Consider the following 69,015-nt stretch of genomic DNA (forward strand, 5'->3'; position numbering starts at 1 on the left):
GCGTCTCTATTTCTGCCTTGCAAACTGGTTGATTTGTACCATTTTCCTATGTTCCGCATATATGATTCCACATACATGATTCAGTTTTAAAGGGTAGTTGATACATCACAACTCAGGAGGAACCACATGAAGTGGTATTAAAGGTGTTACTTTGTTTCCAAGATTTCACCTGTTCACCTTCTTGTCTCTCTCTCCAACTTGTCAGTTTCTTGCTTTCTTTTCTTCAAAGATTTTTGGAAAGTTCAGGTACTCCCCAATCCTTTGGTCCACTAGAATGACATTGAGTTGTAACATTTGCTCTGTATGCCTACTGATGGCCTCTTTTCTAGGTTAAACTATTGAACTGCCCTTATCAAATTTAGTAGGTGGAAAGCAAACATAGGAGAAATCTCTATAGGAGCACAACTGAGAAAGAGACTTTATCCATCCACCTGAAATTGTCATAGACATTATTATAGGTCATAGATAATACCTTATGAGCTGTGTTCAACTCTCTTCACTCCTTTACAAAATGTTAAAGAATAATTTCACACAACATGGGTACTCAGTAAATGCTGTATAAAAATAAAAAGATAAAATGATGAAAGAATGGAAGGATAATTAGATGCAGGGATTGGATGGCTAGTAAAGGTATTAATTGATGAACAGATAAACAAACAAATGAGAACTGGCATTTTATAACTGTCATTCCCTGATCCTTTAATATAAGTTTTACCTTTGAAAACCTGATGCTAAAAGTCTGGAAAGTTCCATTAATTATCATCTCAGGAATTTGTCCATCACTCACACCTGCCCACACCAATTGCTCCACACTCCCTTTCCTGGCTTTAGAGCAGCACTCCTATTAGTTCGATGACTGTTTGCATTGTTTCTATTGATTTTTATTCCTAGCCTTAACCTGGCCCAATTTCTGATGTACATTCTCCAGCCATATTCTCTTTAAACTTTCCCCTTTCATCTTTGTGAGCCTGGCCAGCAAGATTGGCCCTCTATCTCCCAACCTGTCCATCAGAAGTATAGGAATTGGATAATTAGATTTAAAATTCAACTGTTAGACTTGAAACCAGCATGATTTTAATTGACTTTGTTGATTCTCTTTGTCCTTGCCTGAATAACAAATCACTCTAATACCATTGTATATTATAGGTCTTTCTTTGCTACCAGACCAACAATTTTGTTCAGGATTAAGGCCATAATGGCTTAAGGAAGATAGTACTCTCTTCAACTCTAGAGGGGAAAATGTGTGTAAAAGTAGTGGGTAAATTCCAAATCCCCATTTGAAATAAGTTAGAAATAGGGGTCATTAGCTGTCTACACTTTAAGACATCTGAATATAAATTCAAATTTTTCATCATCCAGATGCTTGATATTTGAAAAAGCCCATTTGGCATACTAGTCCCAAACCTCTGTAAGTTTGGGGTTTTTTTTTTTAATATTTATTTTATTCGTTTATTTATCTATTCATTTTTGGCTGCATCAGGTCTTAGCTGTGGCACGTGGGATCTTCACCTTGGTGTGCGGGCTTCTCTCTAGTTGTGGTGTGTGGCTCCAGAGTGTGTGGGCACTGTAGTTTGTGGCATTCAGGCTTGGTTGTCCCATGGCATGTGGGATCTTAGTTCCCCAAGCAGGGATCAAACCCGTGTCCCTTGCACTACAAGGTGGATTCTTTACCACTGGACCATCAAGGAAGTCTCCCTCTGGATGTTTGATGAAGCCATGAGCAAGGAAAGTCAATGTTTATCATCTTGTAGACACTTTCATATAAAGCTTCAGTACCCCAACTGTGCTGCAAACTGAGAAGGAAATATAGCTAAGTTTTTAAAGCTTTGACCATATGCAAAAGTTATGAAGCTATATGAGTCATTTAGCTAAAAGAATAAATGACCACTGACAGACAAGACAATTATCTTGGGTTTTGATATGTTTCTGTGTTTTGCAGAAGATGATATCAAATGGTTTTTATTGGAGTAGAGTTGATTTACAATGTTATGTTCGTTTCTGGTGTACAGAAGAGTGATTCAAATATTATAGATATAGATATAAATTCTTTTTCAGATTATTTTCCATTATAGCTTATTACAAGATACTGAATATAGTTCCCTGTGCTGCATAGCAGGACATTGTTGTTTATCTATTTTATGTATAGTAATGTGTATCTGTTAATCCCAAACTCCTAATTTATCCCTCCCTCCCACCTTCCTCTTTGATAACCAGTTTGTTTTCTATGTCTGTGAATCTGTTTCTGTTTTGTAAATAAGTTCATCTGTATCATTTTTTTAGATTCCACATATAAGTGATATCATATTACATTTGTCTTTGTCTGATTTACTTCACTTAGTGTGATAATCTCTAGGTCCATCCATGTTACTGCAAATGGCATTATTTCATTCTTTTTTATGACTGCATAATATTCCATTACAGTGTACCACATCTTCTTTATCTGTTCATCTGTCAATGGACACTTAGGTTGCTTCCATGTCTTGGTTATTGTAAATAGTGCTGCTATGAACATTGGGGTGCATGTATCTTTTTGAATTAGAGTTTTCATGTTTTTCGTATATATGCCCAGGAGTGAGATTGCTGGATCATATGTTAACTCTATTTTTAGTTTTTTAAGGAATCTCCATACTGTTCTCCATAGTAGCTGCACCAATTTGCATTCTCATCAACAGTGTAGGAGGGTTCCCTTTTCTCCACACCCTCTCCAGCACTTATTATTTGTAGACTTCTTGATGATGGCCATTCTGACTGGTGTTAGGTGATACCTTAATGTAGTTTTGATTTGAATTTCTTTAATAATTAGCAGTAATGAGCATCTTTTCATGTGCCTGTTGGCCATCTGTGTGTTTTCCTTGGAGAAATGTCTGTTTAGGTCTTCTGCCCATTTTTTGATTGCGTTGTTTGTTTTTTTGATATTAAGCTGTATGAGCTTGTTTGTACGTTTTGGAAATTAAGCCCTTGTCGGTTGCATGATTTGCAAATATTTTCTCCTATTCTATAGGTTGTCTTTTCTTTTTTCAAATATTTTCAGGTGTAACTCCTGTTACATGTATTATTTATGGTGATAAGAAGTGTTCCCTGGACAACACCTCTCTCAATCCTGATTCAACTTAACAAGACAATGTTTACTAAGCAACCAGTGTATGTAGAGTATTCTCACAAAGGTGGTACGCAAAACACCCCACAATTTTGATGTCTGGAATCTCCAATTTTAATTCCATGAAGACATAGTATATCATTCTCTGAGAATTAATTCATCTAACATTTTCTGAGCACATATGAAACTCAAATACTGTAAGATCCTACTTCTCTATCACAGAAGATATTCATTGCTAGTTTATGGAAAAGTACATAATTCAATTATTTTTTCTCTCCATCCTGGTAGAAACTGTTCTGCTGCTATTACCAGACTCTGGGTCTCTGACCTACTGCCATCATCCCAATACTTGTAATAGCTTTTTTGGTCATCTACAGTGGTGTGAAGGATAAGATGGGGGAATCTGTTCTGCCAAATATATCACTGTAAGAGTCCAGAAGGTGAGTGGGAGACTAATACCTCCTCTTCCCTGAGAGCCACCTTACCTTTCTTCATCATGCCAAATATCTACCAGACTATTATGCGAGCATATAAAGGGCTAGGTAGGGTAGATCTCAAAACAACAGTACAGGGTAATGGGAGGAAAGATGAACTTTGTTCAACTTATGCATTCTTTGTGCCTCACTAGCAAAGAAAAACCTTGAAAGAAGGATGCTGCAAGTGAATTCTCTATATTTCCTTAGCATTCTCTTTTTTTTTGCCACAACTCTCTCTTAAAACCTCCACTCCAGTCTGATCTCTCAGCTAATTCTATGCCTTCCCAATAAAGTCCTTCCATCTCTATTTAACCTTTCCAAACTCAAGTGCCTGAGATTTTCACCCAAGGCTAACAAAGGCTCTTCTCTACTCTTTCCTCTTTGACCTAATGAGGACAGGGCAGGATCAGAGTCCCGTGAATGAGGCAAAAAGTGAATGTTTCAGAGTTTCATCTTCTGTCATCAAGGAGTTCAGCTGCTATCTTCGTGAGTTTACCTAAAAAGGAGAGTACCTCAGGGCAAGGACTGATTTTGCCTCCAAAAAAAAAAAAAATCAAAACCAAAATATCAATCTATTCTGGTATCATGAAAAATGGTATGTCTCCTTTCAGCATGGCTTTAACCTCACCCTTTGTGGAAATAATGACCCTAGAATTATTGAGGGAAGAGCCTTTGACTCTTTCTTAGGTCCAATTTATATTCCAACATCTTAATGAGGGTAGCTCCAGTTCTAATAAGCTTGATTTCTATTCCAAATATCCTTACACACATTATTTCATTCAGTGCTCATAACTCCCCTCTGAGGTACTGGTTTTTCTTCCCATTTTACTTGTTAAGTTCCCTTATAGTGCTAGCACTCTCACGTTTTCATTAATGATTCTGGCATTTGAGAGAAAAATATGCACTCTAGAAACTCAGAAGAAATAACTTGTAATAAGTTCATTTAAATCATCAGTCATGTTTCCCACAAATGACATTAGCCTTTAATTGCCTAACTCTTCCAAAGGAATAGTAAAGCATCCCACTTGTTTCATAGCTTCCAGTCATTCCTAGATAGTTCTTAAGCCATATCCATTAGAGAACTTGGAGAAGACAATCTTCATTAAGTGTACATCACCCCATCATTATAGACTGGGAGTTTCCTAACTCCCTGTATTGCAAGGCATAGCAAAGTATGCTATACAACACACTTTTACAGACTTTATAAATCATAGCCCATTATGCAGATGACAGACTTACCCAAGAAAAATTAAAAAAAGAGGGCCAGATTTCTATCTTTGTAAATCATGCTTCATTCCAATGTATTCTATATCAGAAAAGGATAACTGATTCTATTTGGATGAGCTCATTGAAACATGTCACACTCTTTTCATAAAGATTAATTAAAATATGTCAGCTATGCTGGTAGCAAAGCCATCTTGTTTTAAATCTTCAGGAAGTAATATACAAAGCAGGATTATAACTGTTCAATCTTTAGCATGACATGCATAAGATCAATATTTCAAGCTCCTTTGGGAGTTACAGCCTAACATGTTGCTTATGAATCGTCATAATGACATCACCCAGCCCCTCCTGTCCCGTGGGAAATGGGATTACCCAGTCATCAAGGAGGGACGCAAAGACTAGGCAGTCTCTAAGAGTTGTGGACCGGCTGATGGTTTTCTAGAAGACAAATGTCAGATGTACAAGTTTCCTAGATGCCATGCCATAATCAGTCCCAGCTGCTCCAAACTCAGAGCCAAACTCAGTCATTGGAAAGGCTTTGAGGACAGGAAAGCAGGGACATGATCAGAGCCCCTCCTGAATGACTTCTCACTGTCCAAGAGTTCACAATAGCAGGACTTCTATACATTTCAGAAAGAAAGGGACCTCAAAATTTCCTCTGGGAGAGCTTATCTCTTTTTTTTTTTTTTTTTTTTTGAGATCTTATCTTGTATCTCACCGAATGAAAGCAGTTCTTATTGTTGGAACTCTCTGGGCTCATCATCAATGTTTTAATTTCTGTCTTTTTTTAACATTGTGAGAAACTGAGGTTCTCCTTTGCAATTTGGACAATCTAAGATTTCTACATTTCTTGTGCTATGTTTTGAAACTTCAGCTCTGCTTGAGGATGCTTTAAGGATAACCTGAAGAAGATATGGTTAAGATTTACTAGTTGGGATGATTTTGCTCCCCAGGGGATTTTTGGTAATATCTGAAGACATGGGGAGCTGCTACTAGCATCTAGTGGATAAAGGCCAAAGAGACTTCTAAATATCCTACAATGCACAAGACAGCCCTCACAACAAGGAATTATCCAGCTCAAATTGCCAATAATGCCACTGTGAAGAAACCTTGCACTAGCATAATGGCAAAAGCTTAAGTTTAATTAGTGGAAAAAGCTCAAGTTTAATCACAAACACTCTCTCCTACCATGTTGCAGGAGGCAAAGAACATGCCAGACTAATTATTCCAATGGTGACTAATAAGAAATCTCTGAAAAGAGATGTTGCAGAAACCACTTTTGTGACAAGATAGGCAAGCCAAAAAATACACATGGGTTTACAGTTGGCCATGAGAACACAATTTGGAAAAGTAAACTCCAGGGATAACTGGAAAAAGAATTGATAACTAAAGAGATTTCCCTCTTGTGACATATTTTAGCTGACTTAAGGACCCTCAAAGTGTTAATTTCCAGAGAAACTGAAAGAGGAATTAAGGTAAACATCAGCTGTGAGTTGTTCTTAAGCCACAGTTGAAGAGAGATCGTGAAATATATTTTTCATTCATGTTCTGTCTCTCCCCTGTGTGAGAAACCTGGCATGCACAATTGGCGCCTATATTATCCTTTGGCCAATACTTTATCCCAGTTGCCTTAGCAACTGTCAATATTTGTCTGGTATGTCACAGCCCCAAGTTGGCTGATGTCTGATTCAACATTTACTTGTAAAGTTTAGAGAAGAGAGACACCCACTGGTCTAAATGAATTGAACTGCTGCAAACCATCTCCTGCTTCATTTTATTTTCACTTGAGAATGTTTATTAATCTTTAAATCTGATCCTCTTTTAATGATCAGCAATACCCACAGTTAAACTATGAAAACAGAGAACAAGGATTGTCATGCTTACTTTTTCTGTAAAGGAGCAAACAGCAAATATTTTAAGCTTTGTGGGCCATATGGTCTCCGTTGCAGCTACTCAGCTCTGCCATTACAGCATGAAAGTGGCATTAGACAATAGATAAACAAACGAGCATATCTATTGCAATAAAATTTTATTTACAAAAGGAAGCAGCAGACCAGATGTGTCCCACAAGTGATAGCTTGCCAACCTCTGTAAAAGAAAATAGAATCTATATGCTCTTTTCAGCTGCAATGCAAATGCCCCTTCATTCTCCCAAATTTCCAGCAACTTGGAAGAATCACTGGAAAAAGAAATAAAATCAATATTCAGTAAATAACATTTGTACAACAACTATGTATTGTGTTGTACTGTGTTTCAGGTGCTGTTCTAAATACCAGGGTAACAGCAAGGTACCAGACAGTTAAAAATCCCTGTCATGTGGAGCTTATATTTACAGTCAGTAATATAATATAGAAATAAAATGTCCCATAAGCCAAACAATAATAAGTACAACACAAAAATTTCAAAGTGGGAATCAGGAGAGGAGATACTGAGTCGAGGAAATGTTACAGGTTGAATCATATCCCCAAGAAAGACGTTAAAGTCCTAACCTGGTCCTTGTGAATGTGATCTTATTTGGAAATAGGGTCTTTGTAGATGTAATTAAGATGAAGTCATTAGGGTGGGTCCTAATCCAATATGCTTGATGTCCTTGTAAGAAGAGGAAATGCCACGTGAAGACAGAGACATACCAGGAGGCCCCCAAGCACAACAGAGGAAGAGGTTGGAATGAGGCAGCTACAAACAAAGGAACGCTAAAGGTTGCTGGCTGCAACCAGAGCTAAGAGAAAGCAAGAAAGTATTCTACCCAGAGTTTCAGAGGGAGAGTGGCCCTGAAGACAACTTGATTTCAGACATATAGGCTCCAGAACTGGGATAGAGTCAACTTCTATTGATTTCAGCCACACAGCTTGTGGTCCTTTGTTGCAGCAGCCCTAAGAAACTAGTACAAGAAGAAAGGAAATTGCCATTGGAGAAAGGATGGTAAGGAAAACTTCAGTGAGAAGGTGAAGGAGTAACTCATGGGGACAGTGAAAGTAATGCAAGCAGTGGAAACAGCAAGTGTTAAGATCCTGGGGCAGGAAAGATCCCAAGGATGTCTCTGTCCCTGGGTGAAATGGACAATGGGAAGAAAAGGAGGTGAGAACATCAGAAAGGTAAATGGAGCAGGAAGGCAGCAGACCTGTGGTCACTGCATGGAATTTGGACTTTATACTGAGTGGGATATGATATTAAAGGGTTTTGAATAGAAGAGTAACATATAATGTAACTTATTTGTGAAAAGGATTGCCCTGACTGCTCTATTGAGAATATATCCTAGGGGAACAAAGATGGAAGTGGGAAGGTCTATTATGAGGCTACCGCAATCATCCAGGTGAGAGGTACCTGTGGAAATGGTGGGGACGGTGAGAAGTACAGGATTTGTTGTTAGAACAAACAGGATCTGATGACAGACTGGATGCAAGAGCAACTGAAGGTCAAAGATAATATCAAGGTTTTTGCTTCCTACACATTGTAGTTGGTACTTATGATGTGGAGGACTGGAGCAGGAGCAAATGTTTTATGTGGGAGTATGTCAAGTGTTCACTTTTGGATATGACATAATTGGGATGCTATTAGATAAATAGGTACTTGGATACATGAGTCTATACTTCAAGGTGAAATTTTAGGATAAAGCTTTAAATGTAGGTATAATTAGTACATGAAAGGTATTTAAAGTCATGAGATCAGACGAGATTGACAAGGGAATGAGTGTAGATGGGGTAGAGAAGAAGAGAATTAGGTTGAGCCCTCGGGCACTGCAACCCTCACTAATTGGGGAGATGAGGAGGAACCAGGTGAAAAAAACTGAGGAGCTGCTAGAAAGATAAGAGGAGAACCGGAATGTGAGATCCTGGAAGACAAGTGAAGAAAGAAAGATGTAATAAGATGTGTTAATACTAGTAGTTCGAGTATGATGAGCACTAAGTACTCATTTAGCTGGATTTAGCCGGATTTATCAATGTGAAGGTCATAAACAGGGTGGACATATAATTTATAATTTGTCATACAAACCAAGACACTTTGAGAGCAAAAATTCATTCCTGGAGAACAGGCAGAGGCCTGGACTCTGTACACAGACGTACAGCCAGCTAGTCGTGGAAATATTGACAAGAGCAGTTTCATGGATGTGATGAGTGATTGGCTGAATGGCTTGGGTTCAACAGAGATTGGGTAGAGATGAATTAGAGAGAGTGATTCCAGATAACACTTCAAGGGGTTTGCAATAAAAGAAAATAAAGAGAATGATACAGGGTAAAGAGGATTTTTGTTTGGTTTTTAATATGGAGGGTATTATAGAATTTTTGTGTAGTGATGGAAATGACCTAGGCAAAAAGAAAAAAAATATATCTTAGTCAAGGGCTGGAGAGAGGAGAATTGCTGGAGCCACGGGTTCTAAGGCACAAGTAGAAGAGTTGGAATTAAATATGCATATAGATATTTTTTCCGTAATAACAGGATGCAAGGCAGAGAAAATAAGCGGATATTCAGGTGGACAGATAGATGGTATGGTGGGGTCTTGTAGAACTTCTCTCATTGCTTGAAGTTTCTTATCCTCATGAGCGTGAGGAGTGGGGAAGAAGGAAGATGAGGAGATGGATGTATAGTTGGTGGAGTAGGGTAATACAACAGGACCCGTGGACAGCACCAGCACTGGCTGGATTGGAGAGGGCACTGGGGGTGTGGTCGACTCAACCCAAAGCAACCTATGAATGACATGTGGGAAAGTGTTGATTCCCTGAGGAAAATCTGAAAGCAAAGTAATATAACATAAACATGGAATGAATGTTGCCACAACAAGCTCAATAGACTATAGGTTCTGGTTCCTGCTCTTCCATTTATTGTCTGTGCTACTTTGAACAAGTTCCTTAATGTCTTTGGGCTTCTGTATATTCACACACAAAAGGCAGATCATAACACCGACTTCACCATCTTTCCGTGAGGACTGAATGAGACTGTGTGGGTAAAAACAAGAAATAATTTTCAATAAGGTCTTTTGAATTTGAAAGATTGCCTAATTCTGTTGCTTTATAAGGATAATAATAAATTGGGCAATTTTTTGGGGGGGTGGATAATCTATTCCACTATTAATAGAGAAATCATCAACAATATATCCAAGAATCATTTAAAAATATCATTAACTTGTGAAGTCCATAACGATTTATAATGTACTTACACATATGTTGCTTCATTAGATGCCCAATAGGCAATCTTTTAAATTCAAAAGACCTTACTGAAAGCAGTATTTGATGTTACAAAAATAACATCAATATATGATTACTTCAGAATCAAATTATGAAATTAGTATAACTATTATTATAGTCTTGATATGTTTCCAAAATATTAGGCCACGATTTATAGACTAAGTCTTTGACCTCAGATTCCAGTTAATATCAGAGGAATGTGTGAGAAATGTTCATAAGACATTTCCATTCTGTAGGAAAGTGGAATTTTTAAGTAAACAGAGAATATAATTTTTTTTATTATTCTGAGGCCAGTATGAGGGAAATGACTGACATTTCTACCGAGATGTGTTCACATTTAAGCCTGAGGGCTAAAGTATATGACCTCTAAGAGTCCTTCCAACTCTGAGCCTCTATATTGAAGTCTACTCAGGTTTATTCAGATCAATGTCTTATCAGTTCTGCACAAATTACTCTTTGGCTCCAGCACTGCTGTAACTCAAAGTCACCAGATCCTTCTTGTCTGCAGATTCAAATGAAATGACCTTTACATTTACAATCAAAGTTTTTTGTACTTGATCTCTACATCTGCAGAATCCCTCGCTGTCCCCCCAAATCTCTCCCTTATACATTTTGAGAATCCTATGAAGTAAAAGTTCGTATATCCTCACATTCAGGCTGTTAGCTACTGACACCATGTGCAAATCCTCTATATTCTTTGTGTCTGTTTCATTTTCTTAGGTCTACACTTGTCCGTAAAATTGTTTGAGGTAGGTTTTCCATTGTCATTGTCAACACCCCTCCTAAGAAGGCCAACGTAACATCCAAGGGAGCTGTCTTCAGAAGTTCCCAAAGCTGGCCAGCTTGGAAGTGTCAGAGGTCCTGGGCTCTAAGCAAATGTAGAAAGGCCAAAATTGTAATCCCTTGACTCATTCATTCATTTGTTCAACATTAATTGAGCGCCTGCTGTATACAGTAACAGAACTTAGGGGTTAAGAGTGAGTACTTTGGTGTCAGACATAGGTGGATTCAAATCCTATTCTGCCACTTACAAGCTTTGTGATCTTGGTCAAGTTCCTTATTCTCTCTGAGCTTCAGTTTACTTCTCTGTGAAAGGAGACTCATGATAGACCTCTCTCATGGGTTGCAATGAGAATTAAATGGGATATGATATATGTCATGTTGGAACCTGGATCAAAGTATAGCAGCTTTCATCCTCACTTAGGTTCTGGACTTTGGTTTGGCTCTGGGGATGAAATTTGCATTACATCTGCTGCAATTGATTGCTTTAAGCACACCCAGCAGACCACTCAGATCAAAAACAATTACCAAGGGACTTCCACGCTGGTCTAGTGGTTAAGACTCTGCGCTTCCACTGCAGAGTGCACGGGTTTGATCCCTGGTCAGGGAACTAAGGTCACATATGCCTACCCTGCAACACACCCCCAAAAAACAAACAAAAAACCCACAGAGGTTTGTGGGGAGATGTGAGAATCACTCTGGGCCAAGATCTTTCCCATTCACCTCAAACCACTTCACACACTGGCTTCTGAAGGTGTCTTATTTGGCTTCATCCTTTGGCCTCTCCTCTATGCCTAGGACACTTTCTGGGAACGGTGGAAATGTTTAATCCTTTCTTTTGTTCTCTTATGTTTACTCCTTCCAAAATCCAGTTTGAGTGTCCCCAAATCTGTCTCCCCATTGCCTTCACCTCAGTTCCCCGCACAAGCAGCTCCTGCCTGAACTACTTCAGAAGCTTTCTAACTCATCTTCCCATTTCCTAACCCTGCTCTATTGTTTTCATAACAAAGCAATTGAAGAGTCCATTCCTCTGTCCAGGCAACAGCTTCCCATTGTGTTTTTAACAAAACCTAAATTAATTACCATAGGGTAGAGAAGGTAACTCACTGTCTGCTGAAACCCATTCTCCCCTCCTTAGCAACAGAGTTATAGCAGAGAAGCAGCTACCAAGCCGGGTATGCTGACCTGCTTGTACCTGACTATGGCCTTGCGCGTTGGTTATCGATTGCACAGAATACATTTACCCCAAACCTAATAACTAAAAACAATATTTATTTATTTATTTATTATTTTTTAAAGAAACCATAAAACTGTTTTATTTTTTTCCTTCAACCACACGGAACAGTATGAGGGATCCTAGTTCCCCAACCAGGGACCAAACGCTTGCCCCCTGCAGTGGAAGAGCAGAGTCTTAACCACTGGACCAATGGTGGAAGTTGCAATACACATTTATTATCGCACAGTTTCTGTGGATCAGGAATTCAGGAGCAGCTTAGCTGGGGGTTCTGTCTCAGGATCTTTCATGAGCTTGCCGTCAAGATGTTGGGTGGGGCTACCATCATCTCCAAGTTTGACTGGGGCAGAAAGATCCTCTTTAATCTCACTAGGGTGGCTGTTGGCGGAAGGCCTCAGTTCCTTGCTGTCTGATGGCAGAGGAGTTACTTCTCTTCTGTGTGGGTCTCTTTATAGGTGCGTGTCCTCATCATACGGCAACTGGCTTCCCCTAGAACAAGCGAACCAAGAGAGAAAGCAAGCCGGAACCCACAGTACCTTTTATTGTTCTATTTTTTATTTCTTTAAGATTCACTTTTATTCTTTATTTATTTATTCATTCATTCTTTCATTTATTTTTGGCTGCCCCGAGGGCATGCAGAATCAGTTCACCAACCAGTGATCCAACCTGCACCCCCTGCAGTGGAAGCTTAGCATCTTAACCACTGGACTGCCAGGGAAGTCCCCGCAATGCCTTTTACAACCTAGTCCCAAAGCCATCTCTATCACTTCCATTCTCTTCTATTCATTAGACGTGAATCTCTAAATCAACCACACTCAAAGTACGGGGAATTCCCCGCATATGCAGCAACATTTTAGAATTCTCTCGCTTGAGGTCCAGACTCACACTTCCAAATGCCTAGTAAAATCTCTCTCGGTGTGTTGTAGATGTCTCACGCCGAACTTGTCTCCAAATAAACTCAACCACTGCCCCAGTCTGCTACTCCCCTTATGTTTTTTCTCTTGGTTAATAGTATTTTATCCAGGCAGACAGGTGATAATTTTTGCCCTCCTATTCTCCCCACCTCCTACATTCAGTTGGTCACCAATTGTGTTCAGGTGTGTCAGAGAGTCTCTCTGGAATTTTTCTCCCGCTCTCCATCTCCACTGCAACACCTGGATAGGCACCTCCTGGATTATCACAACAGACCTGTACCACTAATGCCCCCTCCACACTACTACCAGAGATCTCACACTAAAACCAAAATCTAATCACTCACCATAGCAGAGCCTATCTGTGATCCCTCAAGTCCAACAGACAAACCCAAATTCCTTATATGATGCCCATGTCTTTGCACTGTTCGACTCCTGTACTCATCTTCCAACTTTTTTCTGCCAAAGCCCCACATGTAGCCTATGATCACGCCACTATCAGAAAGCATCTAAGTAGGCCATATCGTTCGCCCTCTGAGCTTTTGTACCGTGCTCTTTGTCTGCCTGGAAAGCCCTTCTCTTCCTACCCCACCCAACAGATGCATATCCACCCTCCAAAGCATAAATCAAAGGTCACTTCCTCTCTATCCTATCTTTGACTTACCTTCTCTACTCCTTTTGGATTTTGTGCAAACCCTATGTTATTGACTTTATCTCAATGAGCAATAGTATTTGTTTGTATGTCTGTATCCACATAATATTCTGAGCTCTTTGGGAGCAGGAGTCATGAGTAAATCAATTTTCTGACTGTCAAATAGCAAATGTCAATATTCTGGTGGGGAAAAAATACATTTTATTTTGTATAAATTTTTTTTAAAAGGAATGGGTTTTACTTCTTCAGCCAATACTATGTTCTTTTATGAGTGGTTGGAATGTTTTCTGGAGAAAATGATACTTTTTTGAATTTCTGAGTGGAAAACGTTAGCTTAAAATATAGAACTATCTGCATTTCAGAATACCCAGTCTATTTGTTGAATACCACCTCCATTCTATTCTCTGCACTGGCAGACAATGGCCACTAGAGGGTATCACGGTTACGTATACTTTATACAATTTGAAGTGATTAGGGCAAAAGCCAATTTTGAAAACAAAAAGCTCTTTATGCGTCACATTTGTTTAGCTCTGCATGATTTTTCAAAGAAAATTAACATGTAAACTTCATACTCCTTATCTCTATTCTTCATACCACTCAGAAATCCTTCCACAAATAGTCATATTTGGAATATATGCTAAGAAAACTCAGGTCCTCACTTTCCCTCTACCTCCAGCAAATTCTTCGTTAAACAAATATTACTTCCAAATCTCCAACTATGCATAAACCACTTTGACAGAAAACGTAGAAGATAGAAAATCTTCAACCAACGGTTATTAGGAGTCAGGCATTGTACTGGGTTGTACACAGGTACAGGAAAGTAGGAGGTGGTACATATTTCCTGTTTCTAGTTTATAACCTAAGTTTTTGATAACTAACTTCTTACATTTTAAAGAGGTAGCATAACAGAAAAATAAATATGCAAACAAAGCAGCAAAGCAGGAATTTGGAAACAACTGGGTTGAATCCCTAGAGTTAGCGAGCCTTAGAGGAGGAGAAAGCCAATTTAGGAAGAGCGTATACAAAGAAATTAAAAAGGAAAACGCATGAATTTTTACTACTGGTGCCCTGTTGTCTAAAAAACAATTGAGCAGCATAAAATCGTACTTTCTAAATGGAAGAAGAAAAGGAAATCCCCAAATTCTTCTTGAAAAAAATTTAGAAAGAGAAATGATGGATAACCTCAAACTGGTTGAGGGACAAGCAAGTAAAGGCAAAAGCTGAGGTTGCCTTAAGAATATTTCTTCAGTGTAAATCGGAAGACTAGCTCTGGAACAGAGGAGGATAAGGAGGATGAACCTTAGAATCTACGTCTTTACCAAGGACCATGGAAGAGGGATAAATTAGCCCCAAGTTGGAAGCCTTCAAGAAAGAGCAAATAGAAATCTTCTCTGGAGGAAAGCATTGTTAATTTAGACCTTGGGAATGCCCACAAATTAAAATCAGCTATCTGTGAGCTTATTATCAAAGGTCACCAAACACATATGATAAGCCACCAAGAGTGAAAGTTACAAGAAGCAACAAACAATTTAGACCCCCTAAGACTTCAGATCTTAGAACTGTCAGACACAAAATATGAAAAAGCTAGATGTAAACGGTTTAAATAAATTAAAGTTAGGATAAAAGTTATGTAAACAATATCAACAAAAAACAGATATATTTGGGGGAAAAAAGACAGCTTTTAGGAATGAAATAAAGATTAAGTACAGAACTTGGTATATGGATTAAAGAGCAATACAGATCTTCTACTTATGAAGGGTTACCATCCCGATAAACCCAACATAAGTTGAAAATATTGTTAAGCCAAGATGCGTTTAATACACCTAACCTACTGAACATGATAGCTTAACCCAGCCTACCTTAAACACGCTCAGAACAATTACATTAGTCTATAGTAGAACAAATGCTCTAACGCAAGGCCTATTTTACAATCAAGTGTTGAATAGCTCATGGTATTTGTTGAATATTGTATCAAAATCGAAAAACATAATGGTTGTCAGTGTATCGGTTGTTTCCCCTCATGATTGTGTAGCCAACCAGGGGCTGCAGCTCACTGCCGCAACGCAGCGTCATAACAGAGTATCATGCTGCCTACGGCTCGCTAAAAAGATCAAAATTCAAAATTCAAGATCTGGTTACTACTGAATAAGTATTGCTTTCACAACAGCATAAAATCAAAAAATCTTAAGTCAAACCATGGTCAGTCGAGGACCATCTGTAGACATAGCTGAAGTAAACTAAAAGATAAATCTAAAGAAGATATACTGAATGCAGCACAAGAAACTAAGAAAATGGAACGTATGAAAGAGAAGGCAAGAAATACAGAATGTAGAACTGAAATATCTCACATAAGTATCAGAGTCTTAGAAAGACAGGATAGGTAGAGTGAAAAAAAGATAATGCCTAAGAACTTTTCAGGACTAAGCAGCTTTTAATTAAAGTCCTGACTCTCTAGATAACAGAAAGCACAGTATGTCAAGTATGGTATATCAAATGAACCCCACCCTGTATCATAAAAGGTACGGGCTGAGGGGCTGTACAAAGAGATCCCAAATTGCATTGGCGGCAGGAAGATGAGCTTTTATTCTTTATCACAAAAAAATTTAGCAGATAGATGGTCCAAAATGGTTATGCAGCTGTGCTGCTCAAGGGAACTGAGGGATGAAGCTCTGCTGGTCTTTTTTTTTTTTTTTTAAGCTCTTTATTGGAGTATAATCGCTTTACACTGTTGTGTCAGTTTCTGCTGTACAACAAAGTGAATCAGCTGTATTTATACATATACCCCCATATCCCCTCCCTTCTGCGACTCCTTCCCACCCTCCCTATCCCATCCCTCTAAGTCATTACCCATCATCGAGTTCTGCCGGTCTTAAACCTGACTTCCATCCTGGGTCCAGGACAGTTGCTCCAGCTGCTGTTAATTCCAGTCAGTAAGGACAGAGGAAAAATAAGAATATACAAGCATTCTCTTAAAGATATGACACAGATGTTGCACACATCACTTCAAGAAGAAACTAGCCTAATTTTTGACAACCCTGTGTAGAAAACTTGAACATCAGTATAAACTATCTAGACCTAAGAGACACCTGTAAAACACTTCACCCAACAAAAGCAGAATGCACATTCTTCTCAAGCTCCCATGCAACATTCTCCGGGATAGATCACATGCTAGACCATAAAATAAACTTTAATAAATTCAAAATGATTCAAACTATACAATGTGTATTCTCAGACCGCCTCAGACAGAAATGAGAATCAATAACAGAAATTTGGGGATATTAACAAGCAGATGAAAATTAAACACATTCTTAAATATCCAATGGGTCAGAAAAAGAAATCACAGGGGAAATCAGAAAATACTTTGAGATGAATGGAAATTAAGACACAATATACCAAAAATTATGGGATGCAATAAAGCAATGTTTAGAGGGAAATGTATTATAGCTGAAAAAGCCTATATTTAAAAAAAAAAAAAGCTCTTACATCAATACCCTAAATTTTACCTTAAGACACTGGACAAAGAACTGCAAACAAAATCCAAATCAAACAGAAGTAAAAACACTAAAGAGTAGAGTAGAAATAACGAAAAACAGAATAATATAAGGGAATACAAACAACTGAAATTGATTCAAGAATAAATTGAAAACATTAACATACTTATAACAAATAAAGATATTATTAATTAAAGAAAAAAAAACTATACTCAAAGAAAAACTCAGGCCCAGAGAACTTCACTGGGGAATTCTACAAAACATTCAAAGAAAAATTAAAACCAATTTCAAAGAATCTCCAAGAATCTCTTAGAATTAATGAGTTCAGTAAATTTCTAGGATGTAGCATAAACATACAGAAATCAATTTTATTTCTATGTGCTAGAAATGAATACATGGCAACTAAAACTAAAAATGCAATGCAATTTATAATTGCTAGGAGGAAAAAATACATACTAAGCTGTGAATCCAACCAAACATGTATAGAATCTATGTGCTGTAAAATAAATGGAGGGACATAGCACGTTCATGGATTGAAAGACTCAGCATAGTGAAGACGTCAATTCTCCCCAAACTGATATAAAGGTTTAATGTATTTGCTATCAAAATCTCAGCAAGATTTTTTTGTAGATATAGTCAAGGTTACTCTAAAAGTTATACAGGGAGACAAAGGAAATAGAATAGCTAAAACAATTTGAAAAATCAGAACGTTATTTATTATACAGCTACAGTAATCAAGACTGTGTGGTACTGGCAGAGAAACAGACATATAAAAGTGATTTTTCAGAAGGTACAAAAGCAATTCAATGAAGGAAAGATAGCCTTTTTAACAACGGTGCTGGACCAAACCCCAACCCAAACCTCACACATTACACAAAAATGAACTCAAAACACACCACAAACTAAGATGTAAATGTAAAACTATAAAATTTTCAGAAAATTATAGGAGAACATCTTCAATATCTAAGGCTAGACAAAGAGTTCTTAAGACTTGACAACAAAAGCATGACCTATAAAAGGAAAAACTGATAAATTAGACCTTTTCAAAATTAGAGACAATTTGCTCTGCAAAAGATCCTGACAAGAGGATGAAAGGGCAAGCTATACAGTGGGATAAAATATTAGCAAACCACAAATCTGACAAAGAACTATTATCTGGAATATATAAAGAATTCTAAAAACTCAATGTGAAAAAGCAAACAATTCAATTAGAAATTAGGCAAAAGATATGAAGAGACTTTTCACCAAAGGGAGCACGCAGTTGGAAAATTAAGCACATGAAAAGATGTTCAAGGACATTAATCATAAGGGAAATTTAAATTAAACCATAATGGGATATTGCTACACACCTATCAGAATGACTCATGAAAAGTAGTGACAACACCAAATGCTGGAGAAGTTGCAGAGAAACTGGATCACTCATACATTGCTGGTGGAAGTATAATATGGTACAGTCACTCTAGAAAGTAAGCGGAAATTTTTCTTAACAATTACACAGGTCACAACCATACAACCCAGTAATTGCACTCCTGTTCATTTATCCCAGAGAAATGAAAACATGCTTATATAGAAACTTGCACACAAATGTTCACAGTTGCTTTTTACATAATGGTCAGAAACTGGAGACACTGCAGATGTCCTTTAACAAGTACACTGTTAACACACTCTGGTACATCCCTACCACACATGATAAGCAGAATAATGGACTCTCAAAGACTTCCATGCCCTAACTTCACAACCTGTGAATATTTTTACAACATATGAAAATGACATGTGACTGCAGGTGTGATTACGGATACGGGCCAATAGCCATGAAAGTGTGCTCAACACCACTAACCAGCAGGAAATGCAAATCAGAACCATAATGAGATAGCCTTTTAATTTTAGAATGGCTAAAATTCAAAATTTATAGTGAAAAATGGTGATAATGAGGAGGAACCAGAATGTCATTCATCATCACTAGTTAGGATAAAATTGTATGACAACTTTGGAATTTTAGTAGATTTTTTTAAAAAATAAACATACTCTTTCCTTATGATCTGGCAACCTCACTTCCAAGTACCTAACCAAGATAAATAAAAGCCTGCGTCCACAAAAAGTATTGTATCAGAATGTTCACTGCAGCCATATCTATAAGAGCCAAGCCTGCAAACAATCCTAATATGTAGCAACAAGTAAATGGATAAATAAATTATGATTTACTTTTTCAATGGAATACTACTAAAAAATAATGAGCTACTAGGGTGATGTTACTACTAGGCTGATGGTACTTGTGGTGGTCGGCACACAACTCTCTGTGCTTTTTAAAACTCATAGAACTAGACCAAGGAAGAGTGAATTTTACCATATGCAAAATGTAAACTCAACCAGAATGGTGGGGACAAAGATTAAATGCAGACTGTAACAAGGGAATTTAACTGTATTACAAATAATGACATAACCCGACTGGAGAGGATGGGGAAGAAATAAGCTGGCCTAAATATCTTTATAAAAAATTGTTTGAGGCTGAGAGGAATCACTTCTTGACACACCTGTAGAAAAAGAAAATGTTTTGACTATATACTATATGGTTAAAGATAAAAACTGTATGCAAACACTGTACTCTAGTTGGAAAATGTATTTCTTACAGGGATATGGATAACTGTTCTGAAATGGCTTTACATGTAGACTAGGATTGAACAATTTGATTAATAAATTATAGATGATGAGAGTCAGGTTTCTCACTGTCAGAGAAAGAAGTTGCAAATTAACAAAGGGGAGATGTTAGAATGAACCCTGTGAGACTGCGGGGTTGGAGTCAGAGACATCAATGTGACCTCATGTTTCTTCTAATGTGTGTGTGTATTAGAATCTGCGTATCTACTTATATTTATTTATATACAGATTGATGGATACAGAAATAAATATACAGACTTGTATAGACAGATTAGTAGAAATGCATATATTTCCTAATGTTAACATAGGGAGAAGTTGGATGTAATATTTTTGACAATTTTCAATGGCTAAATTATTTCAAAATAAAAAAGTTTTAATAAATTATGTAAACTTTCAGTTATATTAAACTCACAGACATGGCAATAGACTTGTGGTTGCCAAGGGGGAGGCTAGATGGGGGAGGGATCAAATGGGAGTTTGGGGTTAACAGATGCAAACTATTATATACAGGATGGATATACAAGGTCCTACTGTACAGCACAAGGAACTATATTCAATATCCTGTGATAAACCATAACGGAAAAGGTATAAAACCAGAATATATACGTGTGTGTGTGCGTATGTGCGTATAACTGAATCACTTTACTATACAACAGAAACTAACACAACATTGTAAATCAACTATACCTCAATTTTAAAAAATTGTTCGATTAAAGATAGGAAAAGAATAATAATGAACTACTGACAGATACAAAAATATGGATGGATCTCAAAAAATTATGCTAAGCAAAAGAAACTATTTCTAAGAGTACGTAATGTATGATTCTATTCATATCAACTTTGAGGACAGGCAAAAGTGATGGGGATAGAAATTTTATCAATGAGTGCCCCTGGGAGGGAATGACTGCAAAAGAATATAAGAGAACTTTCTGGGTTAGTGGAAATATCCCATATCTTAACTGAGGTGATGGTTACATGGGTGTTTACATTTCTAAAATCTCATCGTACTGCATTCATTGTAAGTAAATTTCAAGGTGCATTTATTGTATGTAAATTATACCTTAGTTAAGTTGCTTTTAAAAAAAAAGATTGTAGAGTAGAAAATGAATTTAAAACAGGTATTTATAAAATACATGAGACATAAATAAAATAACACTAACCTGATCAAAGAACAAGCTCAGGTCTGTTTAAAGCTTTGAAAATAACCATAACCTCCAGAATGACCCTAAACTTCTGAGCGCTGAAACTGGGAAATGTTCTGAATTTCCAGGAAACAAGGGCAAAAGCAGACTGTTCCCACACCTCTAACTAGTTCTGGCCACCATGTGTGTTTGAGATTAATTTATAACTATTAAAGTACTAATAAACGATCAGTGCCTGTGGCACCCGCACTGTGCAAGAGCTCACTTTGAAGTTCATGCCATTTCCTTCCTTTGCTTGGACGCACCTAAGGCCAAACACTGCTGTATTATCCAAAGAGCCTGTGAAAATGACCTGGGCAATACATCCAAAGAGTTAATCCAAGCACACAGTGGTGTTGCCATCAACCACACATCTAGCCCCAAACAAGTGTCCCCTGGGGAACTGCCAAGGCCAGTAAGCCATTGACAGGGAAAATCTAGCTGAGAAAAAAATGGAAAAAAGCTGCCTTTGAGACCTTTTTCTCCGGTCATTAGCATTGTAAGAGTAGGGGGGATGGGGAAGAGATGAATCTGACATGGAGAAAGGAACCTGGGCTTAGGCGTCAGAGGGGCCAGAAATCTGGAAAATGCATTCTTGGGAAGCTTATTTAAGCCATCTGGGATTGTTTCCTCATCTGAAAAAAAACGAGCATATTCATGTCATAAGGTGAACCCACCTAATGATAGTAACCCTGCCTGGAAATCTGTTGAATATGACAAACCTAAGCAAAAGGTTAGGATTTCCATGCCTCCTAATCCAATGGTTGGATTTAAATGGGGTTGATCTGCACATCTATCTCTGATTAATGGCTTCCTTTTTGTTTGCATTATTCATTCCACTGGTTTTCACAGTAGCCCACTCTTGTTTGCATTAAACTTTTCCAGGAACTTATTAAAGTAGACAATTCTTAGAAACTCCCATAGACTTCCTAAAGAATCTCTGAGGGTGACAGAGGGAAACATTCTTTTAAAAAATATATTCTTTTGACACAATAAGATATCACTACACACACATTAGAGTGGTCAAAATCCAGAACACAGACAATACCAAATGCAGACAAGCACAGGGAGCAAGCATGGTACAGTCACTTTGGAAGACAGTTTGGCAGTTTCTTACAAAACTAAACATGCTCTTGTCATACAATCCAGCAATCATGCTCCTTGGTATTTACCCAAAGAAGTTGAAAACTTATGTCCACACAAAAACCTGCACGTGGACGTTTGTAGCAGTTTTATTCATAAATGCCAAAACTTGGAAGCAACCAAGATGTCCTTCAGTAGGTGGTACATCAGACAATGGAATATTATTCAGCTAAAGAGAAATGGGCTATGAAGATGTAAAAAAACATGGAGGAAACAAATATATATTACCAAGAGAAAGAAGCCAATGTGAAAAGGCTACATTCTATACAATTATAACTACATGACATTCTGGAAAAGGCAAAACTATGGAGGCAGTAAAAATATTAGTGGCTGTCAAGGTTTGGTATGAGAAAAGGGATGAATAGGCAGAGCACAGAGAACATTTTAGGGCAATGAAAATACTCTATATGATACCGTAATGATGAATACGCATCATTATGCATTTGTCCAAACCCATAGAATGTACAACACCAGGAGTGAACCAAAATTGTAAAGTATGAACCTTGGGTGATGATGATGAGTCTGTCAATATAGGTTCATCTATTATAACAAATTTACCACTATGGTGGGGGATACTGATAACGGGGAAAGCTCCCATATGTGGGGGTGGGAAGTAAATGGGAAATCTCTGTACTGTCTCCTCAATTTTTCTGTGAACTATAAACTGCTCTAAAAAATTACATATATATATGTATGTATATATAGTTTCTATTTGGGAATAATCACAAACTTACAGAAAAGTGGCAAATACAGTGCAAAGAACTTTTTTTTTAATATTTATTTATTTATTTGGCTGCACCGGGTCTTAGTTGCAGCACTTGAACTCTTAGTTGCGGCATGTGGGATCTAGTTCCCTGACCAGGGATCGAACCTGGGCCTCCTGCATTGGGAACATGGAGTCTTAACCACTGGACCGTCAAGGAAGTCCCTGGAACTTCTTGATGAACCGTTTAAGATTCAATTGCAAACCTGATGCTCCAACCTCCCAAGTGTGGATGTCCTACAAACAAGGACACCTCCTACAAAGCCACAAAGCAACCCTCAAAATCTGGATGTTAGCGCCAACCCATTCCTACCATCCAACTTCAGGCCTCATTTAACTTTCATCAATTGTCCCAATAATATCCTCTACACTGAAAGGAATCACATATTGCATTTAGTTATCAAGTATCTTGAGACTCCTTCCATCTTAATAGTTGGTCTGCTTTTTTCTGGGCTTTCATGACCTCAATTCTTTTGAAGACTACAAGCAAAATATTTTGTATAATATACCTCAATTTGAGCCTGCCTAATACTGTATCCTCATGATTAGATGCAAGTTTTCCACCTTGGTCAGTGTTATCACGGTTGTGATGCTGAGATCTTCTCATTGCATCTTATCAAGTGGCGCGTCAATTCATTTTGTCACATTGCTGATCACGTTCACGCTATCACTTATTTGAGATGGTGACTTATAGTTTTCTCTACTGCTAAGTAACTCTTTTCCCTTTGAAATTAATATTTGAGAACAAAGTGGTTTGAAACTATGTAAATATCCTGTTCCTCACTGAACTTTCAGTTTATCTATATATTTGTTTATGTTTATATGAAATCTAGATTTTTATTTTACTCAAATGTATACTTTACCATCTATTTATACAAATGTATGCACTTCCAACTATTACTATCATTCCCGTTTTCCCAGTAGGAGGCACTTCAAACTGGCTGCTCAGTCCCTCTAACAATTCTTCATCCTTCTTTGATGATTCCCTTGCTTCCTTGCAGATGTTCTAGGCCCCTATTGCATTTTCCCTGCCCCAGACTTGAAATCAGCCTCTTTTGTTTTTAATTTTTATTAATTTTTTTGGCTGCATTGGGTCTTTGTTGCTGTGTGCGGGCTTTCTCTAGTTGTGGCGAGCAAGGGCTACCCTTCATTGCGGTGCACGGGCTTCTCACTGTGGTGGCTTCTCTTGCTGCAGAGAACATGCTCTAGGCACGCAGTCTTCAGTAGTTGCAGCACGTGGGCTCAGTAGTTGTGGTGCACGGGCTTAGTTGCTCTGCGGCATGTGGGATCTTCCCAGACCAGGGATAGAACCCATGTCCCCTGAATTGACAGGCAGATTCTTAACCAGTGCACCACCAGGGAAGTCCAGGAATCAGCCATTTTTTTGAGAAGCCCTGAGAGTTTCGGCATTTGTAGCAACTGAAACTTTTTAGCGTAAAATCAGTCCAAATGGAGCTCCTGAGCTATGTGAAATGCCAGCTATAAAAAATTAAAACGGAGGTTAGTGAATTAGCTCTCAATCCCTGAGCATGAGTTTCTCTGATTTCTTCTTCCTTTAGAGAACCCAGCCACTTAGAAAAAAACAGAACACAAAATTTACATTTCAATCTGCAATTTAATTAAAGTAATAGTGGCAGTCAAGGGGCATATGTACTGCTACCCTTGCCAGATTATCCATAGCCAAGGACCAGGTCTCTAACTGCATTTATTGGCTTTCTGTCTCTGGAAAAATTAGGAAGTTCTTAGTATTCTTTTATTAAAAAGTATAAAAATTAACCTTTTGTAGATCCTGTTTGTTCCTGGTTTTTAAGTAGCAGTCTCGTGTACAGAAATGTAAGCATGGTATCTGCCTGCCTGGTCCTTGTAAGCCTTTCCTAGACACCACCACAACCAGAGAAACTGTCTGAAGATACCAGCAAACATGTCATGAGCACCAAAGAGGGCAAGAAGCAGAGGCTGAGAGAAAAGCACAAAGCAAGATAACCAAAGCACAAGAGGGACAATAGACTGAGGATGAAATGTGGTACAGCACCATCTGGTCACCCATCTTGTGCTACTCTCTTTACCAATCATCCATCTCGCTTCAGCAGCGGGGCTCCCCATTTGTATCAGCTCTTTCCTGTTGAAGCACAAGCATTTCTAAGCCTTTTTCAAGTTAAAAAATTAGGTCCTTTAGAGTCCTTTCATTATCACCTTTTATCTCTCATCCCCTTTATAACCAAACTACTTTAAAAAGAATAGTCAATGCTCACTGTTTCCACTATTTCACCTCCATTCACCTTCCTCAATTTTCAGCCAGGTTCTTCCCCCACCATCCCTAACATTACCATTGCCAAGATCAGATATGACCATCCTGATGCTAAATCCGATAGACAAATATTTATCAGTTTCTGCATATTAGCCTTTTCAACAGCATCTGTCTCTGTACTATACCACTTCCTCCCTGAGTCTCTGTCCTTCATTAGCGCAGTATCACTCCTCCTGGTGTTCCTGCTACCTCCATGGCAGCTTCTTTTAGATGCCTCCACTTTGACCGACCATCCCCAGTTGAGCTGTTTACCAGGGTTCCACCCTCCATCCTCGGAGTGATCACATGCTCTCACTCCCCTGCCTTTATTAGCAAATGGATCCAAAAACCCCAGCTCTACATCACCTGCCAGGAGCTCCTCTAGATAAAACCATCAGTGAGCATCTCTGCTTATTCACCTCATACTCAACCTGTCCGAAACTAAACTGCTTAGCTTCAAACACAAAACCTACTACTCCTCCTGCATCCTTCCCCTTCTTTTGGGCACCATCAACTCGGTCCCCCAAGCCAGAAGCCTGGGAGACTTTCTGGACTTATCACTCTCTCTCACTTGTCTCATTGAGTCCCACTGAGATTAACTTTCATACCTCCTAAATATAGCTTGAATCTCTCTTCTGTATTTCTGTTGCTACTGGTATAATTCAAACACTCATTATCTCTCACTCAAATTGCTGAAAGAGCCTCTAAAGAAACTCCAAACTTATTCTGCTTTTGTCCTTTTTCTATCATCAGAGTCTTTCTACACCTCAAGTCTGATGATGCTAATCTTCTGCTTAAATTTACTCAAAAACATCCGAAAGCTGCAGAATAAAAACCAAAACCCTTAGCAGGATGTCCAAGGTTCTTTGTCATCTGGCACTAATTCTCAAGTTTCATTCCTCAAGACTGCCTAGCATGTATGCAGTGGTTCAGTCCATCTAAATCACTTCCAGTTCCCCCAACAAATCCTGCTTCATGCATATTCGTGCCTCTGGACATGCAGACTCTTTAACCAAGACCTCACACTCCTCTACACATCCCTCTAACAGTGAGTACTGCGCAGACCCAGTTCACACACGTCACCTCCTTCAGAAAGCCTACTCGGACTTCCCTCCTCTAGACTAGTTCTTTGCCTCTGCTTGCAAAGCCCCCAGACCTCCCTTGTCATAACACCCATCAAACTGCTTTGGGATCATTCTTCCTTTTGTCTGTCTCCCCTTGGAAGTCACACAATGATTTCCCACAGGTTGTATCCAATTCCTATATGTCTTTTATTTTTACACAAACAATGTTTTAAAATAGCACTTTAATTGACAAAAATTTCTGGAGATTTTCCATAATAAAAAATAATAATTCTGGATTTCTGGTATCCCTTGAAACATCAGGCCATACTGTTTCATCCTCCTGAATAGCAACAACTTTTTGGAATTGACTTGTGGATGCCCCTTTACAAAGAGGAATTGCTCTCCAAAATCCCACAGTCCCCACATGAACTTCATCCCTCACTGACCTTACCTGCCTGGTCCCGGTGGGAATTTGGCTTTGTAACCACCCCCCAATAGACTGCATGCTCCCTAAGAACAGGGATGGTATTTTATTTATTTTTCTATCCTTAGCGTGCCTTCATAATTTCACTTTGTTTGCTCCCACTTGCCGTGGTGAGCCCAACAGAGCACTCTGCACTCAACGGATACTAACAGACTTTGTTGATCCCTTCAACCATCACTCTATGAAGTGACAAAGATGGTGGGACCTGGGCCTCTGGAAGGCCAGCCAAGTGGGAAAGAGGGTGGAGCTGGCACATTTTGGAGGACTGTAAAAAAGAAAGGTGGCAAACTAATGCATTCCTGCTGCTGCGGCTCTGGGCATCCAGCTCTGGTAATGTTGGGTGTTTGGTGAATGAAAGGTTGGCCCACAGTTTCTAAACACAATCTGGAGAAGGAAAATGCATCTCACTTCCACCATTCTGAGGAGATGGCATTTTTCTTTCACTTTGGAGAACAGACCAAAATGGAAGAACAGCGTCCTCAAAGATCTGAAGTCATTTTTTTTATAACTGCTTCATACCGAATCTGTAACAGCAGTCTGCCTTCTTCCATTGCCAAGTTGGTCTATATTATTGAAGCAATACTCAAGGCTGTGGCTTTCTGGGAGAGAAAAAGCTCCTAAGGATAACAGAAGAGCAGTGGAAGGGGAACAAGTGTTATTTCAAAAGGGATCCACATCTTCAGCCATGCAGTCCTGGTGAGCACGTGGCTCTCTGGACCATCCCTGGCACGAACGAGCCAGCCTCTCTTCTTATCACTCAAAGGGGAGGCTCCCTAAATCCTGAGCTACAGATGCCTGAAGACTTGATTCTAAAATGCAGACTGCACCTTGTCCCTTTTTCTTTGGTCATCTGGTCCAAGGAAGAATTTATTTTTTTTCTTCAGATCTTTATTGGAGGATAATTGCTTTAGAATGTTGTGTCAGTTTCCGCTGTACAACAAGGTGAATCAGCTGTATTTATACATGTATCCCATATCCCCTCCCACTTGAGACTCCCTCCACCCTCCCTATCAGAACCTATTTTCATACTTTTAATTTTTACCCACACCCCATGCACACACATACACACATGTACACAATTTTCCTTCTTTCTCCATCTGAGAACATTGAGAGTTTTAGATTTATGCCCTATCCTTGCAGAGTTACCTTTCATTCTTTATTTTCCTTATGAGATTTTGAATAAATACAGCAGTTATTTCCATTTCTAGGCAATGTTGTATTAATCACATAAGCTTTGAGGTCAAAGAGAACCATGTTCATATCCTGGTGCCAACACTTCCTGGGTGACCTAAGCCAAATCACTTAAATCCACAACCTAAATGACATACGATTCAACAATTTGGTAGAATATTGGGCATGAGACAGAATAACTATAAGAATTATGAAACACAAAAGATATTTACAATGCTATATGAACACATATTTCTTTCATTATTAGTAAAACTAGTATTCACAGCATGATTTTTAGTTTACGAAGTTCTTTTCACATATAATACCTAAATAAGATAAAAAAAATTAATACCTCATAATGACCTTAATAGGGTGATATTATCATAAGCCTTATTTTACAGATCAAGAAACCCAAACAGGTAACTTGCCAAGGGTCATACACTTAGTAAATAACAGAATTAAGACTGAGTTTCTGGAACCCATGTGATAGCTTTCACTTTTAAGGTAGTTCTAAATGTCAAAAAATAATACAGCCTCATTACAGAAAGTTTAGATGTTTCAGAGAAATTATCTTAAGTTCTTCACTTTTAAAAACAATAAATGGTACTCTCTCCCACTCACTTCCCCAGTCCATTTTATTTCATGGAGTAGAAAGTAATTGTGCTATTCTCCCACCATTGCCTAGCAACCCCACTGTTGGTAAACTCATGCCAGCTTTCTGAACCATTCTCTTTCTTTTGGGTATCAATCCGAAAGATTTTTGGATTTTATCTCATTTTTATTAAGGAATATATATTTATTTGAGTAAGTGATGACAATGTGATGAGAGATGGATACATGCTGTGTAATTCTGGCTCCTGATTTTTTCATTACCCCATTATTTGCTAAGATATCACCGTCTGCACATCGACAGGCTTTACATTTGTCCATTTTTTCTAATTGTAGTGAGCTGTATGCCATTCCATTGTAGTTACATACCTACAGGGCTATTACTCCTTAAAATAAGCTCTCATTTGGAGCTGTTCCATTTTGGGGCAGCAGAAAACTCAGAGCCTGTGGAGTCTGACAATTTGAATATTATCACTTACTAATATTGCAACATGGACAAACCAATCAATAGCTGTGTCTCCAATTTGCATATGCAAATTGGGAGGTGATTGTAAGTATTACTTGATCCTCAGTGGGTCAATTTAAAGTTATATTCAAACAAAGGGAGTCCAGCTTGAGGATGGAAGATGCCTTGGAGGACTGGGGCAGGGAGGGTGGGGGGGACTCGAGGGGGGGGGTCAGGGAAGGGAGCGAGTACGGGGATGTGTGTATGGAAACAGATGATTGAACCTGGTGTACCCCCCAAAAAAATAGAAAATAAATAAATAAATAAATAAATAAATAAATATTTATTGAGCAAAAATAAAAATAAAGTTATATTCAATGATAGAACTTCTGTATCCTGAATAAATCTCAAGATTAATATGGCCCAGTCTCAACTAAATATGGCACTCAAAGAAAGAGTTCAGTTGTAAAAATCATTATTAAAATAATTCAATGTATTACTTTTATCTTTTAGGAAAAATTTAGTCAATAATGCAGGGCAAAACTTTTTAAAATCCCCTTTTTTCTTCTATTCTCCCATCTTATGGTTGTTCCAAAAGAGATGTCCCTTTCCTTCTCTCTCTCTTTCTTTCTGCTGTTTTGCCAGATTTTGTTTTTCTTTCACGTGTGTCTATCTCAATGCTTTAATATGTAGATTGCCTTGCTTCACTGATATTTTCTTTTGAGTTTCACTCTCTGCCTTACCTATTATTCCTCAGATTCTCGACAACAATGGGGAGCCTGAAGAATGACTCTTCCCCATTTCCTCCCATGCCTGGAGTCCCGTCTCCTTTTCTTATTTTTCTGATTATGCTTTTAGGAATTAAAAAAAAAAGAATCAGATTGACCGGGGTAGAGCGTAATGATCACTGAGCAGGGGAGGGGTGAAGTTGATCAGTACAGACAAAATTCTGTATGTAGGGGGTTAGAGGGAGAAAAAATTTGAGAAAGTATACATTCCCCAAAAGAGAGCTTCCTAAAGTTTAACCATCCGTGTTTAGGGCAGCAAATTGTGAAATCATCCTTTCTGTCCCTAGCTCCCTCTATTGACACCTCTCCCTGGTCTGTGCTCAGTGTGACTTACAGCCCTCAGCTTCTTTCCGTTTACCTTTCTTGTTAAATCCAAGATCAACATGCTCCTGGGTTCCATTCCTTTTTTTTTTTCTTTCTGATTGTGGTAAGAACACATAACTTGAGATCAGCCCTCTTAACAAATTGTTAAGTGTAACTATAGTATTGTTATCTATTAGCACAATGTTTTATGCAGATCTCTAGAACTTATTTATCTTGCATAACTAAAACTTTACACCCAGTATACAACATCTCTCCATTTTTCTCAACCCCAGCCCCTGGCAACCATCATTCTCCTTTCTGCTTCTATGAGTTTGACTATTTTAGATACCTCATGTTAAGTGGAAACAACCTAAATGGATTCATCCAACCTTAATGGATGAATAGGTAACCAAATGTGTATATACATAAATGGGGTATTAATCAGCCACAAGAAAAGAAGTCCTGCCATATGTAACAACATGGATGAATGCTGAGAATGTTATGCTAAGTGAAATAAGCCTGGATCCATTCTTATAGCTGGTCTTTGAGTGTGGAAACCTCCCTAAGGGGTATTACTCATCTTCGTGTACCCAGTACATAGAAGACACTTAATATTGTTGAATGCATGCATGACTTCACTAAAATTCTTAGCACCAGGTTTCTACTAGATGCTACCTGCTTGTTGACAATCCCTGTATCTATCAATAGATGGTTCCTTATGACATGTCCACAGCAACTTTCCAAATCTTTTACACATTCCCCACACCCTGTGCCACTTTCCCACCATTGTCACCTGTTTTTTAGCCAACCCATTCTCTCCTCCGAGGCTCCCTGGTGAGAACCATCTTTGCACGTAAACTTTTAAGGTTATGCCTCACAATCCCCAGCTCTTCCCTGGAGTTTGCTGCTGACAGAAACCTTTTCCAAATCACACTACTATGATTAAGTCCACACTTTTTCCTACTGAATGTCTAAAACATATTTCGAACCACATGGAATCGTTTTGAAACCCAATATTTTTTCACAGAAGTCTTTACTCCCCTTCATCTTACCAGCCTCCAGAACTTGCTTTATGAGAAATCAAAGAAAAAAGAAAGAAAAATCTATATAGATAGATCAACCAGTTTTAGTTTGAAAAGATTTGCTTCTAGAAGACTATCAATTTCAAAACCAGGCTATTCCACATCAAGAAATCTCACACATTCTTTCTGGGCTCTAGGTAACCTCCACTTTCCTAACAAACTGTAGAAGGACAGAGGTAAGATGGCATCCACAGAGGGACACAGGGGTATCAACCCTGCAGAACTCAGGTCAACTACAAGACCGGCTTGCTTTGGGTGAAAGATCTCCAGTAATTAAACAAATTCTCCAGGGCCATGTCAGAATGGAGGAGTTCTGAGCTGACTTGATATAGAAAAAGGTATTTAGGGGTTTCCCTGGTGGCGCAGTGGTTAAGAATCCACCTGCCAATGCGCGGGACACGGGTTCAAGCCTTGGTCTGGGAAGATCCCACATGCCACGGAGCAACTAAGCCTGTGCTTCACAACTACTGAAGTTGGTGGGCCTAGAGCCCGTGCTCCACAGCAAGAGAAGCTGCGGCAATAAGAAGCCCACGCACTGCAATGAAGAGTAGCCCCTGCTCTCCGCAACTACAGAAAGCCCGCGGGCAGCAATCAGACCCAACGCAGCCAATAAATAAAAATAAATAAATAAATAAAATTATTTTTTTTAAAGAAAAAGGCATTTAGTCAGTTTCTGTAAGAATTATTGTCAAAAGGCTTTGAAGATAATTATTTGAGCTTGGGCCCTTTGTTAAGTATCTCACACCTGGTTCTCTAGAAGCAGAAATTGGTGGGGTCGATAAAGGTGATTTATTGAAGGAGCACTTTTCAGGAAGAATCTATAAGGAAACAAGGGAAGAAGGAAGGCTCCAAGAAAGAATATCAAGGTAAAATCTAGTGTTGGCTTTACCCACGTGGTCCCTCTGGAACATCAGAGAGATCCCACATTAAAGCCAAAGTCAGTCTTCCGTACTCCTATGTCAACCAGTCATTGGCTCCGTGGTGTGTACCTTCCTGGGCTAGGTGGTTTTCCTGGCCTGAGAGGGGGACAGGTAGCTATAAGCTGTTAACAGTGAATAAGCACAGCAGCAGGGGACAGGTACACAGGATGACAGAAGCTAATGTGTTTTGACCACCTTCTGCCAGGCACTCCACTAGGCACTTTGCGTATGTGGTCTTGTGTAATCTTTCTAAGTCTATTCTATCCCCATTCTATAAATAAGTTAAACGAGGCTCACATTTATTCTATCTTCTGTAGTTGATGACCATGACCCACATTTATATTCTGTTATCTTTTACTGAGTTCAAAGCCACTTGTGCCAGAAATATAGTCAATATATTGGGAATATGTTTCCAACATATCATGAAACATACATCAGTAATTGAAAACCTAAAATCTGTAGATAATATGTCTGCTTCTTCAATCAGTTTTCAAATGGTTCTTTCCCAAGTTCCTCCACAGGAGTCTTTCTTCAAACAAATTAACCTGCCAGGTTATAAATAAATGTAAATGTTTTATATTTATAAATTATATTTTATATATAATTATATTTATATATAAGTTATATATAAAATAAGTTTTGTATAATAAAACTGTCTTCTATGTCATGCCCTGCAAAAATAGCCCAGAGTTTACAAAAAGAAAAGCAACTGATGCCCCATGCTAGAGTCACTCAGTCACTCACAGCAGGTGGTAGTTTATCCCAAAGTCATGATGACCTTTTTAGAACCTCAAGAAGTATTAATATATCACAATTAAAATAAGGTGCTATATCCTTTTGGGCAAAGTCTGAATCTGACTTTTGGATTCCAGTAGAGATAAGTGAAGTCACCAATTAGGAAAATTTTATGAGAGAAAAAACTAAAACATAGAAAATTCTATCCATTAATTTTGCCTTTTCTGGGATTTGGGAAACAACTATCATTTTTAATTATAGTGGTTGAAGCATATCCGGGTAAGCAGACCCCATTGCTCTTAGGAGCACGACTTTTGAATCTCTGCTAACCTAGGAGAAAAAAAAATGTTAGGAACATTTTTTTATTGCGTTACACACAAAATACCTATAGATGGCCTCTCCCTGTGACTTGGGCTTCACACAGTATGGTGCCTGGTTTTCCAAAAAGCGTCCCAAGAGTTCCATAAGGCAAGATGGGGAACTTGCCAGACCACATGAACCTGGGCTCTATCTAGAACTAGCAGTGTTACTCCCATCATATTCTGTTGCTTAGAGCAATCCCAGGACGTCCTCAGATTCAGGGAGGGGGATAGAAAACTTAATTCCACCCTTGATGGGGGGAGGGGGAGACAAGGTCACATTGCATGTGGGATGGGCATTATGGCCGTGGCCATTTTTGGAAACTATAATCCACCATGGTTATTATTATACATGTAAAGTTAAGTAACTTGCTTAAGGCCACAGAGGTAGTAGGTGATGGAAACAGACCAGCAACACAAGCGTATAAGCCTTACACTCGAATGCCCGTTTATGACTTCAACACGCAGTTCACATATTGAACCACAATCATCTGCTTACCTGCCTGTCTCTTCCAGGAGATGGCTCTTCCTTGAGGGCTCTGTCGAATTCCTCTTTGTGTTTTTCCCAGGGTCCGGTACAAGTCTTGTCACAGAGCAGTTGCTCAATACGTTTTGCTGAGAAAATAAGTGAATCATACAGTGTCACTCATTATTAGTTCCACGAAGCTCAGGTGGAGTCATTTTCCGGAATGACTTGTTGTCTAGTCCTTCTAGACATAAATGATGCTGATTGCAAGGAAATTCCGGAAGCAGATCAGCTCTGAGCTAATTACTGCAAGGTACAGACATAACGCCATACTGAAGAGTCTATCATCATCCTTTTACTCATTCGCATTGCAAATGTTGACGGTAAAAGTAAAGAGTTAATAAAGGGGTGCCCATGCTGGAAAAAAGCTTTGCTAACTACTCTAGTCCATGTGTATAAACTTATACTTGAAATTACTATTTCCATTTTTTATTCACAATTTCTGAACTCTAAGGGGTGAATTACATGCTATAGGAGTGTGCTGCCTACTCTCCACTGTCTTTTTCCATCCTGCTCGGGGGCCAAAACTGTTGACTTTTGTCAACAGAATCACTGCGTCTTCTTTCTCTCTAGTTCGTTTTGGCCAATGGGAGTAACGGCAGGAGATGAATGAAGGGGGGCATTTATCCTCTCAGAATTACTCCTTACAGGTCATGGGTGGGCAGGGGCGAGGTTCCTCTACTGAAGTCACTTCACTGTTTGGGACAGGCAGCCCTCTCCCCCAGCTGCACCTCCTTCTAGTGTGGATTCTAGTGTGACTCCCAGTTCTGAGCCTTCAGGTTTAGGGGTAAGATAAGGGCTCCTGCAGGCTCTGGGCTGCTTCCAGAAATCAGCCCTTACCCTCATAATCGGTCTATTCATTAAACTCACCTCAATCACCTTGTTTGAGTAGATTTTCTGTCAGACCCTGGCTGATAAAAGTGTTATTAAGAATTTGAAGATTTAAGGGACTTCTCTGGTGGTCCAGTGGCTAAGATTTCACTCTCCCAATGCAGGGGACCCGGGTTCGATCCCTGGTCATGGAACTATATCTCACATGCCGCAACTAAGAGTTCACATGCCACAGCTAAAGATCCCACATATAGCAAGTAAGACCCAGCCCAGCCTAAATAAATAAATAAATAAATATTTTTTTAAAAAAAGAATTTGAAGATTTTGTAAATGCCTTGGAATGAACCCTCTCATGAATCACTTACTATTTTGGTTAATGTTCTAAATCCATGTTACAAAGGGAACTTAATTGAACAAATATTTATTTAGTTCATACCATGTGCCAAGCACAGGATCAGGTTCTGAGAATGGATTTATTGATTAAAAATGAACACACACACACACACACAAATTTCACAACAGCTTTATTGAAATATAATTCACAGACCATAAAATTCACCCATTTTAAGTGTACAACAAACCATAGTCTAGTGAAAGAAAGGCTATTATGCTGGGTTAACTAAGGTGAAATAGCATTGTCTTCCATAGCTAAGAAAAGAGAATAACTTGAATGTCTATCAATAACAGAAGAGAATAATAGGGTGAGTGAAAAATTATCCACACTCTGGCTGTAGAATTTATCTTAATTAACTTTTAGAAAAGACAAATACATCATTTTTCGACACAACCTCCTTGCTTTTCAATACACTTTGCCCATCTGTCAACAAGCTTTCGTATTCCCTCATTTAAAAAATGTTTTAGGCTGAGCTGCAAGCCACGAATGCACTGCTGTCTTCACTTCTTCATCAGAAGGGAATCTTCGTCCTCGTAGGGTTGCTTTCAGGGGAACCAAACAGGTGAAAGTCCAATGGAGCAAGATCAGGACTATAGGGAGGATGCTTTAACACCTCAAAATGAAGTTTTTGCAGAGTCTCGACAGTGTGGGCAGAAGTGTGCAGATGTGCACACTCTCAGACCACAAAAAATGAATCACCGCACGCTGCTCTTCTTTCCTGCAAATCACAAGTGGGGCATCCAGTTTTGCTTGGACCACAGTTACAAATGAACTGATATAACACGTTCACACCTGCACAGCAGTGACTGGGGAGACAGTAGCCTTGAATAGAAAGTGCTGAGAAGAGTGTGGCCAACAGAAGTTTTAATATAACCGAGTGCAGATCATTTTTGACTCACCCTGCTACAATAGTTGGGAAATTTTGAAGAGCATTTCTATGTAGGTCTACTGAAAAATGAGTTATCTCTACAGATATGGATATGGAAATACATCAGTGATGTATTATGAAGCGAGAAAGGACGTTTGTAGAGTACTGTGCATGATATAATCTCACTTTTTATATAAAGACACAGCCAAAACAACCCTAGACGTGTTTGCACTCTTTTTCTATAGACAAGAAAAAGATTGTAGAAAACACTGAAGTGTTAACATTATCTCTGGAGTAATTGGGATGGAGAAGAAATGTATTAATATTTACTTTACATAACTTTGCATTTATGCAGTGAATGTGGTAGAAGCATTTTCTGTAGGTTTTTGTTTTTTGGTGGTTTTTTTTTTTTTTTGGTGTGTGTGTAATTTTACAGAAAAATTTAGTAAGAAAAATTTAAAGGAAAACAAGACACATCCCCCAAATCTAGAGCTGCTCTTGAAATTTTTGGACCAGTAACAGCGACTCTACCAGCTTACATCACCTGCTTCAATGCTGCGTGGAACATGAGCACAGAAATTTAAATCTATTTTGGTAAGTAGGGTCAGATCAGCAAGCATATAGTACTCAATTGGTTTAAAAGAGTGTTAACTAGGGGCTTCCCTGATGGAGCAGTGGTTAAGAATCCACCTGCCAATGCAGGGGACACAAATTCGATCCCTGGTCTGGGAAGATCCCACATGCCGCAGAGCATCTACACCAGCGTGCCACAACTACTGAGCCCGCATGCTGCAACTACTGAAGCTAGAGCATCTAGAGCCCATGCTCTGCAACAAGAGAAGCCACCACAATGAGAAGACCATGCACCTCAGGAAGAGTGGTCCCCGCTAGCTGCAACTAGAGAAAGCCCTTGCATAGCAATGAAGACCCAATGCAGCCATAAATAAATAAATAAATAATAAAGTGCTTAGAATAAAAAAAAAAAGAATGTAACCAATTTTCTCATGTATAAATATTTCTCTCAATGACCAAAAAATTAAATAGAGCTGACTGGATGACTGTATTTTGATCTCACCTCCTGGAGTGGAAGATGTAGCTGCATGTCCAGCATCCATTGGACATGTCCTCATCCATCACAAAACAACCACTGTTGCCAAGGATGCCCATCTCCAGCTTGGCTTAGGTATCAGCTTCATGTCCAGTCCTGAACCAATCACTACAGGAAGGGAGATGGAATTATCTGATTGATGAAGGCAATCTGGAGTCATTACTGGAGCTGCTAGAGTCAATCTTTTTTCTAATTCAAGTTGAAACAATGGTTGATTCATGGATGTATTCATGCCTAAGTTGATCACAGTCAGGCAAAGGGTTTCAGTTTGATAGCAGAGAGATTTCCTCTTTCTCTCTGGGACGTAAAAAAGAAGACATTGGCCTGAGTTGCTTCCAGCAGGTATCTTAAACCATGATGGGACTTTATGTAACGACGTTAAGCCCTTGGAAGGCAAAGCAGAATGATAAAAAGAAATTAACGCTTTGGTTCCATCCTTGAGCCACTGGATCAAACCCAGCCTGACGTGCACACTAACACTGGATTTTTATCAATACATTTTCTTTGTCGAATGCATCCGTTTGAGTTTATTTTTCTGCTTCGTGCAATCAAAAAATCCGAAAAAATTATCCCCACATACACACCATCTGCATTGGCCAAATGTTTTAAAAATGTGAAAGTTGTATTTCCCTCCATATGTTTTGTTACGGAGAAAACGCTGGCGTTTCTGAAAGTACCTTAACGAAAGCACCCCATTCCAGGGAAGCAAAGAAGAAGCAAAACCCAGACCATCAAAAGATCACAATGGGGACTTCCCTGGTTGCACAGTGGTTAGGAATCCACCTGCAAATGCAGGGGACATGGCTTCGATCCCTGGTCCAGGAAGATCCCACATGACGCAGAGCAACTAAGCCCGTGTGCCACAACTACTGAGCCTGTGTGCTGCAGCTACTGAAGCCCAAGCGCCTAGAGCCCATGCTCCACAACGAGAGAAGCCACTGCAACGAGAAGCCCACACTCCACAATAAAGAGTAGCCCCTGCTTGCCACAACTAGAGAAAGCCTGTGCACAGCAATGAAGACTCAAGAAGACCAACTGCAGCCCAAAAAATTAAAAAAAAAAAAATTATGATGGTTTTTCTTGGTGATGACACCCACAGAGGGCATCAGAATAGCTGGGACGTGCTCTACACCTGATTTTATATTTTATTCACTCATATCCTGTCGCCTGGCATTTGCTTTTCTCAGAAGTAGGCCAAAGACACAGCTCTTTGTATGTTGTAAAACTCTTCAGCAAAGCAGATCCTTGTCTCCACTGCTAATAAACGTAACAGCCTTTAGCCAGCCACACTATTCGGAGGGAGGGAAAGTCTGTGTTTGTTAAACTCATCTTCTTCTTGGCTCCCCTGTTCGCTAAGCTTCACCCTACGTTTGGTCTGAAAAGAAGAGAGAGACCTACTCAGCTCTCCTGAGAGGCGTGGAGGTCACGCTGCACAGCTGGAACCTGGAGACCACTTGGAAAGTTCTCCTCGGCAAGCGAGTACCTTCAGCAGCTCCCTGGTGAAGACGGTTCGGTTTAATGTTTAGAATTACAATCTCTGGAGTCAGACACTCCTGAGTTTGAATACAGCCTTTGAATCTCACTAGTTCTGGGGCATTGGTCATGTTTCTTAATCCAGACGTACTCCCGCATCCTCCTCTGTAAGATGGAGTTGATAACTAATACCCACCTCTCAGGGCTGTAAGGCTTGGCAAAGGGGTCTCCATAAATCACTTAACATGGTACCCAGCAGGTAGTGAGTGCTCAAGAAATATTAGCTGTAAAGAGGTAAGGCAAAGACTTCCCCTAGGTGGCACAGTGGTTAAGAATCCGCCTGCCAATGCAGGGAACACGGGTTCGCGCCCTGGTCGGGGAAGATCCGACAAGCTGTGGAGCAACTAAGCCCGAGCACCACAACTACTGAGCCTGCACTCCTAGAGCCCATGCTCTGCAACAAGAGAAGCCTCCGCAATGAGCAGCCCGTGCACTGCAACGAAGAGTAGCCCCCGCTTGCTGCAACTAGAGAAAACCTTGCACGCCGCAATGAAGACTCAATGCAGCCAAAAAATAAAAAGAAAGAAAGAAAAAAAAGAGGTAAGGCAAGCAATAGTAACAACCTAGGCAGCTCCACTGAAATAGTTAAAAATCTGGGTAAAGGTGATTTTCAGATGATGAACGAGGGAGCAGGGAGCACAGATGTCTAAGAAGTATTATCGGGACCTCCTCAGAATTAGTCTATCCTGAGTATTGCATTTTCTTGCCTAATACTTTGCCAATTCTTCCACGTTATCAATAATGAGTTTGCCTATCACATCTGTGAATAATCAGATCAGGGCAAAACCTTTTGGGCACTTTGCTTCCCATCAATAAGTTGAGATTGCTTTTCTAGTCCCTAAACACCACACACACACACACACACACACACACACACACACACACACACACACACTCAGCAGCTTACTGAGGTGTATTTTGTGCATGACAGTGGGCTAAAAGAAGAAAGAAACTATTCCTTAAGATCAAACATTGTTTTCAAGTCTCGGTTAGCCTTCCTGGAAAATCCATCCACAGTATTTTTCAGACAGGTTAAAATGTCTGAGCTGTGATCAAACCGTGTGCCAAGAACATGGTTAGACAGAGAAGCTGGGAAAACTGGAAAGGAGGATTTGTTTCCAAATGAAAAGTATAGCATAGTCACAGCTGGCATTCCAGCATGAAGGGCTCTGTGGGCAAGACCCCGCTCTGGAGAGAAATAAATTAGTTTGGAGCCTGGGGCCAGATCACTATCAGGGTGAAACTTGCTTCTTCTCTTAAGAAGGACTTGCTCTTCTCACCTTCCACCATTTCAAAGAAATAGCTTCACTATGGGACTTTAGCAATCATAGAAGCTGGTTAAATTTTTCAAATTTGAATCAGTAGAGGTAGCACATAAAAGCCTGAAAGCTTTGTGTTATTTGCTTTTGCTATTTCTCCCTTAGTTGACTGTTAGATTCCCATGACAAATGTTGTCCCTAAAGTCTATGAATTAGACGTACCCTTCAAATGCATATAGGCTTCTATTTCATCCAAGAATTCTTTCAGAAAAAGCTAGACAGCTAGACAGTGGGAGTGAGGACCTTTCTTTTCTAAGAGCCAGCACAAAAAAGAACTAGGGTTCAGATTCAGTAAACAGGTCAGGTCTTACCGACAAGAGGCATAAGCTAGAACCTGACCAATCCTCCCCTATCTGGCAAACCAAAGGAGCCTGAAATTCTAGGTTTTAATTTCAACAACATCAAATAAAAGTTAAACCAACAAGAATTTGACTCCTGATTTTCCATTTACTAGCTGTGTGATTTTGGGTGGGAAGTTTACATTCCCTGAGTTTCAGTTCTATCAACTATAAAATGGAAATAATAAGAATGGCCTCATAGATTTTATGTATCAAATGAGATCATGTAGGTGATTCTCCTTTACAAAGCCAAACAAAATTAGCATGGTTAACATTAAAATGCCTCTCATTATTATTCATTACACCTCTATTTCTTATTACGGGTATCTGTTAAAACAGCTTTTCCCTTTGAGAATAGCACTTCAGCCACACCAATTATTTGCACTTAAATGTGAATGAAAATAAAAGTAAGGGGACAAGAGGTGACTGAGGAAAGGCTCTAAGAAACAATGTTAGAATATACTACAAAAGCAAAACACAGGTCATCTAGAAGGCTTAGCATAAACTTCCTCCTCTTCAAAACTTCTTCCATGTTGCTCCTGGGTTAACTTTCTTTTCCCCAACAGAAAAATGTAGAAGATATGGATTTGCAGTCAATAAATTAAGTATGTATTGAGTGCCTACTAAGTGCCAAGCACTAAGTGATGAATGTAACTGACAAACGGACTTGTCAACTGCCCTTTGGAGCCTGCAATCCATGGTGGTGGTTGACACCACTTAGAGAAGAAAGCCCAAGACAAAGCCTTAAGATACTCCCATGCCTAAGGATCGGGGATATGTAAGAAACTGGAGAAAGAGGGTGAAGAACAGTCTGTAGAGAAACAAAAGGAGGTGAAAAGATGAGATCCAGAGCCAAAGTGGAGATCAGTTTTAAGCAGGAGAAGCGTGGCCTTTCCATCTATAGAAAGGGATCACTCAGTTATTCAGCAGATATATATCTGCTCTTACTCTTTCTTAGCAACTGGGCAAGGTCAGATAAGATAATTCAGTTATCAAAAGGTTATTACAGATTGTGTTTCCCAGAAAGCAGGCTCTGAGATGGGGATCAACATGTAAGAGGTTTTATGAGGAGTTTATTAAGATCAACACCTGATAAAAGGAGAGGATGGTTGCAGGATTGGGCAGAGGGAGGAGTCAAGCTCCAATGCATGTTTAGTGTCAGCTTCAGCAAACCTCACAGGGAGCTTTGGAGCTAGATTGCCCCTTCAGAGTTGTCCCCAGTTAGGCTGAGATGGCCACACCCACCAGTCAGTGGATGGGAACCATGCTGCCTTGTGGCCTTGGACAAGGCGGCTCTCTGCTGATGGGCCGCCACTGAGGGAGCTGACAGCTAAAGGTTACTCCCAGCATCTGGGGAATTAAGTCCTTCATGGATGGAAAGTGCTCGCCCCAAAGAATAATACAGTTTCTGCTTCCTGAAGTCATGCCCTCACCCTGGTTTATAAAAATGAAACAACTATCCAGCAGGTGGCAGCATTATGATTCAGGTTGATGGGGCTGAATTAAACGGTTTGTTGAGTCAAGGTTCTTGAATGCAAATAACCAAAACTCTGGTTAACTAAAGCATAAAGGAAGGAATGAAACTGAGTTAGTTGTAGTGAGGTGGATGGACCCTGAGTCTGTCATACCGAGCGAAGTAAGCCAGAAAGAGTAAAACAAATACCGTATGCTAACTCATATATATGGAATCTAAAAAAATGGTACTGATGAACCCAGTGACAGGGCAAGGATAAAGATGCAGATGTAGAGAACAGACTTGAGGACAGGGGTGGGGTGGGGGGTGGGGGGTAGGAGAGGAGGCTAAGGGGAAGCTGGGATGAAGTGAGAGAGTAGCATTGACATATACACACTACCAATTGTAAAATAGATAGCTAGTGGGAAGCTGCTGCATAACACAGGGAGATCAACTGAATGACGGGTGATGATTTAGAGGGAAGGGATAGGGAAGGTGGGAAGGAGTCATGAGAGGGAAGGGATACGGAAATATATGTATAAATACAGCTGATTCACTTTGTTGTACAGCAAAAACTGGCACAACAGTGTAAAGCAATTATATTCCAATAAAGAGCTTAAAAAAATAGGATTTATGGAAGGGCATGGATTACCTTGGGGAATTGATGGGAAGTCCCAGGAAACAAGCTCCAAAATGGAAAGGAATAGCAAAGAGAGGGTGAGTGTCCAGAATCTCAACGAAGGTCCTCTCATAGGAACAGCCTGCATTAGATTCCTCTTCTGCCACCAGTGCACATGAGTACCACCACCTCTTGCTCTGGAATGAATTCTGATGTGTTCCCTGCTACTCTGCATCACTGGCTCCAAGTTCAGAGACTCGGGCAGAAGCATTTGTTTGGCCAAGCCTAGGCAGGTGCTCACACTGTAGTTGCAGGGCCTGAGGGTGAGGAAACATCTGGCCTTGCAGGCATCCTTAGCCAGAGGTGAGGACCTGTCTCCCACCTCAACTTGTGAATAAAAATATCCTCAGATATCAGACCATTCAGACACTGGACTGATTTTTTAAAACTATAGAGATAGATGATAGGTAGATAGATAGATAGAGCATGCAAAGACCTGACCCATCAATTTAACCTGTACTCACGAGAAGGGGTAAATAAGGGTTATGCAGATGTTAGGCCCCCAAAACATAGTGGGGGCAGACAATGGACTGATGACACAAACCAGACAAACACTAAAGAACAGTCCATCACTTGGGCTCAGCACTCGCGAGAAGGAGTTAGAGCGATGCAGATGTTGGGTCCAGCTGGATAGATGTAGTGTTGACAGAAGGCCTCAGTCTCAGCATAATAGAAGTGCACTCAGGAAACCAAGGCCGAGTGACGGTCAGAAGCCGGAGATTAGAGAGAACTGAAGCTCAGAGAACGGGCAGACACCCACGGCGCACTCCCAGCACAATACTGACAACAAAACTCATTCCAGATTCTTTCCAGTGGTAAGAGGAGGACTCTTAAAATATGGTCACTTTTGGCCAGAACTGGCTCTGGCCCCAGGGAGGGGCTGAGAGTCTTTGAGTTGAAAGTTTTCTGTTCTAGCAGATGAGTGGGGCCGGAGAGGGTGATGCTAGGAAGAGAAATGACCCAGAAAGAGGCTTGAGTAGCTTTCATCTCTTTATCTCCTCCTCCAGAGGCCTCCCCAAAACCAAAGAAAAGCAAGTGACATTGATTTACTGCCAACTATACTAAACCTGTGCTAAGTGTTTTCATAAATATTCTCTCTTTAAAACCCCACAAAGCCTGTTATCCTCATTTTTACCAACGCAGAAGCTGAATATTATAGATGCTAAATAACATGAACTGACTCTCAGGAATCAGGATTCAAACTCTAGTCTACTCCAAAAAAGTTGACACCCGTTTTCTATGTTACACACTCTGACCCCTACTTTATTCTAGATCCTTCATTCCTCACCTGACCCTGACAGGCACTTTGTACTTCTTAGAGTCATGCTTCTCAAACAGGAATTTATATTGTCATTAGTATAACATGTCTGAGGGGATCCGAGGTCACAGACTTAGAATAAGCACATTCCTGCAATGACAATTTTACTTGAGGATTTTGCAGGGCTGGGATTGCAGGTTGGGGGAGGGTGCAAAGTGGAATACTTTATTGGTTAGTGTTTTAAATTTTTGTTGTTGTTTGTTTTATTTTATTTATTTATTTATTTATTTATTTATTTTATTGGCTGTGTTGGGTGTTTGTTGCTGCACACGGGCTTTCTCTAGTTAATGCGAGTGGGGGCTACTCTTCATTGTGGTGCACAGGCTCCTCATTTTAGTGGCTTCTCTTGTTGTGGAGCATGGGGCCTAGGCACATGGGCTTCAATAGTTGTGGCACATGGGCTCAATAGTTGTGGCTCACGGGCTTAGTTGCTCCGTGGCATGTGGAATCTTCCCAGAGCAGGGCTCAAACCCGTGTCCCCTGCACTGGCAGGTGGATTCTTAACCACTGTGCCACCTAGGAAGTCCCTAAAATATTTTTTTATTAATGCAAGCACAGAGGCATGTAAGATGTGAATATTTAAGACAAAATAAACCATGTCAAAGAAATTGCAAGCCACTTTGGGCAGATCCCTCTGAGATATGCGTTCACTTTACTCTGTCATTAAAGATATATTAATAGCAACTTTTAAGAAACACTAGCTACAAGGAGAAGACCTGGGGGAAACTCAGTTAAGCTCACCACCACCTCCCACGCCCCCTCGTGTGCAAATAATCTCTGGGTTTCATGCCAGAGTTTCCCTATCTTGGGAGAAGGTAAAGAACTGATGACTTTTCAGAGAAGCCAAGGCACTGGGGAAACTCCCTGAGAGTGCCGTGTCAGCCTCTGGAAAGAGTGGAAACTGCTAGAGACAAAAGAATGAGTCAGAGGCCCATGAGTATAACGGAGGAATAATGACATGAAATGCAGCAAAGGAAAGCTTTGGCTTGGGGTCGGGAAGATGTCCAAGCAGTAAGAACAGTTAGGTGGCCAACTAGTAGAGGAAGAAAACGAGGTTCCCCCAACACTTAGCTCATTAAACCCAATAGGACTAACTCAGGCAGCCTTGTCTACAGGGAACCATCTGTACTGACTCCGGAAGGGCAGGATGGCCAAGCGGGTCATTTTCAGCTCCTATTTCTGTTACTCTATGGAACGGGGGTGATTCAAACCGTATGTCTTTAAAACCACTCTTCATTTTGGTGGTTTGGTTGTTTGGGTTCTTTTAAAGTACCACGTGACCAAGGCCCTTGTGACAAAACAAAGCACTCTCACAAACAAAGTTTGTTTCAAACGTAACTCCCTTATCTTCTCTTCCCTGTGCATGTAAAGTAATGTGCTTTCTTTTAGAACTTGTTCCAGGCTAAACTGGATTGATGTTGTGCTTTATGTAAACCATGAGGCCAAAGAACAGAAGAATATGAAAGATCCCACACTGGGTAGGATCGAATTTCAGGGCAGCCTGGGGTTCTGAATCTGTCAGTGGTACCCAGGGACATGTGGTTAAAAAAAAAAAACAAAACACACTGGTTGTTGTTAACCTCAAAAAGACAGGGATGAGCCCTGAGCAGACAAACATGCCTATCTTGTGGGCAGATGTTTTATGACTGTCTTGTTCCAACTCTAGTCAAAACAGTAAAAACAGCCTGGCCTTCAGAATCAGACAAAACTGGGGTCTGACATCCTGGCACACAGGAAAGAGACTTTGAGGAGTGACTTTATCTTCCCTGAGTCTCATCTGTAAAATGGACATAATAAAAACTACCACAGAGGGTGGCTGAGAGAATGAAATGAGAAAATTTATGCGCAGTGGCTGGCATATAGCAGGTACTCACTAAATTTTAACAAGTAATATGATGGAGGTTCTGTCTAAAACTCTCTTAAGACTATATGTTTTCTCAATTTCTGGTACATTAGTACTATAGTGCAGATGTACATGAGACCCAAGCCATTATTATAATTCCATTCCTCTAATGAATGGTTTCCTAGCTCACCAAGGGATACCAGCTGCCTTCCTAGTTGGAAATTGTCTTACTCTTAGTCTACTTGGTCTGCTGTAATAGAATAACACAGGTTGAGTAGTATAATCAATAAACATTTATTTCTTACAATTCTAGAGCCTAGGAAATCCAAGAGTGAGGTGCTGGCTAATTTGATTCCTGGTAAAATTCCTTTTCCTGGTTTGCAGATGGCCATCTTCTGGCTGTCTTCTTACATGGCAAAGAGAGAGCAAGCTCTCTCAAGTCTCTTTTTAAAAGGGCACTAATCTCTTTTGTGAGGGCTCCACCCTCATGATCTAATTACCTCCCAAGTTTCCCACCTCCAAATACCATCACACTAGGGAGGAGGGTTTCAACATGTGAATTTGAGAAGGGAGGTGAAGGGGGCACAAACATTCAGTCCATCACAGAAGCAAATGTTGGTATTTTGCTAACAGTGCCCCAACTTCAGACAACAAGGAGAGCTCTGCTCTGTTAATTCTTGGTCCCTAGGGTGGTCTTCACTGCTCAGACTTCCTTTCTCAATCCCTTCCTGAATCCTAAGGGATTAACCTATGCCCTACTTTCCAGATGCTATGAGTTAATTTTCCCCTTTTACAGGTTTACCTGAACAAACATAACACTCTCTAACATCTGCCATTTAAATAAGAGGAGATTTATTACTTACTTGTTGCAATGAGAATATCATAAGAGTCAAGAAGAAATGTATAACAGCTTGTGGTTGTCTTGGCAGCCTGTCCCAGTTTTCCAAGCAACCTCTTTTCTTGTCATTGCCATGATAGCCACAAGTCAGGCATGGACCTTTGAGAATGCATCTGAATGAATGAATTAGGGGACCACTCTGATGGGAGAAAGTCTACAGCTCTAAAGTTTCTGACTGCAGGACCCAACACATTTCTTTGTTCCTGCCAGTTTTTTAGCTGCTACAGAACTAGAAATGGGACCTTTAAGACGACCCTGGGCCACTTGCTCAGAGATCAGTCCAAGTCCATGAAACAGCTCTTCTTCAATTTTCTGGTAATCACTTGTAAATAAAAATCAGGATTTTGTTCATTTTTAGGCAGTAGGGGTATCTGAGACGTTTCCCTGCCAATGCAAATGCCCCAGTGTCATGGATAAATATGGAAAACAGAGAGTAAAGAGTACAGGGAACAGAGTCAAGGCCAGAGAAGAACAGTAGTTCCCTCTTGCTTACATTTGCTGAGCCATCACAGAATCATTTCCTTCACTGCACAGACCCAGGCTGCTTAGGGCAAAGAACAGGAAAGTTATTTCATCCAAGGGTGTCAGTGGTGGAGAAGTGCTCATTTCCCCCTATTTCCATCTATTTTGCACTGATTTGCCCTGAAGTTCAAGTGCCTGAACTCCTCAACCCTATTAGTCATCTGTGCTCCGAGGAATGCCCTGGGATATTCGGATACTAGTTAGAGCTTCGGATGCAAATTACAGAGACAAATTCTGGCTAACTGATGCAGAAAAGGAATTGATTGCACAGGTATTGGATACCTTACAGAAATGGCAAGAAGATGAGAGAACCAGGTATGGCAAGAACCAGCGGAAACAGCCTAGAGACGGTCTGCCTATAATGCCACTATTCTACGTAGAATATCCCTCAGCCACCAAATTCTTGCTATAATGACACTGGACTCAAGGACTCCACAGCCTACAGGAATAATTGTTAACTTACCATGTTACTTGCTGGCCTAGTTTCCTCAACATTCAAAGTTGGATGCTGGAGAATCTGATTGGCTACACATGGGTCACATAAAAATGCCCAGCTACTAGAGCAGAGCTGAGGAGAGAATAGCCCGCCCCTTTCAGTTCTGTAGAGAGACTGACCTCTCACCTCTCTTGGACTTTCCCCAGAATACAAAGGACATTTTTAAGTTCTGGGCAGCCAAAATGACTAACACTCACCACAGTCCTCCACTCTGGCTAACGTCTCACTAGACCCTTCTTTGCTTTTTTTTTTTTTCCTTCTTTACTTTTTAACATTTTCAAAAGCTCTGCTTCTGCCTAAACACAATGAAACACTCCCCAAGACAGCCAAACTCTCAGAGTCTTCTGATGGGAGCAAATCTATGTCTTATCTGGTACTTTAGCCAGCCCCAGGCTCCTTCCTGATATTCTTCCACTTTGACTAAACAAAAAAGTCATTCCCCAACAATAAATGATATGTATGTGCATATAAAAATGGGATAGAAAGAGCAGAAAAGGGGGACTTTCTGGGAACCTGCCTGCCAATGCAGGGGACATGGGTTTGATCCCTGCTCCAGGAAGATCCCATATGCCACAGAGCAACTAAGCCCGTGTGCCACAACTATTGAGCCCACGTGCCGCAACTACTGAAGCCCACGTGTGCCTAGAGTCTGGTCTGCAACAAGAGAAGCCACCAAAATGAGGAGCCCATGCACCACAATGAAGAGTAGCCCCCTCTCACCACAACTAGAGAAAGCCCGTGTGCAACAACGAAGACTCAATGCAGCTAATAAATAAATAAATAAATTTATAAAATAAATAAATAAAATTTTTTTAAAAAGCAGAAAAGGAAGGAAAGTATATACACATATGCGGGCACACATATACCTGTACACACACACACCAAGGAAGGAAATATGGGTTGAGGCTATAGTCCTCATTCCTCATTTTCGTAGTTAAGATGAGGCTATAGCTGATGTTACAGGTTGGGTTCTTTGGGAAGAAGACTCTGAGATGGCATTTAAACTTCAGGATATTTATTTAGAAGAGCACTTGGGATCAACACCTGTGGAAAGGTGGGGAAAGAAGCAGCGTAGACAAAGGGCAGAGTCGAGCTGCATTGCGCGCCATTTGGAAGATCATGGTTAAGCAATGAGTGGGTGAGTCATATGTAATGTACCCATTTCAACCTTCCTATCTCAAAAAGGCTTTGGATTCCATCTCTACAATGAAGTTGGCATCTTTTTCATGTAGGTCCAGATTTCAGTCAACCAAGTGAAAAAACAATTAGAACCACTCCCAGATGTTCAAATGGGTACAATGAATCCAAAATAATCTGAAAATAGACCAATATCAATAAATCCAGCCTGAAATAAAATTATCTTCTTCCATCCTTAATCCAATACCCTCAGCATCCATTCCTACACACGTCTTGGATTTTTGTCCACATAAATTAGCAAATTCTTGCAATACTTTTTGGAGTAGAAGATTCCTCTTCTCGGATTTAATTTTTTAAATGTCCCCTAGAAGTTTGTTCTAGGAGCAAACTTCTTTTCTATGGACAGAGAGTCAGTGAAGTTGGTGGAGAGAGGACAAAGGGAGAATTGACATTCCCTCGCAAGAGTTAGGGAGTTGGTTACAAGGCCTTCCAGCAATCTTAGAGAGGGGTGAGCTATTTCACCTGGCCATGGAGGCTCACTGCAGTTGCAAGTGTAGATACTAAGTTCTCTCACATGGGCCCATTGTAATTTATGGGATCTCACCCTATTTCAGTGTCACCTTTAGAAGAAGTCTAATAAAACTTTGAATTGAACTGATTTTGTAATATGTCAAACCCCAGAACAAAACTATTTGGTTTTGGGCCATATCTGTCCTAAGCCTCCAAGAGAAAAGATATTCTTTTTCCATAGTCATAGAAAATACCTCTTTTTCAGGCTGTTCCTTGAGCCAAGAATGTTGTAGGAATTTGAGTCGGTCAATCTCCTGAAAGCTATCTAGTGCCGTTAGAAGTAGCTGCTCCGTGAAGAATAGTCTCCATTTGCCCAGCTGATCTATACTCCATTCTTTTGCTCCTTGCTCTTTGCCCTAAAAGAGTGATTTCCATGTACTGCAGCAACCAGGTGAACTTAACCTTCCAGTTTCAGGTTGAGTCCAGCCAATGGGATGCACGAGGAGGAGAATAAGATTGAGAAAGATAAGGGAGAGTTTATTTGCTGGTCCCCAGACTGCCAGGTCATGAGATAGCAGTGGTTAAACTCTTTTACCAAAGTCCACAGTTCCTATTGGAAAACCTCATTATACAGCTACAGCTGCAACTACAGCTGTCTCTAGGTTCTGATAACTCTCCTTCCCCTTGCCCTTTCAGGCATGGAGGCAATAACGGTTCTTGCAGTTCAAATCCCTAAGCTGCTTCACCATCTTTTGTTGATTTCCCTTAGCCCTGCTCACAGTATTGTAAATAACCTTTCGTTAAACTTTCCTCAAATAACCCATTTGAGTGAACTATCTCCTTCCTGCTGAGACCCCAAGAAATACAGACCCCAGCCAATAGTTCTCAGATCCTAAGAGTCTTTATTCCATTCTAGGCCATTAAACGACTCAGTCCACCAAATCTTTGCTTTTAATATGCATTTTACTCCAGACTGCCAAGGATGATAGCTTCATTAGCAGACTTTCAACTATGTACCATAAGCTTCTGGATTCTCAAGTCTGAATTGGAGTTGAACTTCCATTGCTTTTCATTCTGATTGATTCAGGTAGCCCCATATTTCTCACATTTTCCTGAGATACACCTGCATATACTACTGGTAACAGTATTTGCACTGGTCAAGGTTCTTGTTTACAAATGACAGAAAGTAACACTGAATAACTTAAGCAAAAATAGTGATTTAGGGGGAAGAAAATTGGTAGCTCACAGAATTAACAGGAAAGCTGGAAAATGATGTTCCAGATGGAATCAGAAGAGACAAGATGTAATCAGAACACCGCCACAGCTACCACTGAGGTCAATGCCATAGAATGCTCACTGCCATCCTCGATGGCCCCAAAGCCACTGGACTTGAACCCCCCTGCCACTGGCTGCTCATCTTCACGGCAGCTGTCCCGATAACCTCTAACTTCATGGCAGTTCTTTCTTTAGTCCGTTGGCTCTAACATTTTCACATCAGCCACAGACCAACCCTGAAATTAGTGTCAACATGTAGTTCAGCCTTTTTATGCTTCTTGGACTCAGAGCCCTGCCACCTCATCTTTGTCCATTTCTCCCCTTATTAGATATTCTAACATAAGACATTTTTCTCCCTTCCTCTCACAGTAGAATGAAATATAGCTTGCGTAGAGATTTGCAAGTCAGATGTTCATAAATGCATTATTCGTATATAATTTCTTAGACTTCTTTCTTAGATCCATTTAGTGTTCAAATGTCAGGATAAAGTCCCGTCTTCATTCGCAAGGTTTATCTAAATATTTGATTCAACTTTTTCAATAGTCCGGGACACTGTTATAGCAAGTTGCCTTGATAGAAAAACATGAATTTGTTCTTGGTTTTGTTATGTAAAATATGTTGAAGACATATCCTCTTGACTTCTTGGTTCCACAAAGAATCATTCAAAATGCCTCTCTTAGATATGTAAAGATAAGGAAAGAGTTAATTGGAATTTTTTGGAGGTGTTTGCCAAAATCCCCTCCTGACACTTTGTTGTGCCAAAGACATTCCTATGATTAGATGGCAAAGTTTGCATAGAAGTTAAGGAACTTTTGGATACCTAGGTGGTAGAGGCTTCAACAACTTCCACTCTGATATTCAACATTGAATCTTCTCTGACAGATTGGAGTGATGTCAATGTAAGTTCACCAAAGGCCTTCAAAAGGGGGCTCACAAAGATGGAGCACAGACAGAGGATCTAGGTTCGAGGCCAAGGTCCACTGCTTACAGGAAGAGCACTGATTCCAGCAGAGCGTGCCACTGATGTTGAAGTTCTTCCTGATCCAACAGCCATTGTGAGCACTTTGAGAATAATTCCTTTGCATGAGAAGAAGAAAACAAAAACAAAAACAAAAAAACTATAACAACGGTAAGTTCTCTGGCAGCAGATAACAATGAGGAAGTCAAATTACTCTTCCTTGAAGAATCACTGTGGCAGGTGCAGGTATCTGGACCAGCAGTGTCTTCTACCAAAGCAACTTGAGAGGCAACATTGAATATCAAAGAAGTTAAAGAAGGAACCTTGTACCATTAGCTGGTGAGGCAGATCCTCTTAGTTAAATGGAATTTCTGCATACAAAAGTTTCCTGTTACAGTCACTCCTTATTCTTTGTAGAGCCCTCTTTGTACATCTCAGGAGGAGATACTTGGTATGTGTATTGTATGATGAGATGGACTAGTGAATCAGGCCACCATTGTGCTGACATGAAGATGCACCAAAGTCCAAGCCTTGAAGAGCAAAGCCATGGTCTTTAGTACATTTTCTATCTTCCTTATGCCTGACCTGCCTAAACCTGTGGTATGGCCATTGTCTGATGCAAAGACTGAATTGTCATTCATTCAATGAGTATATTTAAAAGTCTTACCAAGTAAAACCGCACAGTTAAGTATAATAAGCACTAGACCGGGAATGAGTAGACCAAGCTGATTCCCAGACCTCATAAACATTTAATTATCTGTGCAAATATGAGCAAATGAGTTACTCTCTTTAAACCCAGTCCTCATCTGTAAAATCCATAAAATGGAAAAAGTAAGACCATTCTTGACTACAACCCAGAGTTACTATGAAGATCCAATGGGATAATGTATGTGGCATTGCACTGCAAATTGGATTAAACAATGCATAAATGTGAGAGGTGACCTAATTCATCTTCCAATTTTAACTGGTAAATTTGGAATTGGCAAGCACTCATTTGAAACAGCATTTCTCTGAGGAGTTCAGGGCCTCTCGATCATCAATTCCCCAAGGCTTTTAAAGAGAGTCACAAGGCTGAATCTCCACTGCCACATTCAGAGTATGAAAAGCCCATTTAGCTGTCATCCCCTGCTCTTGGCAGACTCTCAGGGAATGCCAGCAAAACGTCTGAAATTGGAACGGCTACCCACCAAGTACATCCAAATCTTTCATCAAACTGTGCCTAGTTTAGAAGCAATATTATGTTAACATTACCCCCACTGTGGATTATTTCTAATGAAACCAATCTGTCAAGGTGAAATGAGAGTATATGTCACGGGGCAGCATAGGTGGATTGACCTGAAAACTGGCTTGAAAAGTAAATATCCTTTCAATTAAAGATGAGCAAAAAGATTCCAGAAAATATCAAGACTTCGGACTCCTTTAAACCTGTGGCCTGTCCCTTAGACCAAAATATGATCAAATCTTTTAAAGTTTCTGAATGTAATTAGAATAGAAATGTGTAATTCTGTTTATTGAGTCAGATTCTCCTGATGGCTAAACTCTCTTAATTGTAGGCTAGCAAACTTCAAAGGCAGAATCAGCTCTTTCAAGCTAACTGAAAGAGTTAGCTCCAGGATGCGGAAGGTACCAAAACATCTTTAAGTTCAACCTCTGAATGGCCATCATTTCCTTCTTCTCCTCCATTGCTTCATCTTTGTCTACCTCCCTTTGTAACCATTTCCTGCTAGACCCCAGAATTCTATGGTCATGCTATTTTCTGGACACCATAATGGGTTCTGGGCGTATAAAGATGAGTAAGACATAAGCCTTGACCCTGAATACTCTGCTTTCACCCCAATCACCTTCTCAGTTCATTCTTTCAATCTCACATCAAATACTTCTTCTATGATGTTTATCTTTATTACCCAGGAAGGCTTAAAAACTCCTTCTTTAAATTTAACTGCTCTTTGGACATATATCCATTCTAATTTATACAGTATTCTTTATAATTATTCATTTACTTATCTCCTTGAAATCAATGATTGAGTCTTTTCATCTTTGTACCACAATACCCCACATTGTATCTGGCACAAAATCGGTGTTAAAAATGTTTGATGAATAGGGACTTCCCTGGGGACGCAGTGGTTAAGAAATTGCCTGCCAATGCAGGGGACACGAGCTCAAGCCCTGGTCTGGGAAGATCCCACATGCCAGCAGAGCAACTAAGCCAGTGCGCCACAACTACTGAGCCTGTGTCCTAGAGCCTGTGAGCCACAACTACTGAGCCCACATGCTGCAACTATGGAAGCCCACATGTCTAGAGTCTGCTCCACAACAAGAGAAGCCACTGCAATGAGAAGCTCAGGCACCGCAACGAAGAACAGCCCCCATTCCCCACAACTAGAGAAAGACCATGTGCAGCAATGAAGACCCAAGGCAGCCAAAAATAAATGAATAAATAAATAAATCTTAAAAAAAACTATTTATTGAATAAATGATTCTCAATCCAATCATTCCCCAGTCACCAAACACTTTCATTTCTACCCTCTTAGTGGTTCTTCTCTCCAAGTCCCTTTTCTTCACTACTTTTATTGCCCAACTGTGGCTCTTCATTACATTTTACTATATCTGTTTCAAATTAGTTTTTCATATACTATCCTTACACATCTCAGATGCATTTTATGTTCCTACAAAAGTTGTCTAAAGTCTGGGTCCAACCATCTTTCTCCATTTGCAAATATTTTCTCCTAAATATATAGTGAGAATGTACTGATCTAATTTACATTCTTCGACCTATTTCTGCCCTCTCCCACCAAATTCCTTGTGCTCCCAAATAATTTATGCACTTTTGATATCTCCATGGCCTTGCTCGTGCATCCCTTAAGCTTAGAGGGCCCTTCTACTCATGCCTTCCTATTGAAAACTTACCCATCTTTAATGTTTTAGCTTAAATATCACACACACTCCCACACAAAAAGTCACGAAAGCACAGGCTGATGAGAATCTAGCCCTTCAAACCTACTTAAGTAACTGGCAACAATCACATCTAAGGGCAGAGCCGAACTAAAATCTAAACTACTAACTCCAGAGCTCTTTACACGGTCCCTGCTGCCTCACTTGTAAACAGGGCTCTCAAATCATGTACGGATCAATGTGGAGCACTTCTGAGAGTTAAAAGGGTACTAGTGATAACTGCACCATTCCTAATCACACCTCAACAAAAAGTGCAAATGAGGACTATGGTCAACCTACCTAAATCGAATCCCCCATAAACTATGGTCAAATTACATGGACCCTGTTTAACAAAGTGCTCTACATCATCTAGATCTTTCTCCTAGTGACAGCTCATCAGATAATTAAGATGATTCGAGCCTTTAACAAGTGATTTTGTACTCTACTAAAGCAATAGCAACAATACACCACACACACACACACACACACACACACACACACACGTGTCACTTGTGTTCTTTCCTTAGTAGCTGTCCAGCTATTATATACCAGGTATTTCTTGGGTTCTAGAGTCAGACATACTTGTGAGGGCCACATAACTCCATCCTTTGTTGTGTAGGCCTCATAATAAAGAGAAAATGAAGACAATGGGGCTTTTCTATGGGATTTTTTATTCATTCATTTAACAAATATTTACTGGGTGCTTCCCAAGCATGAGATATTGTGCAGGATACTGGGGATACCATGAGCAGATCACTGGTCTCCATTACAGTCTAGTCAGGGAGGCAGATATTAAGCCCAAATGAATGTGCTATACCAAGTAAAGACGAGTACTGTGATGCTACACTACCACAAAACAAGAGCATCGAACTACATTGTGAAGTTGTGAAATGCTTGAGGACACGATGTTTACCTTGATATCTTAAGACGATGTACAAGTTAACTAGGCAGAAAAGGAAAGCAAGTTTATTCCAGGAATAGGGAACAGATGTGCAAACGCCCTGTGGCCATGTGGAACCTGGCTTAATCAAGAAACACAAGAAAGGCCTAGGTGACAGGAGCAGACACAGTAGGGGAGAAAATAGTGGGAGCTGGAGCTAGAGAGTGAGGCAGTGACCAGGACAAGAAATGACTCCGTCAGCCGTGTTAAGTAAGGGTCTCTATTTCTTTGCAAAGAGCAATGGAGCATTAAAGACTTTTGAGCAGGTAAGTGATGGATGGAAAAGATTGGTACCCCCAGTTAGATTTGCATTTGGAAAACTCACTCTTGTGGAATAAAGGGTGGATTAGGGGAGGGCCAGAACACATGCAGGGAGAACAATCAGGAAGCTCTTACCTTGATGAGAAGCAAGAGTGGTTTAGACCACGATAAAGACAGACAGGGTGTGAGAAGGAAAAATAATGAAGGAAAACTGACAGATTGAATAATGGTAAAGCAGATTGAAGATAATGGCCAAAAATGACTCCGAAATTTCTGTCTGGCTGGTGATGCCATTTGCTGAGACAGAGAACACTAGAAAAAAGGGGGTTTAGGGAAAGTTTGTACATTGTTTTGGGTATAATGAGTCTGAGGTGGCCTTGAAACATGCAGGTGGTGATGCTGAATAGAAATTTGGCTATATGAGTGAGGCTCTGAGGGAAGATCTGTACTAGAGATTGAGTTTAAAGTCACCCCTGATTAGGTGGTAATGGCAGCCATGTACATCAATGACATTCCAGAGATAAAATATAGAAAGGAAGAAAAGGGAAGAGAAGGGGGTCTAAAACCAAGCCTTGAGAAATTTTAGTATTTAATGGCAGGTTAGGGGGAAAATGACATTGCAAAGAGAAAGAAGACTCAGCCAAAGATGGAGGAAGAAATCCAAGAAGGCGTGGCATTTCAGAGTAATTACGAAGGAGGTAGGTATCAGTGATATCAAATACTGCTGAGAGGTCGAGAACTAAAAAGTGGCCTTTAGATTAAGTGGCATGAAGGTCATGAGTGATCTTCGCGAGTGACTTTGGAGTGAGAAGGCAGAAGCCCGATGTGGGTGTAGAGGAAATGGAGGCCCCACACGTAGACAGGTCTTTTGAGAAGTTTGGCTCTGAAAATTGGAAAGGATTAGAAGACTATTTGGAAGAAAAATAGTTAGAAGAAGCTGTAAAAGGAGACAGGTATAACATAGGGGAATTTTCTTTTCATAGATTGAAGAGAGTAAAGTGTGTTTAAATATTTATGGAAAGATCCAGTTGAGGGGAGTCATTGATAATGTAAGGTCCCTGTGAAGACAGAGAAATGTAAACTCTAAAGCACAAGGAAGGAGGGGTTGCTCTCAGGAGGAGGGACCACCTGATAATGTAACAGGAGGTAAAGAAGGGTTTTGCTATAGGGACAGGTATACACTTGCTAGTCTGTGTTTGAAGAACTTCTGGTCGGATGGCTTCAATTCCCTCTAAAAGAAGAGGAGATGTCAGCTGCTCAGAGCAAGGGGAAATGAACCATGATCAGATGTCAGGACAGAGTGACGGTTGTTACTGTGCAGGGTGGTGAGAGAGCTGTTGGGCTATATGAGTGTGATCATGAACTTATTGTGATACCACTATGTCCTATGGTGTGGCTTTCTCTAGCATCACCATGCTATTCAGATAAAAATCTAGAAAAGCTGAAAATAAGGTTAGGATTTTGCCACATCTGTGTAAGAAAAAGATAGGCTATCAGGCAAATGGCAAAGAGAGAAAAGCAGGCCTGAGGACTGACACTGAAGCTCTCTCTTTACAGGTAGGTGTTACAGGCTACAGGATGGCCTTTTTGCTGGCATCCCAGAGTTGCAACTAAGGCCAAAAGCTGAGGGCCGAGTTGCCACCTACAAGCCACATTCTAAAGGGAGCCTCCAAAGCTGGCTGCCAACAATTAGGGCCCGCGCCTGCTCTCTTTCCCTTACTTGTACCACCAGGATTTACTAAGAAGACATGGAAGAGGCCCTCTGACCACAGAACTTCACTCCAAAACCCCCATCAGTACCATCAAATCTACACAAGCATCTACAAACACTGCATCATCATTTTATTTATTTATTTATAAATTTATTTTGTTTATTTATTTTTTTATTTATTGGCTGTGTTGGGTCTTCGTTGCTGCACACGGGATTTCTTTAGTTGCAATGAGTGGGGGCTACTCTTCATTGTGGTGCACAGGCTCTTCATTGCCAGTGGCTTCTCTTGTTGTGGAGCACAGGCTCTAGGCAGTGGGCTTCAGTAGTTGCAGCACACGGGCTCAACAGTTGTGGTTCACGGGTTCTAGAGCGCAGGCTCAATTGTTGTGGTGCACCAGCTTAGTTGCTCTGCAGCATGTGGGATCTTCCTGGAGCAGGGATCGAACCTGTGTCCCCTGCATTGGCAGGCGGATTCTTAACCACTGCCCCATCAACATTTGAAAAAAGAAACTAAAAAAGGGGGGAAAAAAAAAGGAACAGGAGGGGTATAGACTTTCTGGAGGATGCAGGAGTGGTCAGAAAGTTATGGTATTTGCTCAAGACCCTAAAGGAAAGGAAAAAGGGAAAGAGTCACAGTACGTGTTTCATCCCCTGTGTGTTATCTCTGCCTTACATCAGTTACATTGGCCTCACACGTGACCTGTGACATGTAGGTACCATGAGTTCATATGGAGAAAGCGTTGTCTAAGGAACTGTGGTTTTTGCGGAACAGCTGCATCTGCTGTTGTTTTTCCATCTCCCTGCTTGCATCCCTCTCTCATGCTTCTGAATCAATAATTGGGCTTTCTCACTTCCCAACCTCAGCAAGTGGAGGAGAGATAAGGGCCTAGGGTGGAAAAGTTGGCCAGATTCTCTCTGACAGCTGCGTTTCTGCTACAGCTCACATTTGCCCAGACTAATTAGGCGACGAACGCTCTCCCTACCTCACCCTTGCCAACATCCTGGGACAGAATGCTCGGCTCGGCTCCTCTCTGTCCTCAGGAAATTGAGTTTTCACTTCAAGGGCATAGCGCCTTGGTCCTTGGAGACTCAGGAAGTGTTACCACGGGAAGGCTCAGGCTAAATGTTTTCCGACTGCAAGTGTGTCACCCTGCCCCTGAAATCTGGGGGACGTGGCACCTCTCCCAGGCTTGGAAAAGATCAAGGGATTCCTGCCAACATTTCAGTCCCACTGGTGCAATGAGATCTTACCTTAGTGCAAATCCATTCCTGAGCTCCAAAGCAGTGACTTCCTCTCCCTTTTCCAAAACCAACAGTTGACTGTTTGATGAGTCATTGGTTCCCTGACATTTGTAGAATACTCTTGAAATGCTCCCAGAGGGAGGAAAATTACACTGTAATCAAACCACACGCTCTCTCTCCTTTGCCCTCTCCAGCCTCTGAAAGTGAGGAACCCACAAGCTTAACAGTGGAGGCCTCTGGAGCTATCTCCCTTTCTCATCTAATTCAGCTGAATAAGCCAGTTTGTGGGTTTTCAAAAAAGAAATAAACTAGGTCTCCCCTAGCTTCACACAGGATCAGGACACTTGAGTTTATCCTTGTAACTGAGAAAGCTCAGAAGAATAAGACAGGACCAGCTGCTGGTGAGTACTGGTTATATATTTGTTCATCGCAGCACTTAAGAGGTGCTGGTGGCCAGGTCAGAGTTTGTCAAGGACCAAGAGACATTAACAAGGGAGCCAGGCACTGGGAGGGAGCTAGTGAGGAGAACATGGTGACCAGGTGGGCAGGTAGGTTTGTGACCAGGTAGGACATAAAGGAGATGAATTAATGGAGGTGCTCGTGTGGCAAAAAGTTAGAAGTTGAAGCAAGACCTTGGAAACAACAAGGCTGATGACGGGAGAGTCTATGTGTGTGTGTGGCTAAGATTGTTTTCTGAGTCACGAATGAGCTCATAGACCTTAAACAGCAGAAAGAAGAAACGACCAGTTCTTGTGCGAGTCAGCATTCTGTCAACTACATGCCAAATTCAAGCCCAAACTAACTAACACAAAAGACGTCTGTTGGCCTATATTACTGAAAAGGTTTGTGGAAGTGTCTACCTACATGCTTGGCTGAAGCAGGGGACCCAGGTTGTCTCTCTTTACCTTGTTCTGAGTCCACTGTAATCCTATACCTGGAATAATCTTCCCTCCTGGAAGAAAGAAGAACATCATGGTCCAGCTTTACATCCTCCTGAGGTCCAGTCTAGTGAGAAGAAGCATCTCCTTTCAGGACATTCTGGCCAAAATCCCACTGTGTTTGGTTGGTCCTGATGAAGTCACGTGCCATTCAGAGTCACTCACTATACCCAGGGAAAAGCAAGTCTATAATTGGTCAGATCTGAGAAATCTTTACATAAAACTGAGGTGGATCCAAATTACTCAAATTGCATGAACTCAGAGAAGGGTAAAGAAAGGTGACTTTTTTTTTTTTTTTTTTTTTTTTTGGTTGAGCTGTGTGGTATACTAGATCTTGGTTTCCCAACCAGGAATCGAACCCTTGCCCCCTGCAATGGAAGCACAGAGTCTTAACCCCTGGACCGCTAGGGAAGTCCCAAAAGGTGATTTCTTAGAAGGAGTGCTGCTACCAAAAGAGGGGTGCGTGGATCCCAGTAGTCAAACACACTGCAAATGTCCTTCACAGTTTACTGAGACACCATGATAATCTCTATATTCTGATGGCTTCAGAGAAGATCAACAAAACTAAATTAAATCTGACTTATGTAACACTGTGAATTTTTCTGCAATAAACATTGCTAATCTTCATGCCAGTTTTATCTGAATTATATTATTCTCACAATGATTCGATGAAGTCTGTGCTTTATTACCGTATTTTACACACAGGAAAGTGAGACTCAGTAAAGTGAATTTTGCAGGGTGTCATTGCTAATCAGTGGGTGAGTCAATAGTTACAACCAGGCAGACTTAAGCCAGAGAGGCTGCTTGAAAGTTTTAAAGTGTCATAAAATCTGGCAGAGAGTTTTCACTTTAGAGACAATTAAGAAAAAAAATCACTGAGAGATGAAATGTTTTGCACATAGTCAGATAGGGAAGATGCTTATAAGAATTTATAAAATTTGAAATCACATACAAGAGCTGTGGTGCCCAGCTCGCTTCTAAAAATGCCTTAAATTTATTTTCTTTTGATGTTAAATGAAAACAAAGTTAAATGATTGCAAAGGAAAATGTCACTGAGGTCTAGAATTCAGCCCACTTTGCTGGGATATTCAAGTCTCTTCAAACAGCCAACCAGGGAAGGAGGAGTACAAAAAGAATAGAGGTCAAGGGCAAGTGTGAGGAGAGATAGGTTTAGAAATGCCCAGCCATTGGCAATAGCCATGGGCAGCATAAACCCAGAATCTATGTTATGTTTGGTTAAGAAAGGTAATTTGATATTCCTCCCCTTCCTGTAAGAGTCATTTAAAACTCCTGGTTCTTACATTCATTTATTCCTTGGACATTATCAAGTTCTTAGTAGATACTAGCAATACACCAGTGCATAGCAGAGATTATGGGCCAAATATCTTCTAACCTAGCCAGAGAGGAACCAGTGGCAATCAGCTAACTAAAGAATGGGGAGACAAATGTTATCTCTTCCTTGCTTAGGCAGCAATGGGAGTACAAAGATGTGAGTAAGTAATCTTGGCTTTGGAACAAACCATTGGCAAAGGGCACAGGAAGAATTCTACAATGGAACAGAGTAGACAGATTCAGAAATTAAGGGTGAAGTGGGAGGGAAAGTTTAGAAATTCAAAATTACAAGATTCTCGTCATTGGGTTAATCCAGAGATCATCCAACTCACTCTCATTCTGCACTTGAGAAAATTGAGGCACAAACTGGGCAAGGTCCCTTCAAAAATTAGTGGCAGTGTAAAACTAGAACCCTGATTTTCAAATCCATGCCTTTCCCTGGAGCTCATCTTGCTGCTTTAGTTCAATACTACTCAGTTAGTATGCTCTGAGTATGTTCTGTGGTTCAAACATGGTGCTGAGACCTGATGGTGGAAGTGTCAACTTAGAAGCGATCTATGATATTCGTGTTTCTCTGTTTGGCTTACTTCACTTAGTATGATAATCTCTGGGTCCATCGATGTTACTGCAAATGGCATTATTCCATTCTTTTTTATGTCTGAATAATATTCCATTATATATATATACCACACACACACACACAAACCCAAATGAACTTATTTACAAAACAGAAATAGACCCACAGACATAGAAAACAAACTAGGGTTACCAAAGGGGAAAGTGCGGGGGGGAGGGATAAATTAGGAGGATGGGATTAAAACTGTACACGCTACTGTATATAAAATAGATAACCAACAAGGACCTACTGTATAATACAGGGAACTATACTCAATATTTTGTAATAACCTACAAGGGAAAAGAATCTGAAAAGGAGTGTGTATATATACACACACACACACACACACACACACATATATATACACGTGTTATGTATATATATATCTGAATCACTGTGCAGTACACCCAAAACTAGCACAACATTGTAAATCAGCTATACTTCAATTTAAAAAAAAACTTTTAAAAAAAGAAAAGTATCTACTAAAGCACAGTCCACATTCCTGAGGAGCTCTAGAGGTAGTTGGCTACCCCAGACAAAGGTCATTAAATTGAGATACCAGGGGAGTAGCAGCCAGCTACCTCTAGAGGAGATGCTCCATTGAAAATTAGCCATGGGAGGAAGAGGCAGAAGGATACTCCATGGAGAGATCAAAGACACACCCTCATCGCTGGAAATTCTGCTGTATGTCCTCTGTTTGCCTCTGCATCCCCGCTCTCCACTATTCCAGTTTTGTTCAATAGGAGCCTATGGACTTATCAACAGGCTCCCTTGTCTTCCAGCGTGCAGTTGGGTTTAACCAATGGGAGACACCAGCAGGAGAGATACAGGTTCACTATACATATCTCTTGGGTCTCTCCCTTCCAGGCCATGGTTCGACATGGCTGCATCCCTCTCCTGAATGTCACAGCTACCGCTCAAGGACCATCTCTACAACTACAGCTCTTTCTTCTGTTCCAATAACCTCTCCTTTCCTTGGCTTATCAGACCAAAGGGCAGTAATTCCTGTTTGCTACTGCCAGAGAGCTTCACTACCTCTAGCTAGTTTGCCTCAACTCTTGCAAACTGTGCCTTCATTTAACTCTCTTTCATCACTCCCTTTAAGTGTACCTTCTGTGTCCTACCAGTCCAGACCAATAAACAGAAATGAGCAATCCCCACCTCCTCCCCAGGGAGAAATCTCAAAGGAAGACTAGAAGATAAAGAAAAAAATGCAAACCTGGAGGTGACCTTCTTCAATTGAACAAACTGCTGGCTCGTGTTTCCTATATAGAAATCTTCCCATTTAGATGTTGGCAACAATTTATCTTGACATGTGGAACGTAGTATGACAGTTCAGCCATCATAATGGGTTTTGTTGCAAAAACTTCTATATATCCTGGCTCCTCCTGTCTCTTGAAAGCCGTTCCTCAGAGCAATCTGAGAGGCTGTCCTCTGGTCTTAAGTTCTCAGAAAATCTGCTGAGTAAAACATAATTCTTAACATTTAGGTTGTGCACCTTTTTCAACCCACAATTATCTCTAATTTTCTTAAACATCTGAAGAGGTACATATGAGCATCCTTATTTTACAAACGAGCTGGCCACAAGGTGAGAAACATGACCAAGAACTAGTAAATGACAGAGTCCAGACTTGAACCTACCTCTGATTTCAAAGCCCCAGGGTCTTTCCTCATGTTGCAGATTCAAGCTGTTTATGTGAAAGGGGGCAGCAGAAGAACAGGGCTTATTTGACCAAACAGGCAAGTAAGTTTTAGCAAAGTGTAAGAACAGGACAAAAAACTGTAGGTCTCTAGCTGGGGTGTTATCATAGCCCAGAGTGAATGCTATCAACACACAGAAGAAACACAGTCCTCATTTCAGGAGATGTGGTCCTTTGGATTACCACTTTATCTGCATCTCAGCCTAGAGTTTTTCAGCCACAATGACATTATCTCAGAGGGTTAAAGAGAGAAGAAGTCCCATCAGTCACCCATCTATCGCTTAATGATAATCAAATCTATATGAGGCACTAGGCAAAGGTCTCTGAATATAATGACGAACAAGACAAGATCCCCCACTTTTGAAATGGAGGAGATAAATATATTAAAGTACAACAGTAGTTGGAGTTATTACTGAAATGGCAAACAAAGCCCTAAGGCAGAAAGAGATAAAAGATAATTAAGATTTTTAAATTAGTTAAGGAAAATGACAGTGATTTTTCTGTGGCAAAGCAGATAATAGAAATGTAAAGTAATGTAAACATAGGGGTAGTGTGACCAGCTCATCATGGTTTTCCCAAAACTTTCCAGGTTTTAGCACTGAGTCCTTCCGTCCAGGGCATCTGGTCACCCTACACGGGGGTCAAAATCAAATGTTTAAAGGCAAGCAAAGTAAATTAGTGCAGTAGGATAAGTATGAAAAACACAAGTACTGACACAATAAAAAATGGCAACTTGTACTCCACCTGGAGTGGAAAGAAGGACAAGAAGACAGGTAGGTTTATTGGAACAAAGCAAAGCCCATTCATTTATGCACTGTCTACAGCTGCTTTCAGTCTACAATGGCAGAATTGAGTAATTAGCAGCTGTTTGGCAAAGCCTTTTACAGAAAACCTTTGCCAACCCTGCTCTAGAGAATGCCTGTCCTGTCTAAGGGCAACCACTGATGGTTGACAGGAACAATAGCCTACAAAAAATGACCAAGGTCAAAAATCTGTTGACTTTAAATTTTAACATCTAATTTATTTTTTAAATATCACATGGGCACAACAAAGCAATCTGTGGTCTGCATCCAGCCTGTAGGCCACCATTTTGCAAAGTGCAATGTACATCATGTGTTCTATACTAACACTTACCCCAAGCGGTAATTACATTAGTTCCTTAATTTGAAGGCAAATCTATGACAGCTGACTCTTTATTCATCCATTGCTTTCAATTTCAAATTTGTTTATAATTCAATTGCTTTAGCCATGAGTGCCTTTCCAGAATTATCAAATCTTCTCAACAGCCTATAAAAGCTTTTTCCCATCCTAAATAGCATAAAGTCATCCCTCAACTCTACCTCCCTCCTGCAATTATTGTCTATTTCTCCCATTTCCCTTCTTCAAAGGGCAGTCTCCACTCACTGCTTCCCGTGTGGTCTCCCATTCTCTCCTCCCAGTACAGTTTGGCTGTTTCTCAGACCACTTCGTTGAATGTGCTTCCAGGAAGGTCGTGGATGACCACCTTATTGCAAAATTCAATGGATTCTTTCAAATTCCTGTCTAACTTAGCTTCTCTCTGGCAGTTGACATCACTGACCACTTCCTCCATTTTGAAAGTGCCTCTATCCTTGGGTTTCACAATACTCGCTCTTTCCCAGTTCTCTCCCTACCTCTCAAGATGCTCCTTCCATTTAAAAAAAAATTTTTTTTCCTGGCTCATTTTTATTTAGATAATATTCTTGAACACCTGACATGTACCCAGCATGGTGCTATGCATTTTCCAAATGTAGCTGGTATGTATCTCACTCCCTAACTTTATTTCCCTGAAATAAATTTCATTTCTAAGCTAAGATCCCAGCTTCCGTGGCTTACATGCTGTTTTCATTCTGTCTGTATGGAGATTCCCATCTTCCCCTCCGGGTTACACCAGAAACTAGTAAGTGGAGGATGATGGGAGAAATATTGGGTTGGCCAAAGTGTTAGTTCAGGTCTTTCTGTAAGATGTTCCCAAACAAATTGTTTGGCCAAACCAATACAACGGGCATGGATATCGTCACTGCGTGTATCCCCAGCTCCCTTGAGGTCCATTTTCTGTTTCCAAGCCATGGCCAGGACTTCCAGGACCTGGGGCTCCGTCTCTCTAAATGGATCATACAGCACGTCCTGGAGTGTAACCACTGCTCAGATCCACAGGCTTCTCTCTGCCTTGAATCTCAGGAAAGTTCCCTTTCTCTCTTGGCAGTCTAAAGATTATTTCTTTCCACCCCTTCAGTGGGTTTAGGTTTTCACAAAAGACAGGAAAGCCATTAATTACAGACTGCTTCTGCTCCCCACACTCACTCTGCAAAAAGCCCCAAAGTCAAGAAAACACTTACAAAGGGGATGCCTTTCTTGCTGGGAAGTGGAGATAAAAATGGAGGAAAAGTGTATCAATTTATATTTCATCAAGGTTCCCTGCCATAATTCTTCTGCTAACTTAGAGTTATTGTCACCATTTTATAGATGAGAAACATTAGACTTAAAGTTGCCTAAAGCCTTATACCCACAAGTCTCCAGCGCCTACCCCACTGCCTAGCATAGACTTGTTTTTTCTCCTCTGCCCTGGAATGCTGGTGTTCTTCCTCTACCTTGGTTTTTCCCACTCTGTATACTTTACAAGGGTAGTGGGGCCCACATGTATTATATTGCTATTAACCAACACCTACATAGCAGGTGTGCAGATTTTGTCTTATTGTGGGTCTCCTACTTTGCTTTCTTGCTGGTCACCTTCATCAACATGACTTGTTCACACTTCCATTTCAGCCCTAATAAATGAATAACTTTTTATTGTCTCCTTGCGACTACAGCATCTTTCCACCTGTTCCTTTTCCTAGAATTTTTGTGTAATGGCCCCATCATTTCCCCAATTGCCTGAATTAAAAGACTCCGAATTATGCTTATTTTCCCTCTTTCTTTCTGTCTATTGAATATCCTATTTATCTGTCAAATTTTTCCCTCCTTTCCATTCCCAAAACTATTGAAACTGTCTGGGCCTTCATCCTTTTACCCAGTAACAATAAGACTCTTTACTGGATGCCTACTCAAATTAAGCTATGCATTGAAGGAAGATGGAGCTTCCTAAATCACAACCCTGAGCATATTGGTCTCCATGGTTACCAAGTGCCATCAGGATGAAGCCTAAATCCTTTCCGCAAACTCCTTTGTTACTTGAACTCAGCCTGACCAGTCTAACTTTTGGTCTCCACACCCCAGTTCCAAATCCAGCATAAGCATGCTACATGAAACTAATTTCCATCCCCTAATGGTGTTACATCTATCAGAACTCCTACTTCTGCAAGTGTTTGCTAGAACTGGCTTCTTTCCTTTTCTCCCCGAAAGACATTTACTAATTCTCCAGGTGTCTTATTGGCTTGAATGTCATCACTTCTCAATGTCTCTTCTGATCTGTTCCTCCCCTTCTTCCTACCTGAAAGGCATTTTGGTGTGTAGTAATACCATGGCTCTTAGAGTCAGAGAGGGGTTCAAATGTTGCCTTTCTTCTCTTTACCTATGTGACCTTGGACAACTCATTTTTCAACACTCTTTCTCAGCTATAAAATATGGAGTTTTGTATGTACCTCAGGGCTGTTATGAGCAATGAAAAATATAACATAGGTGAGATCACTAGCTCATAGTCTGGCCTATGGTAGTTGCTTAATAAATGCTAATTTCCACATCAAGGTAGAGTGATTCTTCCTTTCTGTTCTCATTAAATGTATTTTGCATTGTAACTATATTTTAACATATATATATATATGATCCACTATACTGTAAGACTTTTAAAGTTAAAACTATTTCTTATGCATTTTTATATAATGAACACTGCCAAGGGTCTCAAATGTTCAGCTGAACATTAATCAGCACCTGAGTTTCCACCTAAAGGCAAGAAAAGAACCACCTGAAGGAGTTAGAGGGAACAGAGCCCAGGGGGGAGTTAGAGGGAACAGGGACTGGAGTTTTGCCTGCGCCCAAGAACCAGAGTGCAAAATGTCATAGGACGGGAACACCATTTCCACTTTCACATTCCAGCCAAAACTGGACATCCCTGCCAGGGATGGGGACAAGGAGGGGACAGGAGGGATCGAGGACATGCGCTTCCTAGAAATGCAGCCCAGACAGGAACTACTGCCACTCATGGTTGAGCCTCTAGCAGTGCTCTGTTTACCCCCGCCTACAAACTCAAACAGCTGCATCTTGTTCCTCGCCATCCCATACAATCCCTCTCCTCATGGGAGAATTCCCGTTGCCTTTACCACTTCCCACCCACAAGGCAGCCCCGTCCAGACTCAGCAAAGAGATAGTGAGAGACAGCTGAAGCAAGAGGAACACAAACGGGAGGGGATTGTTGAGACTTTGTCCGCAGCCATCCTCCTCCCAACCACCGCAAGGAGTCATGCGCACTGGAATTTGGGGCAAACCCAATTGACACCAAACACTGATTTTGTTTAGATATATTTTTTTTTAAGTCAACACTCCTAAGAACAATTCAGAATGTTTTTGCCCTTGAGAAACTATGTGGCTGCTTTCCTGGTTTACCCTATTTACAATGAGCTGGTTTTAGAGAGGCCGTTTCTGAATCCATCCGCTAGAACAGGACCACCATGCTAGCAAGCTGTTGGCAACTTGCTCAATGAAAGCATGAATGGACCAAGGTCTCGATATAAAAAAAAAAAAAAAAAAAAAAATACCCCAACTTAAAATAGTCTTCCAGACCTCATTTTAATAGAGTCCCTGTCCATTCAGAGACTTTCATAAATAACCCCACAATTAATGACGTGTTTATCGGCAAAACCACTCACCTGAAATACACAGTGGTTGGTATGGAGTTTATTTATGAGAAAGAAAGATTTGACCTAAGGATTAAAAATAGAGTAGCAGTACTCAACTAAATTTGCAACTGCTCTCCCCATAAGCCTCAGGTATATCCTATTTTAAGAAGAGTTCAATCCGAGGTGATGTGCAAATCTAGCTAAGCAAGGAGCTTGCAAATATTCAAAAAGAAAAAAAAAAGAATTAGCCCTTCTCTCTTGTAATGCTACTGTTGGGAGTGATAGTGCAGAATTACTGCACCTAATAGGCAGACTCTCTCATATCAGGTGTATTTTATGTGGAATTACATTTAGAACATACTATGTAATTATTTCATGTCCATGCCAATACACTGAAATCTTAAACTGAATCCTGTCATACCTCACCTTGCGACTTCTCAATTATTTTCCTTTGTACTTAGAATCCTCAGTGGGGCCCATAAGGATCTGCTGACCTGTTCCCAGCCTACCCCACCACTGTGCTTGGGCACACCTCTTGTGTTTCAGACCCTCACATATCCCAAGATCTTTCCCACCCCTAGTCCTTGGCCATGCTCTTCCTTCTAATCCCTATTCTTGAGGCCAGGTCTTCTCACCCCTCAAGTGTTGACTGTAGTGTCATCTAAGGCTCTTCTCTTTCCACCCCCTTGTCCCTCAGCACCTGTTTACTTCTCTCAGCACATATCACAATTAAACCTTGGGGTTTTTTAAGGGGTCTCGTACTCCCACTAAAGTGCGAGTTTTGTGATAGCAGGAAGCATGTTTATCTTATTTAGTTTTAACCTCAACAGCACGTATAGGCACCGGCATGCAGTAGGTGATCAATCATTATCGAATATTAAATAAAGGATGAGTGATATCCCAATTCATTTCTACCATACTTTCGTTACCAAACTGGGTTTGTTTTGCCTGATGTGCACCAGATCTAAACACTGAGACAGTTTTGCAACAGAGAGGGGATTTATTTGAAAGGCAGTCATGTGAGGAGACATCTCGAATCTGCCTTCCAGAAGGTAAGGAGCTCGGGGTATTTATGGGAGTAAAAAATAAAGAAGCAGGGCGGTCTGAGGCTTGGGGAGCACGAGGGTTGTGGGGAAAGGTGATTAGAAAAAGGTGCAGTCGTCAGTCATCAGTCTGTGCAAGGGTAACTAAGATACAGGCCTCTGCACATTGAAAAAATGGAGGCGCTTAGCACGACCTGAAGATGGAGCTTTGGGCCATGTGACGTCACAAGGTCACCAAGCGTAGACACTTGCGCATGCCCAGTTGGAGGGTGGGTGGTCCTATCTGGTCTTAACCAGCTCAGCTCAAACTAGACAAAGTTGACTCCAAGTTCCTAGGAAACAACTTGGGCAAGCATCTTATTGTTTAGGCTACACGCTGCTTGGAGGACGTGCAGGTCTTTTTGTAGATGACCTTGATTTGTGAAGGCAGGTGAGATGGATTTGACTAATGATTACTCATGCTTTCACT

The 69,015-nt window shown here is 40.4% G+C and overlaps 1 long non-coding RNA gene across 1 annotated transcript; it reads right to left on the minus strand.

Moving 5' to 3' along the window:
* Positions 1-33,542: 33,542 nt before the first annotated feature.
* Positions 33,543-49,210, minus strand: LOC130853800 (uncharacterized). The gene is made up of 3 exons (XR_009053882.1): positions 49,064-49,210; positions 36,731-36,871; positions 33,543-33,651 (listed from the first exon to the last, which is right to left on the minus strand). It is a non-coding gene; the product is annotated as an uncharacterized LOC130853800 (long non-coding RNA).
* Between the last annotated feature and the right edge of the window lie 19,805 nt (positions 49,211-69,015).

This window comes from Hippopotamus amphibius, chromosome 5 (assembly GCF_030028045.1).
Source record: "Hippopotamus amphibius kiboko isolate mHipAmp2 chromosome 5, mHipAmp2.hap2, whole genome shotgun sequence".
Lineage (NCBI taxonomy): Eukaryota > Metazoa > Chordata > Mammalia > Artiodactyla > Hippopotamidae > Hippopotamus > Hippopotamus amphibius.